The sequence below is a fragment of the Alosa alosa genome, chromosome 19, assembly GCF_017589495.1.
Source record: "Alosa alosa isolate M-15738 ecotype Scorff River chromosome 19, AALO_Geno_1.1, whole genome shotgun sequence".
Lineage (NCBI taxonomy): Eukaryota > Metazoa > Chordata > Actinopteri > Clupeiformes > Clupeidae > Alosa > Alosa alosa.
Window position 1 is genome coordinate 16,313,779 of NC_063207.1, and position 72,089 is coordinate 16,385,867.

At 41.5% G+C, this 72,089-nt stretch overlaps 1 protein-coding gene across 3 annotated transcripts; it reads left to right on the forward strand.

Moving 5' to 3' along the window:
* The first annotated feature begins 1,098 nt into the window (after window positions 1-1,098).
* prkd1 (protein kinase D1) lies at window positions 1,099-56,270 on the forward strand. Of its 3 annotated transcripts, none has more exons than XM_048228101.1 (19): window positions 1,099-1,518; window positions 29,331-29,469; window positions 35,532-35,663; window positions 35,952-36,112; window positions 37,668-37,691; window positions 39,600-39,804; window positions 40,972-41,049; window positions 41,892-42,087; window positions 42,318-42,441; window positions 44,169-44,246; window positions 44,506-44,794; window positions 49,271-49,323; window positions 50,020-50,092; window positions 50,223-50,329; window positions 50,680-50,841; window positions 51,476-51,574; window positions 52,709-52,976; window positions 54,640-54,725; window positions 55,064-56,270. In XM_048228101.1, exons 1-19 carry the CDS (start codon window positions 1,354-1,356, stop codon window positions 55,283-55,285), a joined length of 2,661 nt encoding a protein of 886 aa, XP_048084058.1. In that variant the 5' UTR covers window positions 1,099-1,353; the 3' UTR covers window positions 55,286-56,270. The 3 variants fall into 3 exon arrangements, with proteins under 3 accessions (XP_048084058.1, XP_048084060.1, XP_048084059.1); XM_048228103.1 differs by having other exon boundaries at window positions 49,274-49,323; XM_048228102.1 differs by having other exon boundaries at window positions 39,603-39,804.
* The last annotated feature ends 15,819 nt before the right edge of the window (window positions 56,271-72,089 follow it).

Below are 72,089 nucleotides of genomic sequence, written 5' to 3' on the forward strand. Positions count from 1 at the left end.
GGCCATAGTAAGTTACGATGGGGTGGAAAGAAACAAGCATGACATCAGTCAAGATCTGAATAAACAAGGGCAGTGTCATATACACTATGTTGTCAAGATGCCAACCCACCATTACTTTGAAATCAAATGTAACACAAATCCATTAAAGCTATATAGCCTGATGCTTATTAATGCATGACCACATACAATATGACCAAAACCAACAAAGAGTGGCATTTGTACTGTATGTCCGGTTGACTGAATTTGCCAGGTTCTGGTTCTTGGTGCTGCAATTGAGTGGCAAGCAATCATTTACACAAGAGTGAAGCAGGCTTACATTGGCTGTTTTTGTGAGCATTTATCTGTCACTCGTAAAACATCAAGTGCTGCAATTCTCTGAATGTCTCAGAACTAGCGCTTTCATGGATACAAGGTTGGCGCGTGGGAGTAGATGCAGCGACTGGCCTCTCTCCTAGCAACCACAGTCTCTCCAACCCAGTCAGTTGGTCTCTCAGCCCGCTGCTTGCGAAATGCCACTCACATCGCTATAAGAGCTGCTGATGACTCACTCGAAAATGAGAGAACTGAGATATCTCTACATTATAGCCTTCAAAATGTAATTTCAGATTAGCTCCTTGGCAAAGAAAGTTTTAGATAATTAAACTCGAAACACTTCATTGCAAAATATAGAAATTGAATAGCTAGGGTCTCTCTGTATCTTTCGTCTGCCAATAAAAAATGAAGGCATTTAGGCTATAATTTGATAGGCCCTATATGATACGTTGAAGAGTGGAATATCATCAAAGACACTGTACAGTGCACACAATAGGCCACAACAGGTTGTCATAGGCTACTCATGACTGCCCCCCTCTTCAGTAACAGTAGCCTAGTCTAACATTCAGCAGAGCGCTTGATATGATTCACTCAGATTTCACAGGTTTGCTAACTGTTGTTTAGAAACTAAAATGAGAAAATTCACAGTTTTAAAATATGCGTAGCCAGCCATTTTAGTTGGAAAAGTTTTTAAACCTTTGGTCAGCCAATTATATGACGAATCAGACATGAATAGAGCGCGCTCAGCTCAGCCTCCCGGCTCGCGCATCATCCGCGTCTCCGTGGTCGAGGCAGCGGCCAAGAGGCGGTCTCTCAGATCTGAACATTAAACATATCTGACGTCTATGGCTCCATCATCGTATTTCAGTGTCCAAATAACTATTTTGCTTTGCGGTGAAATTCAGTGGAAACTCTATTCTGCGGTTCTTTTTCTCTGATGTTGTCCGTAACGTGTCCGGAGCGGTCTTAGCGCGTTTGACCAGTTAACTTTAAAAAGACAAGAGTGTCCGGTCACAATTGCTTTGACTATCGGGGATTTTCATGAGTGCTCCTCCGGTGATTCGGCCGCCAAGTCCCCTTGCGGGATCTAATGGCATCTCCTTCCAAATTCAGATCGGGTTGAGCCGCGAGCCCGTCATGCTGGACTCCTGTGACTTCAGCCTCGCGCACGTCCGAGAGATGGCATGCTCCATCGTTGACCAGAAGGTAAAAATTCTCATCTTTTCTCCCTTAAGGTCTGTCTGTGTGTGACATTTGGCTGTGAAATCTCAGGGGATGTTGCGATAGCGACGACACAAAGTTTTTTTGACCAACTTCAAAGTTAGTCAGGTGGCAGCTTGCTCACTGCCATTACATTTTAGATTGTGAACGAATTCATGCAGTCATTTAAATAAAATTAAAATGGAACGTTTTCTATACAATAGTCGTTTTATGTTTAAATTGGTGATCAGGTGTTCAGTTTATAGTCGTCAGGGGGCCAATTCTGAAAAGGGCTTCCGTTAAGACTTTTGCGGACATGTTTTGGTACAAGCTGTCACCCTATTTTTTTTAGGTAGAAGATACCCATAGGTAAGATATTAGGGTGGTTGTCAAGCTGAACATTTTTTTGTGTGACTTGTACAAGCAATTTCAGGCCAATTTTTCGGTTTCCTGCTCAACACTACATGCCAGCAATAAATGTTGAATATCTCCACAACCACAAGGACCATATACATAAAAAAAGGTATCAAATGAAAGCTAACACTCATGGGCTGTCTGCAGAAGTGTCAGAATTGACATTTATTGTACAGTGTAAGAGATAACAGAACTAGAACATGAAAATCTCAGGCTAAAGAGAACCAGTTTTGAAGTGAATATCAGCTTGGAAACATGACATAGTATCCCAAAACCTCTATCAATCAGTACCCCTATCTATGGGAATGAGTCAAGCCAAGTTTAAAGCTTGTAGGGAGAGACAGTGCAATACTGCACAAGTTATAATTCTTTAATGTCAAGGCGGAAATGTAGAACTGTAGATGTGGTCTATGGTGCTATTTTACTTCATTAATGTACCAGGTTGTAACACAAATTATATTTAATTAACATATCACTATAGTTATTAATTCCATCCTAACATTACTGCTCTCTCACTTCTTTAGGGTTAGGGGTAAGTAACTAGTTAGTAGTAATAACTATATAATAGTCGTATGGCAAAGGTATGTTTTTCCCCATTCAAGCAGTGACTCTTAGGTAGGCAGCCAACAGAAGGCACCCAGGGACCATGTCCATGTGCTCAGTCTGAGTCCTGGTCAGAGACACAAAAGAAGAGTTTACTGTTTTGATAATGAATACCTTCCCAATACAAAACATCCATGCATGCATCCAAGGGCATAATATAAATCTAATCTACAAAACAGGAAAAACAATATCATGCCAAATAATCTGAAACAATATAGTTGCTAGCCTAGAAATCAAATTACATTTGCTGCCAGGGCTAGAAGATGGATCTTGCTGTTGATGAACAGCTTGACACGAGTTAAGCTTTTTTTAAGTTGGCAAAAGTTTGAACTAGCCAACTAGCTCCACTGGTGGGAAAGCGCATAGGACGCGTTATAGCGCTGTCCTATTGCGTGCAGAGGGAATTCAAAAGACAACCAATTATCCCGCCCCTCGGACTGAGCACTGCGAATGGTGAGTACCCAGACCCTACATTTTAATGTGGGTCTGGCTCGTCAGGCTATATAGTTGCATATAATGTGGCAAAACTCAATAATAATGATGTGAGTGCCTGAGTATTCTTGCACCGAGCTGCACAGGCACATCCACATGCCCCACTACAAAATATTCCACTTTTTTGACATTGCCTGGTACTGCACTGACTTCCACTTTCTTTGCATCCACATATCGTCAGCTCCAAGCACCTGGCCTGTACAGGTTCTTTGGTTAAAAGCTGGGGAACAAGCATTCCATCCTTAATGTGCCAACCACAACTGGTTGGTAAGGGCAACTGTGGATGGGTCACTTGTGACTGTTTCCAAACCTTTGTTTGATAGTGGGCCCTCATTAGGTGCAGAGACAAGGCATCCTGAGTTGGTGGTAAAGTATCCAAATTGGCTTTCACTTTCCAAAACAGGGCACAGTGAACATCATGGATGGAAGTGCTGGTCGTTTTTGGATCATACAGTTTGTAGACAAACTGTTCTGTTGAGGTTTGGGGCAGCCGTGGCCTACTGGTTAGCACTTCGGACTTGTGACCGGAGGGTTGCCTGGATGTGACACTACCAGTCAGGTCACTGGAATAGGAAAAAGGATGGCGTGAAAAGTGTTCCAGCAGTGCCCTCATCTTCTCCACAACTTTGGTGAGGATGAAGTACCAAGTCCAGCTATTCTATCCTCAGCAGAACAGTTTGTCTGCAAACTGTATGATCCAAAAACAACCAGCACTTCAATCCATGATGTTCGCTGTGCCCTGTTTTTGAAAGTGAAAGCCAATGTGGATACTTTACCACCAACTCAGTGGAAACAGTCACCAGTGACCCATCCACAGTTGCCCTTACCAACCAGTTGTGATTGGCACATGAAGGATGGAATGCGTGTCCCCCAGCTTTTAACCAAAGAACCTGTACAGGCCAGGTGCTTGGAGCTGACGATATGTGGATGCAAAGAAAGTGGAAGTCAGTGCAGTACCAGGCAATGTCAAAAAAGTGGAATATTTTGTAGTGGGGCATGTGGATGTGCCTGTGCAGCTCGGTGCAAGAATACTCAGGTACTCGCATCATTATTATTGAGTTTTGCCACATTACATGCAACTACATTGTTTCAGATTATTTGGCATGATATTGTTTTTCTTGTTTTGTAGATTAGATTTATATTATGCCCTTGGATGCATGCATGTTTTGTATCGGGAATGTATTCATTCTCCAAACGGTAAACTCTTCTTTTGTGTCCCTGACTAGGACTCAGATTGAGCACATGGACATGGTCCCTGGGTGCCTTCTGTTGGCTGCCTTCCTGAGTGTCACTGCTTGGATGGGGAAAAACATACTACAACTTGTGCAGCATTGTACTGTCTCTCCCTACAAGCTTTAAACTTGGCTTGACTCATTCCCATAGATAGGGGTACTGATTGATAGAGGTTTTGGGATACTATGTCATGTTTCCAAGCTGATATTCACTTTGAAAACTGGTTCTCTTTAGGTGAAGATTGTTTTTTTCATGTTTTAGTTCTGTTCTCTTACACTGTACAATACATGTTCATTCTGACACTTCTGCAGACAGCCCGTGAGTGTTGGCTTTCATGTGATACCATTTCTATGTGTATGGTCCTTGTGGTTGTGGAGATATTCAACATTTAGTGTTGGCATGTCATGTTGAGCAGGAAACCAACAAATTGGCCTGAAATTGCTTAAAGTCATACACACACAAAAAAAAAATCAGCTTGACAACCACCCTAATGATCATGCTTGCACATAAATTGGATTATATTGCACATTTGCCCAAAATTACAGTAGGTAACATGGAAGAAAATGAAAGCACTTTGGGGAAAAAAATCCGCTTTTACCACTTATAAGAATATGGGGTTAAAATGGACAAAATACATTTTCTAAGCTGACAACCTGGCTAGAACACATGTTAAGGGGTTAAATATTAATACTGGATAGGTTGTATGCTTGTACCAAAAAGTGTCCGACAGAGTTTTAATATCAGTTTTGGCCCCCTGACTATTAGTGATGAAATGCCCATTTAACAGTAGGCCTGTAGCCTATCCTTTGTATGAAAATAGTAGCATAACAGTCGACCCATACGTTACTAAATGTAGTTCATTGTGAAGCGAAAGTCTGCCTAAACACTGGTGTGCCATGAGGGAGCTGTCAGTCTGGTTGACATGTTGACGGTTGAGATCGATGAGCCTCCCTGTTCAACCACCCCGGGCTCTGGAACCTCCGTGCCTCACAAAGTGTTCAATGACTTCTGTCTCATCACCACTCGTTCTCTGGCCCTACCCCAGTGCGGGATGGTGTGCATAGCTACTCGTCCCTGGAGTGTCCCTATTAGTAATCAATTCCAGTGGGACGCCGGCATACTGTATTACAGTCATGTCAGCACACCATCCAAAGAAGACTGGTTCAACCTGGCTTGGTACTCATGATGCTAAAGGATATCCAGTCAGGAAATAGGCACAACTTTATGTAGCCTATTCATTAATCCACTCCACCCGAATCCACTCATGCAACACAGAGGACTACCTGGTGTTAGACATTATTTCCATCTGGTAGTTTGTTCCTGGAAGTTCCTGAAGCCCTCAGGGCCTGAGGCAAAATCAGGACATTGCTAGTTTTGTCCACATGTCTTGTGCTAAATGTCAGCTAACAGTCTGGACTCCTGTGTAGTCCCTGATATTTTGTGGAGATTGATAGATTTAGAAGGGTTGGTGATCTGACCTGTTGCACATTTGTCAGTGATTCTTGTTAGTAATAACTTTATCAACCAGACCAAATCTAATCATTCAAAACTAAACCAAAGAAACCAAAGATAAAGCTCAGTAGGAGAATTATAACTTGAGTGTGATATGCCAGATAACACTAATTATAGGCCTTATGCTGACTACTGTAATGTAATGTAATGTGACATTAAAAGTGACAGATAGCCTAGCATTGGTTCTTCTGTACTGGATCTTGTATACGCCCCACCACCATTTATTTGTCTGTTTTCTCTCTGTTCTTCATTATCCTTGTCATTTGGCTGGTGTAATGAGGAAGTCCTAGCTTTAATGTTTTTTTCCACAAAACATGTTTGAGATTCACTTGCCCCTATACAGCTACTGTATATGTCCTTTGCTTCTACCACCACCCAATCTGAAACAGATCCCAAGAACTGGGGAGGCAAGTTGCCTTTTTATTCTTGTTTTATTTTGGAAATGACTGATAAATCAGTGCTATAACAACTCTCTTTTAATACCGAAGAAGATTTTTTTTTAAGTCAGCCTGGGGTGCGGTTCCATGGAGGTTGGCTGTTCAACAACAATTTCGGGAAACTCAGTCCTGGTCTTTGTGTGTGACTTACTGCTATCATTCACACCTAGAGAGAGAAGGAAATGTTTTTGTTTATGTTTGAGCATCTAAATATAATTAAACACATTTTCTGGCCCCAACATCCTGTAATTGTTAACAGAAGAAATCAGGCCGTGAAACTCATATCTCTTCTTTTAGATTTGCTTATTTTGTGCACACCTTTTGTTTTGTATTTTTTTTCGCCTGTTGTTTTTAAATTCATTTTCTACATCAATAAGACATATCATGTGGATGTGTTGCAGTCCTATCCCTCGTGCAGGAGCAGCTGTGAAATTGCGAAGAAGCAATAACAAGTTACAGAACTCTTAGAAGGAAACAGCTTTTCCCTAAAGCTAGATGGATGACAGGATGTCAGTATGGGGGAACAGGACAACTTGTGTAATTAAAAAAAAGCCCCACATAATGAACAATAGATCCAGCACTAACTCCTTCAACACCTAGCAGACACTTTCCATGGCAGTGCGGTTCTCTGGAGTATAGGTTATCAGAATACTTAACACTTTAAATAGAGGGATGTGAGATATTGAATATGTGAATGTGCATGTGATTGTGTGAGAAATAGTGTGCGTGAGAGATGTATGTTGTGTTGTGTGCTTGTGTGTGACTGCATGCATGTGAGTGTGAGTCTTTGTGCAAGGGGATGTGTTAGTTTGTGTGTGTGTGTGTGTGTGTGTGTGTGTGTGTGTGTGTGCACAAGTGTTTGTGAGGTTTGGGTGTGAGCAGTCAGACATTGGCAATCTCGAGAAGTGTGTGGAAGTCCTTGTGTGGATGTTTTGAGGAGCAGAGGACTGGGTGGATACTGCCGCGTCACACTGTTGTCAATTGAACTTAGATGACTCTTGCAGCTGTGTCTGCTGTCGTGTGAGATCTAGGCCTGCAGCTCCACTTCTCTTCCTCCTCCTCCTCCTCCTCCCTCTGGGATACTGCCTGGGTAATGCACATAGTGTTTTGAAATGTTTGGATATTTATAAACACTACTGTCAAAAGTTTAGAAACACAGACTCTTGGGCCCTTTATTTTTCTCAACCCCTTTAAGTTAGTTATGACCACCGCACAGCGAAGCGGCGGTCATATAGGTTTAGTCAGATTTTTTTTTTTTTTATTTATTTTTTTTTATTTATTATTTATAATTATTTATTTTGCATGTAACCCCACATGGATAGCATGGAACCATCGTTTTTCGTTTTGATCTGTAGCCCCCCCCGCTGGACTGGACCCCCCGAAAGGAGGGTAGGGCAGACACAGTTTTCTGTGAATATCTCGAGAACCGTAGGGTTTAGGAGGACCATTTTTTTTTGTATGTTGATCTCAAGGGGCCATGTCAACCCATTCCATAACCACTCATTTCATGTATAAAGCCACCTAGTTAAACACAAAAAGTAAAAATGAGGTGTTGTAATCGGAGGTATCTGTGACCTAACATAGTCAAAACTGCACGAAATTGGAAGTGTAGGATCATTATGACACCCTCTGTATGCACGCCAAGTTTTGTGGAATTCCGTTCATAGGGGGCCACACAATAAATTAATTTATGTTACTATACACCAACTGGCCTGTAGGTGGCCGGAGACAGTTTTCTGTAAATATCTCGAGAACCGTAGGGCCTAGGAGGTCCACCTTTTTATGTATGTTGGTCTTAAGGGGCATGTCAACCCATCCCATTACCACTTATTTCATGTATAGCGCCACCTAGTTAAAAAAATTAAAAAGCAAAAAAATTAGGTGTTTTCATCACAATATCTCTGGCTGACAAGGTCAAAACTGCACAAAATTAAAAGTGTAGGATCATTATGACACCCTCCGAATGCATGCCAAGTTTTGTGTACTTTCGTTCATGGGGGGCCTTACAATAAAATAATTTATGTGTACATTTAGTGACGTAGACCAACAAGGATTCCCGGGACACTGAAAGACCTGGGTACACAAAACTTGGTGGGCATGTAACCACACATGGATAGCATGGAACCGTCGTTTTTCGTTTTGATCTGTAGCCCCCCCGCTGGACTGGACCCCCTGAAAGGAGGGTAGGGCAGACACAGTTCTCTGTGAATATCTTAAGAACTGTAGGGCCTAGGATGACCATTTTTTCCCGTATGTTTGCCTCCAGGGGTCATGTTAACCCATTTCATGTGCACACATGTGCACAAACAGATACACACACACACACATACATTCACAGTAATCATACGTATGACACATACTCACACAGTAGACATATGTACGCATGCATGCACAGGCACATACGTAGGCACACACACAAGCACACACACACACACACACACACACACACACACACACACACACACACACATAACATAAACATGTACATGCACACATGCACACACAATTCAAGAATTTTCTTAGAATTATAAACAGGCAAGATGGAGGTGGGGTTGTATAAAATTAATTTTACATGTGAAATCTATGAACTAATCATGTTTTGGTGCTTGTTGTCTAGCAGATACCAGTGAGAATTGAGTGTGGATAATGCAATTTAGTGAGACAGTTAGAATCATATAGGCCTTTCAGCGTGATTTATTTTTGTGGAAAAAATGTGCTGGACTGGGCGGCGGTCATATTTTGTACCGGTACATCTAGTTATACTATTTGTGAGGACAAGCACAATGAACCTGGGAAGGCTGCTGAAACTAAAACTTATCATGCTATAAAAGCAAACTGAAGTTCAAATGTCCTGTATTTAGTAATTTAGTGGAGTATAGTTATATACTCCTGCTCCCGGAGCCATGGAAATGTATTTAGAAATCATTCAATTGCTCTGTTCTGGATGAGGTGGAAATCCTACACCTCAAAGAACACAAGACCTGCTGAGTCTTCTGTTGTCCTCCCACTGCTCCACTCAGTGCAGGTATTTGTAATGAATAAGAAGTGCATTCATAGGGGCTGACATTTAAAATACTGTTAAATTCTGGACAAAAGTCTATTTGTTAAAACATGATGGCTTTTGTTAAACATTGTAACCTTTTACCGTTAGACTAGTCTAAGACTATGAGAAGTGATGTGTTTATTATAAATCAAAAAGTAAGGCATAAGAGGTTAAAGTATTACTTGAAATGTCAGTGTCTAACAGTGCAGAATCCCTAGGCACATGGCACCTCACACTGTTAATGGAGTTGTGCATTTTTGTCACACTGGAAGCTGAGCTACCAATTGGTAACTTATTGCTTGAACGTAGGCTGAGGAGGTGGAGGATGTTGGCTTGGCTTGTGTAGCAAGCACGTCAGGACCATAAAAAGAACAAAGGATTTCCACTATAAATAAAATAACCCTATTGGGCTATGACACATTCCTTATACTCACACTGGCCTACACAGAGCCAGCAGGGTTCCATGAAGCACACACAATGAAAACTGTTGTAGATGACTCCAGCGAACTCCTACTCCAACTTCGATGCATAGTGTTGATGCAGCACAAAAGAGCATTTGGGTTTGCTTTTTGGCAGACTTTATCTAATACACATTTGTGTGTAGTAGTGCTAGTTATAACTTTGTGCATTAATATGCTCAGGGCCCACTTGTTCAACAAGTGTAATCTGGATCAGAATGCTCTGGATTTTGAAATCCCCTGTTTTACAGTGCAGCATCAGGTAATCCATCTTTTATGCGAGTATTTTCAAAGATATTTTGGATTGGATCACCCTGATCCAGACAAATGTTTCAGGATTACAAAATATGGATTACCAGTGCGTCTAAATGGAACTACAAATCGCAATTTTGCTAAATGATTGGCTATGAATGGAACAACAGTTACAACTAGATGTACTGCATAGCGGTACAAAATATGACCGCCGCTCAGTCCTGTACATCCGTTCCGCGAAAATAAATCACACTTCAATTTGTCTCCATATTTTACTCCATCCCCCACTCTTGAAACTTTTGTGTATGCTTGTTTGGCATGCCTGAGTGTGTGTGTGCGGCTGCACAGAAAGTAGCCTACTGGTGCTGAAAAGGTGAATAGATTGTAGAATAGCCAAAGAAGATGTAGCATTGTTATAAAACCTTTAAAATCTCTAAACAATCACAAGTAGGGCAGTTCATCACAGTTCATCCATTGCAACTGGATTGATGAAAGGTCACTTATACCTGTAGGCTACATTGTATTTGGGAAAAGCAAAAGGTATCAGCATAATGTTATTTATTTATTTATTTATTTATTTATTTATTTATTTATTTATTTATTTATAAACAAAAATATCTCTGTCAGTTCCATGCCGTTTTCAACAGCTATCAAAAACAAAGGTCATTTTTGGATGGATGGATTTTTTGTGAATGTTTCTTCTTCTACATAAGATTTTAGTCATCTTTAGTTCATGTGATACTTTATTGTCAATGCACAAATTAAGTAACAGTAGTCTGAAACGAAATGCTGTTTTACATCTAACCAGTGGTGCAAATAACTGACATGTCCAAATAGGCCTTGATGAAATGCGTCGCTAGACTGTTCATACACATTTTAACGGGCCAAAGTTGAAGAGCTGTTGTCCGTTATTGTTCGTGCAAATATAAGCTGATTCATGTTCCCTTGCATTGTGTAACTGAGGTCCATGGCTAGTCTGGCTTTCACCAGACCAAGCTCAATCTTTTAAGAAATCAAAAAAATAAATAGCGGGCAGATCAGGCTGTTGTAATAAAATTCACGCAGCTCCATGAGTCAAGGAAAGCGCGAATGAAGTAGCCACTTCTAAATGGGACCCACTACACAGTAGCTTAAGGTGTGTTGCTAAAGCAGCCATAATGAAATGAAGGTGTCATTGTTTGGATACTTCACACACACATGCTTTTTAATTTCACAGACTACAACTACCAAGCTGGAATCAAAGCACATCGATTCCCCTCTCACACCCTGCACGCACTTAAAACAAATAAACAGGCGTCACAGTCTCACGCATGTATAGGCAAAACTGTATCAGACCGGTGTAACGTTGGTAAATCTTCCATTGCACAGAATGATTTTTGTAGCACGTGCAACAAATGACAGTCGAAAGATACAATAAAGTGCTGCTATCAATTTGCTTGGTATAACCGCATTTATAGTTTTCTACAAATGCAATCAATCAAATTGGCCTCCATCACTCAACCAACGCTAACGGTAACATTACCTAGGTCCTTATTGATATTATAAGATTAACGTACCTGCAGTAAAAACCAAGCATGTCCGATAAACATCCTCAGATTTATATGGGAATTACATTTCATGTGAACATCGTCCTATCCTTATTAGACGTTCTCTGCGGTAAACTACAGTCCTTGTAGGAAGCGTCCATTGTTTTTCCAACCCACTTTTAACTTCCAACAAAATTACGTCTCACTGCAACGATGCGCCATCAAGTGGACAAACGACTACTTATCGCCAATACTGGAAATGCTGCCATGATGATGATGATGAATATTTATTTTGGCTTTCTTTCAATCCTACTTATTTTGTAATTATGTATCGGCCGTTCTAATACCGATAATATGTGGGTGCCTGGGTGTGTGTGCATGTGTATATGTGTGCACCGCCATCTACAGGCCAATGAGTGTACAGTCACTAAATGTACACACAACCTAATTTTTTAGACCCCCCCATGGATGAAATTCTACGAAACTTGGCATACCCCCAGAGAATGCCAGGTCAATCATACACATAAAATTTGGTGCAGTTCTGAACATCTTAACTGAAGATAGGGGCGATTAGAATAATATTGCATTTTGCAATGCAATATTGCAATAATATTGACTTTCAGAATAATATTGCATTTTCATTTTTTACCGGGGGGGTGAAACAAAATTTTTCCGTAAAAGTCTAGTGGTGCTACATACCCACCAAATTTCATGTGCCCCGGTGGTTCGGTGTCCCTGGTATCGTTGACCAAAAATTCAGGAAGTAGATGACGGGGGGAAAAAAAAAACTTTGACAATCCCTATATGACCGCTTCGCTAGCTTCGCTAGCGGTGGTCATAATTAGGCAGCTTGGGTTGCTTTAATTGTTATATCTAAAACAGTGGTCCCCAAACTACGGCCCGCAGGCCGGATACAGCCCGCCACCACATTTTGGATGGCCCCCCAAAACATGTCCGTAGTATATAGCATCCGGCCCGCATGGGAGTACAACATCGTCAAACTAAAACCTCCGCAATTTCCCCCATTCATTCTCTATGGCGAGTCTTAACAGTACACATGTAATACTCTTTTTGTCCACCGGTGGTTGTTTTGGCGCCGTTTTGCGTTTGCCATCGAAAACGGAATGAAATTAAATGTAGGCCTACCTGCAAACAATGTAAGAGGCCTATGCTGACGGCATCAGTGCTCAAAATATTTTAAAAGTTTATCAATTAATTGTTAATAACTAACTAACTTCTATTCAAGTCATATTTCTGGGACTTTCTGGGGTAATTATTTCTATTTTTTATTCACTTGTTCAAATGAACGAGTTCACAAAGAGTTCACAAAGTTCTCATCAGGTGACTGAAAGTTAGAATGGTGGTCATTTCAGACCACTTCAGCACTTCATAAAATTCTCATAGTTTGAGAACTTTAAATTATTTGTACGATATTCACAACTTGAGCTGTGTATGCAAACACTCAGAATTCAGAGTTTTAAATAAAATATACTTTTGGGACTTCCTGCTAATACTTTTTTTTATTAGTATTATTTAATTTTACACTGATATGGCATGATGACAATATAAACAGTATTGGTATTATGGTATAATGGTATTAAATTGCAATAGCCTATGATTAAATGTAATAGAATATTCAACTAAGGTAGACTGCTGTTGTTCACAACACTATAAGCTATTTATGGTTACTGACATAGAACTACTCCGAGTCTCTGGCCCTCTATTGGAGCCAGGCATAGTGAGCTGGCCCTCGGAAGAAAAAGTTTGGGGACCACTGATCTAAAATAATGGGGAACAGGACCATAGGACAATGCAAGCATCCCCTTCCATTTAATTTTTTTAAACTTCAGACCCCTCATCTTATCCACAACAAATATAAATCTGATCCAGATTTATCTTTCCTACTGCAAATGACCACAAAACTAGAACCCTGAATGCACCCATTTGTGACATTCATGTGGTTTCCAGTGAGTGTGTTGCTCAGGATCCGACACTTGTTGTAACTGGGGCGGTGGTAGCGTAGTGGCTAATCTGCTGGACTAGTAGGCAGTAGTCTGAAAAGTTGTGTGCCCTTAACAAGGCACTTAAACCCAAGTTGCTCTGGGGAGAATGACCCTTGTAATATAATTGACATACAGTATGTAAGTTTAAAAGCATCTGCTAAATAGCCTTGTATAAATACCCTTGTGCAATGAAAGCCATTTGACCAGTCCAGTCTTCCCAGGGTAGATTACAATGTGAGATACCATATGCCTTAATGAGCAATAATGCAGATTAGCTATTTCCATAAAAGGAAGAATGAGTTGTAATGTATCTTAAAGATTCACAGTGACTATTTGCCACTTGCCGAATCCAGCATTAAGGCAAAACTGTAAATTGATGAGAAATCACCCTTCTGCCTCTCTCTCTCTCTCTCTCTCTCTCTCTCTCTCTCTCTCTCTCTCTCTCCATCTCTCTATTACCACTTTCCTCCCATCCTCTCTCTAGGGCCCCTAACAGGCTGTGAACAGGCAACTTCATCACTCTCCATTAGGCCATTGCATTATCAGTCTTCATTAAAAGTGAAGGGGCCTTTGTTTCAAGTTCTTGGCACCTTTTTTCTTTTCTTTTTTTTACATGAGAGAAAATTTACATTTTACTCCCATTCCGATGTGATCGCCAGTTAATCAGCTGACAGCGCTCTCATCGGGAGGAGTAATAACTTCCTGGTCAGTCAGTGTGACGGCAGGCTATGGGTTCCCATGGCTCTTGGCTGGGGGTTCACTCCCAAGTATGTTTTTTTTTTTTTTGGGGGGGGGCTTTATTTGGAAAGGAGAGTTGAGAGTGACAGGAAGTGAGAGTGGGAGAGAGATGGAGGTTTGGGATTTAGAAATGATCTCTGTTTAGGAAAAGACCCCTATATGGACTGGAGGCTGCCGCCTGCAGCACAGCTTCCATGGCTGATACGTTTCTTAATGTTTGAGCTTCTGACAGGTTTAAAGAGTTTTTGCAGGTTATCTTGTATTTGTATTGCTTTTATTCTGGTGCAGCTGTGCTCATACTGTAGCTCATTTTTGTCACCTTTATTGCTTCGTCTGTTGCTATGACTCCTTGCTGGACGAGGCTTTTTGTACATTTCTAGAGAGCTTAAGAATGAAAAATGGTGTACTGTATGTTTATCTTCCTAAGTGTTGTTCTAAGGAGCACAGACAAATTGATATTCCCTGTGCTATTTCTTAGGGATGCCTTGGGCTATATGTTAGATTATGTCTTTATAATTGCTAAATAATTCATACTCAAATGGACATTAGGATTCATGTTTTCCCCCCCGGAGCAGCAGCAGTCTGTTTTACAAGCGACACCCAAGGAATCACACACAGATGAGTTTGGATTTGATTCACTTACTGTATATGGTCATCTCCCCCACCAGGGTCTCTAATGCAGGAGAGAGAATGGGCTCTGTTGTTGCTTGGCAACTGATTATGATTGCGTGGTGAAGTACCCATTTGAGTACTATTATCCGGAGGAAAGCCACGTGTGTGTGTGTGTGTGTGTGTGTGTGTGTGTGTATTGTGCTGGAGCCGCAGATGAAGGTTGTTCTGAGTCCTTTGTGAAACAGATGTTTTTGGATAAGTGCCAAAAGGTAATGGTGTCTTCCAGGAGCATCAAAGAGATGGAGAGGGAAAAAAAAGAGAGACATAGAGGGTGAGACTGAAAGAAAAAAAGAGAGGGAGAGAGACAGTTCCTACAGCGTGGCACCCTGCAATGCTAGGCAACACCATAGCCCCTATGACCGTAGCACTCTTCCTGGTCTCTGGTCCGACTTAGGAGCTCATCAAAGGTACATTCTGGGAAGACCATGTCCTCCTCTGTTACAAAGAAAAGGAAACAGGATTTCTGCCATGACTTGATTTTATGCAGGAGCCTCACATGTTTGTCAGTGAGGATGACATGTTCCTGTAATTGAAAACGACTAAAAATAACCTCTGTTTCCATTCAGTGTTAATGCAGTTTGCCGAAAGGTTAGTGCATTTTTCTAAGCCAGGGCCTAGAAAACACAATTATCTCTCAGAGAGAGCGAGAGAGAGAGATAGATATGGCTGCTGTTGTGAAGGCTGATGGCTTTCCTCTGATGTTTTCTACACCTGTGCACCTATTTATTTATTTATTTACCTTCAGGGAATGGTTGGTCCATTCTGGTAAACAGGAGGATTGATTGTGACTGTGGTGCCAGAGGGTGAAGAAATTATTAGATGACAATTAGCCCCTCTAGCTGATGCAGTGTTCACAAGCTGATCGAGCATCAGCTAAAACACAGTGTTTATCAGCAACTTGCACACTTGGCCCTGGCTGGAGTCTGATGATTTGTGGCCGGAGCTGGACAGATCAGCAGGTGAGTAGATCACAGCAGGCTCAGATGTGGTGGTGGAACATGGCATGGAAAATGTCCCTTATGCTGGTCTGGAGAGAGTAGAAAAGCCTGTGTGCTAGGCTAGCAGACAGTCATCATTATGAGTGCCCTCATGAAAATGCCTCATGAGTGTTTTGAACTAAAAATACTCTGTGGAGTATGACATGAGTCAGTGGGGATACTAGGGATATATATGTAGAGTGTGAGTCGCTGTATTCATCTACTGTCATCACCAAGTGCTGTTCATGCTTCACACTTTATGGTACAATGTGGGTGTACTAAGCTTGAAATAATTGAATTGTTGAGTACAGGTTGCATTTTTCTATTTTCTGCAGTGACATGCACTATACAGTATGTATGTGTTATGAACCCTAAACATGTACATATATGTTTATATTCCTTTTATGTCTGTAGAACATTTGATTGTGATATTGTGGTCAATATCCCACAATATGTCAGGAGAAGTTTTCAGAGGTCTATTTTTTAAGGTTTGTGTCGGAGGTAGGTTTGGATTCAAGTGCCTGCTGAATGTTAAGGTATTTGGATGTCTGCTATCTCATAGAAGGAACTACATAATATGCTCCACTTCAAGTTGACCACTGATATTAATTGATTATCATTGTTGTGAACTTACTTTATTTCTTTGATGCGTATCCATTTGTTATTACACGGCTCTTCACAAGGCAAGTAGAACGCTCCATTGACTTGAATGGGATTTCCCAAAGTTCTAGCGGTCATTCTTTCTTGGGAAAGGACCTCTGAAAAAAATAATGACCGCTGTCAATGGCAACGGAGTTTGTGCTTCAAATTCGGGAACCAACTGGAACTTCATTCAAAAGTGAAAGCAAACAGTTGATCAGCTGTGTTCTAAAGAATGTTTGATTCAAGTTCAGCGTGTGTTGTTGCAAACTATTTGTTTCTCAGCAAATGCTACGATGAACGGTAACAAATAGGCTAGGCTATGTAGGCTAAAGTCATATCGTGGGGAGTTTATTATTTTGTTTTGGCAAGTAGCCGTGTAAGCGGGATAATGTATAGAACGCCGGTCATTATTGTGAAAATAAGTCCCTCCGTTGCGCAATGGGGTCCGGTTCGCCCTGTCAGGACTTATTTTCCCAATAATGACCGGCGTTCTATACATGATCCCTTAGATAAGAAGGACTACATTCAGCCAACCACTGATTCCTACAAAAGGTGATACAATGTGGGGATTTATTTGCAAGCAGGGTTTATATAGATACACAAATGGCTGCTATAATATACATGATTTTTTCTCGCATTAACATGCCATAACATATGCATCTGTAAAACCCAAATTGGATTGTGCGAACCTCAAACATACAATGCTGAAGTTTTGTTATAACACTTACATTTCTGGGAGACACTTTGAGGTGTGGATACTTATTTCAAGAACTTTCCCACAATGCTCCTCATGCCTATAGATTCCATATAAGCCACAGGGCAATGCGTCGTCTCTTTACCCAGCTGTTCGTGGCCAGGGGAGGCGAACTTGTAAAAACTCCAGCAGCAGCAGGGCTACTAGGGCCCCGTATTCGCTGTGAACGACTCACTAATAACGTGCGAACATACAGCTATTAAGGTGACAATGAGAATCTTAACAGTCCCTAAAAGCGCCTTTTAATGAGCCTCCATCTTCCACGAGAGCCATGCTCATCTACATTGCTCTCTCTGTCGCTATCAACGCCATGCACACGTGTGTGTGTGTGTGTGTGTGTGTGTGTGTGTGTGTGTGTGCGCGTGTGTGTGTGTTTTTATCTCCGGGAGCTCCTGTCTAACTGCTGGAGTTCGGCAGCACAGTGGGTGCTTTTTGGTTGGGGCAACAGCAGGTTCTGTGATCTCACACAGTCTCGTTTAACACTGGGTTATGACGTATTTTTGTGTGTGTGTGTAATTTTGTGTGAAGGAGCGTATGTACACAAACATATACAAGGGCTTGTTTGAATGGCCAGAATGTAAAGGAGAGAATATGTGTGTGAGCGTATGTCTGTGTTTGTCGTTTAACACTGGGTTATGACGTATTTTTGTGTGTGTGTGTAATTTTGTGTGAAGGAGCGTATGTACACAAACATATACAAGGGCTTGTTGGTTGTCAGAATGTGTATCGAGGGTATATGCTTTGTGCATGTGTGAGAGTGCATGCCTTACAGCTGTGAATATGTGTTTGTAAGATTTGTACTGTCTGCCTATGAAATTGTTGGCTGTTTGTCTATTTGTTGATGTGCATATTTGTATTTGTTTGAGTATGTGTGTGTGTGTGTTTGAGAGAGAAATAGAGAGAGAGAGAGAGAGAGAGAGAGAGAGAGAGAGAGCATTTGTGTGTGTGGTTGGAAAATGAACTGCTGTGCTGTCACACCACCGGTCACCACCACACACCGCCAATCTTCCCCTGGCCAGCTTCAAGGCCAGTGTGAGCGCGGCAGCTGATTGGCCGTCGGAGTGTATGCCAAGGCCCGTGAGGCGCATCGACCAGGCCCATCGACTCGGAGGGGCCTGCTGGGCCGCCGGTCACACACATGAACACATGTGTGGCCAACGAGCAGCTTGCTGAGATGCTGCACGGTGCACATAGAGACAGACTCCTCAGTGTTCGTTCAAAAGCACAAGCCTGCCTGCAGGAGAGAGGATGGACATTTGTGTTGCGTTGTCTTTTTTTCTGGAACGATCTGTTGATTTTCCTCTTTTATTCAGTAGCAGCATTAGAAATGATAGAGGCACACTCTGTGGCTTTATATGATAACATGACACTGATAGGGATGTCATTAAAAAGTGAGTGGTCGGAGGAGACAGTCGTTTGGAGCACACAGTTTCTTGACCGTGGTCACTTGGTGTCCTGGTTTCCTTTTGTCACAGTGAGTCTGCTTATTACTCAGTGTCCTCTCAAACCTGCCTGTCTGTCTTGCGTTCTCAGCTCACTGGTCCCTCTTATGGCTGCACTGGTCCCTCTTATGGCTGCATCCGCAGTGATGATGATGGGGCTTATGTCTTAGTAGGATCTGCTAGCAGCATCTGGGGAAGAGGTGGGAGAGAGTAGAGGAAAGGAAAGGAGAGTGGAGAGGAGGGGAGAAAGGAAGGGGAGGAGGGGAGAAGAGAAGAGGAGAGGAAGGGGAAAATGGATAGGGGTGAGGGGGTGTGCTGTATATTTGCTGGTCAGCTGATGAAGTGATGAAGGCCGCACACTTTACTGTCAGCAAATAAACATCAATATAAATGCATGAAATGCATTTGCCAATTGGGTGAAACTGTCTGCTAAATTGATAAACATCCACAATCTTCCACACCAAAAGAGACACCTCTTCTCTCAAGCAAACAGGTGTGTGTGTATGTTTGCAATGTGGTGCAGGCTAGTGCCACGCCACATTCTGTCTGTCTGTCTGTCTGTCTGTCTGTCTGTCTGTGTGTGCCTATCTCTCTCTCTTTCTCTTTTCTCTCTCTCTCTCCCTCTCTCCTTCTCTGTCTATCTCTGGGAGGCTCTTTCTATGAAAGCTCAGACGGGCAGCAGATGTATGTGCTTCCGTTGTGTCAGATAAATGAATAGTGTTCAATCGAGAAAGAGCCTTGGGTCCCGCTACCATGACAACCCTACTGGTAGAGTGGGGGCCGCTGTCATGGTGACCTCAGCATCACTTCTGCGTCTGTAGATCTTTTCTGTGCAGTACTCATTAGTGGCAGACAGAACAGAGACGCCAAAACACACACACACACACACACACACACACACACACACATCCATGCTATTAACCAGACCACCCCTCTGGTCTCTTTCCTGAGAAATGCGTACATTTTAAATTAATTTCAGCTGCATATTCTCAATACTGGATGTGAAAGTGATTTCAGCTTCGTGCCCATTTGCTGTTGAATTCATTCTTTATTTATTTATTTATTTATTTATTTATTGTGTGGATGTTTTCACCCCCTCAAAGAAGCACTCAGGTCCTGCGCTGTAAAGTCATCCGCTTAAGCCTGGATTAAGATCTCTTCCCGCCTGGAGTGCATTAGCAAGGCTATGTGAACTTGAACCTAATGTGGCTCCGATAGAACGAGGCAAAAACATAAACAGACGTTTGTCTCTGTGGTGCGAGACGAGTGGGAAGCTGCCCTGTTGAAAAAGCATCATCTCTTGAAACAGCCACGAGAGTTATTATGCAAAGCTGTCACGCAGCCTGATAAACACCACTGGAAGAGCCCAAATGCACAAGAGCACAAACATGCACCCAAGCAAGCACAAACACACACACACGCACACACACACACACACACACACACACACACACACACACACACAGTCAGTCAAACACAAACATGCTCTCAAGCGTGCACACACAGACAAACACACACACACACACACACACACACACACACACACACACACACACACACACATATACACACACGCACACACACACACACACAGACAGACTAACAACAAATATGTATGTGTTGTTATCGCACCAAACACTACTGAAACTCAACATCTGTACCGCTGTGTTGGCACTTTGTCAGAAATATGCATGACAATAACTTACAAGTTGTTTATCTTGCAGTGTTATATTTCTGTGATGCTGGTGTCACAGGGGGCTGTTACCTCAAGAAAACAAAAAATAGCATGTCACATTCTGTGATGACAGGTGTTATTTTCTTTTTTTCCCCAGCAACTGCCATTGTCTTTAAACTACTATTAGATAGAGTAATAAGAATGAGCACTGACAAAATCATCTTTCGAAAGCATCATTGAACATTACTCACTGTTTGCTGCATCACTGAGGTTACCAAAATTCTCACTATTGTGCACCCTAGTCCTTGAATTAATCTTACTTTGCTAATAAATTAAGATTAATTCACTAATAATCTTTAACTTGGAGTGTCTCACCTTCAAGCTATTTGAGCTATTTCAATATGCCTTTCTTTTTTCTTTCTTTTTTTTACTGCCTTCTTCTATTTTCTTCTCATGCAATCTCTTCTCATGCAGACACTCTTTTTTTCTTTCTATACATTTCCTTGCTATCTGTTTTACTCTCTCATGGAGAAAGCAGAATTAAATTGGCAGAGGCTTCCCAAGGTTATGTTATTATAATTATGTAAATCTGATATGTAGCAGGCCCTTGCAATTCTTTTTTGTGGTTGCTGTGATTGCATGAGCCGTGGACCGTAATCATGAAATGTAGTGGAACAAAATTCAGCCATGATCGAATGGCCAGAATGTAAAGGAGAGAATATGTGTGTGAGCGTATGTCTGTGTTTGTCAATGTGTATATATCTTTGTGTGTGTGTGTGTGTGTGTGTTTGTGTGTGTGTGTGTGTGTGTGTGTGTGTGTGTGTGTGTGTGTGTGTGTGTGTGTGTGTGTGTGTGTGTGTGTGTGTGTGCGCGCGCGTGCGCGTGCTTGTGCACATGTGTGTTTCTGTGTGTTTCTGTGTGTATTACAGGGACCTGGAGTCTGTTTGCCTGCAGTTTACCACAGTGAGCTGAGAGACAAGGAAAGCATCATTATGCTCACAGCATTATTCCACACAACACAGACAACAGTATACCCCTAGAATAACAATGTTTGGCCACCATGGGTCGGTTGTTGGCTGGTTTGTAATGATTCAGTCTCAGAAAGTAAAAGCTTCTTAGGTGCTGGCCTGTGTTCTGGAATGAGATGGTCAGTGTTTGAGATGACCTTTTGGATGTAGCTAGCACACCTATGGACACTTCCTGAAAAAGTATCTCTGCTCTGTGTGCAGGTCTGTTAAGTAATAAGAACAACATATTTTTCAGTATTCAATGGATACAGTATTTTTTCAAATCTCACCTAAGCAGACGGACAATGTGCTGTTGATGGATAAGATAAGATGTGAGATATTGCTATCTGATTAACACAAACATGACTTGGAATTATAGGGTGGCTAATTGGTTGCAGTTATACATGTGTAGGGACATTACATGAACCTGCCATCAAGTAGAACTATTTTGCAAAAGGTTTAAATTGAGCTTCAAAGGAGAACTACTAGCAACATGTGTTCACAGTTGTAGGCCCCGTAGATGGTGGATCCGATGAATTTTAGAAAGCACATAGATGCCTGCAGATACAATCACACACGCACACACACACACACACACACACACACACACAAACAGAGAACATCACCTCGACCATACACTCACGTGCAGGAGACCCACAGACACACTATGCATGTGCCCATACAGACTCTATGCACTCCACACACACACACACACTCACCCAGTACTTGTGTAACCCATCCCAGCACTGATCAATACTGAACTGCTGCCCAGCTGACTGCACAGGTCAGTCAATACGCTGCTCTCTTTTCTGACATTGAATTGATCACTGCCATGTTCAGCATAAAAAAAACACGGTGTACTGGCCACTACTGCGTTTGGTTGGATTCCTATCCCGCTCATTTTTGCCACTGTGATTTGTGTCTGTCGCACGTCCATCATCGCTCCGAGCCTGTCATACTTGATGTCATCGTGTTCAGCAGATGTCAAGCACTGTTTGTCAGTGAGAAATCAGTCAGCTGACCCAGAGTACAGCCCGATCAATATTTTTCAAACATTTTCCAGATGCCTTATTGCCATTGAATACAGTGAGGTAACATGTCATAAGTCATCATAATGTTACAGTAAGCTGTACACAGTCATGTTGAGTGCATGCACTTACACCCACTGCACCCAATCTGTGAATTAGTGAAACATACTCAGCACACAGTGAAGTGAAGCACACACTAATCCCGACACAGTGAGCTGCCTGCTACAGCGGCACTTGGGGAGCCGTGAGGGGTTAGGTGCCTTGCTCAAGGGCACTTCAGCCGTTTCTACTGGTCATGTTTCGAACCGGCAACCCTCCGGTTTCAAGTCCAAAGCCCTAACCAGTAGGCCACGGCTGCTCCAACCTGGCTTGTTGTCTAGTACACAAAGTACACTTTTTTTAAGAGTAAATGCACAATCCGATTATTCCTGATGTAACATGTAACATGACCACATGATGTCTGCATTCAGTGATCATGTGCTGTATGCTGCTTCACTTAAATAATTGCCTTCTAGATTAAGGGGGATTGTGGACTGTTCCAACTGCATAGCAAACTCATTAATATGTGAAGATGTTGAGTTGGATTCAGATTCTGCTGTATTGTGTGAAGAACTGTCACTAAGTTTGCTGCCAATTCTCACTATGCAGTATTTTTAGATTGCATTAGCCTACTGTAATTGTATTGTACGACACAGTATTATATGACTCTTTAACAGTTTGTACTATGAGCATGCATGCCAAACAATAAACAAGTGCTTGTTTTTTACAGTGAAATCAGGCAATATGACACCCTTTCTGTTTGTTTCACATGTTTATTTATTATGGTGGTGGTTGGGGAGTAAACACTAATTCTGCGTCTCTTCTGAGGAAACATTGTGAAACTCTGAAACATTGTGAAACCTGAAATGAAGCCAGGCCGACAACAACTTGATATGTTGTTTTTACTGAAGTAATCTAAAATTAAATCCCCTCCTCTGCTCATGTTTATATGGAAATCAGTTTGTTTGCTTTCATGCTTGAGGTTCATAAGTGCATGGTCATGAAGTTTGGTTTGAGAGGTGGTGTTTCAGTTGAAGCAATCCAGAAGCTTAGTGTGATTTTAACACATGCAGACGTGTAATTTTTAAGCGTTCATTTTAAATACTGTAGGTATAACACTGTGTGCTTTGAAGTGCTTATTATGTTTTTGTTTTGATCATTCTAAGGCCAAATGAATTTTGCTAGTCTCTTTTATGTAATCGTGCCTTTAGCCCAATATACATTGCTGATTGCATCTTTAGGCACGCTGATACCACTGCTTTGTGATCTTAATTAACCTATATCAAGTATTTAGCTATCTTGATCAAGTGAGCCTTTGTTCGTTCTGTTTGCATGTGGGTTCACAGTTTAAAAGGCTTCCAAGTCTCTAGGCTTTGTTCATTTCCATTCATTAATTAATGCTGTGAAGATCTGAAATGGAGCCCTGTGTGTGGGAAGAATGGTTCTGTGTGTTATGTGCTGCTGATTGTGCGTGATGGAAGTAGGCACATTGCCAGCATTCGATAAACTTACTTTAGAGACTCAATTCACAACAGTCCTGGGCCCAGTTCCCCGAAAGCATCTTAAGCCTAAGAGCGTCGTAAAGTCCCTCTTACGAACGTCTTAAGATTTGCCGACTCTTTCCCGAAACCATCGTAGCTTAAGAGCGTCGTGAAAACACTCGTAGATCTACGAGTGCTCCAGAGTACTCATTACCGGCTAAGAGCGTCTTAACAGTACTTCTCACTGAGGTCACCAACAGGACATACAGAGGAATTACAACTTAGAATACATAATCCAACGTTCCCATTCTTTATTGTGTTTACCTGTGATGAATTATATTTTAGCGTGCAAAACAGCATAGCCTACATTTAATGGTCATAATAATGTCATGAAAAGCGGACAAAAATGCAATCAAGTTATGAAACGAGACGTTGCCAGAATAGTTTGCCATTATCTTTGCTAAGTGAGGGCTATATTTTATTAGGCCTATAAGGGTACAAGCAGAGAAAGGAACATGTGGTTTAGTCTGTAGGCCTACTGCATCAAAATCTAAGCCTACACAATTCCTCACTTTACTCGACTTCTTTCTTATCTTCAAATGTGTTCTTAAGTGACACAGCGAAAAAGTAGCCTATTGCATGGTGCATTGCATCTAATCTTAAATAATTACAATTATTTATGTCTGTGTGTGGTATATAACCTACTTGGGATGCTTACATGCAGATGTCAAAGTGTTTCTATTTTCGTATTGATGTGAATTAATGTGTAGATCTGAAGCTTAAAGGTGCCATGTGTAATATCCGCCAAAAAACCAATTCATATTCCACATTCCATAAAAGATGGAGGCAGTATACCTCCAGAAAGTGAGTTGGTCTACCCTAGAGTAACAACCGAGAAACGTGTATTGCAGTTTGGCTGGCGGTTATGTTGCCCGCATACCGCCTCCCATGGCCGAAGCTGGTATTATGACACCTGTCGGGCTGTGGCTAGTAATTTAGCATGCTAATTCTGGTTGATATCTCTGCAGCACTATACCTTGCCATTTTTTTAATGACATCATCACCCTTATTTCTTCTCATTCTTTTGATGCTTGTAGCTCATTTTTTGGATATTTTTACCTCAATTCTTACACATGGCACCTTTAAACGGTAGGCCTATAGCTGTGACGTGCAGTCACCTGACATCACCATCAAATCAGAGGATATTTCAGAACTATTAACGTGGACAGCTCCCCTTAAGAGCGTCTTAAGAGCAGTGTATGCGCGTTCACGCTACGAGCATGTTCGGGAAACAGTCGGAAAACCCAAACGAACGATCGTAAGATGAATCGTAGAAAACCCTCTTAAGAGCGTGTCTCCGTCGTTATCGGGAAACGTTCGCGGTTTCACTTAAGAACACGTCTGAAGATTTTGATGCAGTACAGACTAAACCACATGTTCCTTTCTTTGCTTTTACCTCATAGGCATAATAAATTATAGCCTTCACTTTAGCAAAGATAATGGCAAACTATTCTGGCAATGTCTCGTTTCATAACTGGATTGCATTTTTGTCCGCTTTTTATCACATTAGTATGACCATTAAATGTAGGTTATAGGCCTACTATTTTGCACACTAAAATCTGATTCATCAGGTAAACACAATAAAGAATGGGAACGTAAATTGGATTATGTATTCTAAGTTGTAATTCCTCTGTAGGCCTATGTCCTGTTGGTGACCTCAGTGAGAAGTACTGTTACGCTCTTAGCCGGTAACGAGAACTCTGGAGCACTCGTGGATCTACGAGTGTTTTCACGACGCTCTTAAGCTACGATGGTTTTGGGAAACAGTTAGCGTTAGTAAGAGGGACTTTACGACGCTCTTAGGCTTAAGATACTTTCGGGAAACTGGGCCCTTAAGATGCTTTCGGGAAACTGGGCCCTGGGCCATCTTCAGGGGAAAGTCCGTAGGAGTCGTTTTTTTTTTTTTTAAACATAGTCCAGTATTTCTTTCGAAATTGAAATGAAGTTGTATGGACTGGACTATGTTTTTTTTTTTTTTTTTAAACGGCGACGAAATTGTGAATTTCCAGAGCGTGTTACTCCACACTCAGCAATCGACTCCTACGGACTTTCCCCTGAAGATGGCAGCAAAGATGGCAACATTTCCGGAAAGGTACTGGCTTGATGAAATTCATTCTGGACTCTCTATCCGACCAAATAAAGACCTCGGGATACTTCAGTTTGGCTTTAGGGACCCTCTACTCACTACCACGTAAGTGTAATGTTGTTTGGAACTGTAGAAGAGGTATAAAAATAGCGTTTTGTAGCGAAATGACATGCCCACGTCACTTCCAGGCTAACGAGTTTTGATTAAAAAGGTAACATCGAACTTTCTCAAAACACATCCGAATGACATGATTTGGATGTCAACTCAACGTATGTACTCCCAATCATCCGTAAATTGATCTAAAGTGCATTTTACTCCGGATAATTCCTTTAAGTGACACCACGGAAAATTATTTAAGTTCAAGTTCGGTTTATTGTCATATAGTAAGCCTACAATACAATGAAATGCATTTTGCTCCATCACTCACATGCAGTATAACAGACAAGGAGACATACAACAGACAAAAAAAAAGACATAAAGTGCTGGATTTAATGCTCCGGTAAAGACTCCCGGATGGTAGGGGAGAGAACAGAGCATGAGCGGGATGATTGGGGTCTTTAATAATGCAATCAGCTTTTCTCTTGCAGCGGGAAGTGTAAATGTCGTGGAGATCAGGTAGGTCAGCGTCAATAATCCTGGCTGCTGACTTGACAACTCTTTGCAATTGTTTGCGGTCATGGGAGGTTGTGTTCCCGTACCACACTGTGATACAAAAAGAAAGAACGCTCTCAATGGTGCATTGGTAGAAATTCTCAAGTGCTCTGGTACTTAGGCCAAACACATCAATATTGCATGGTGCAACAATCTAATCTTAAATAATTACAATTATTTATGTCTGTGTGTGGTAGGCTACAGTATATAACCTAGCCTACTTGGGATGCTTACATAGCCTACAGACGTCAAAGTGTTTCTATTTTCTTATTGATGTGAATTAATGTGTATATCCGAAGTTTGAATGGTAGGCCTATAGCTGTGACGTGCATTCACCTGACATCACCATTAAATTAGAGGATATTTCAGAACTAGGGCCCAAAGACAGACATTGCAGTGTAGCCAAAACTCCATAACACCTTGGGCTGGCTGCCCAGTTGAATAGCTAAACATTTTCAATTCCAATTCTTCATTCAGTTAAACGGAAATATTTAACCAGTTAAGCATTTTGCATTCATTTTTTTATAATCCAAGTTGTTAGTGGGTGATCAGTCTATACAGTATGTGATGTGCATGGGGTGCATTTCCCAAAACCATAGTTGCTAACTAGTTGAAACTTTGTTGGTTGCAATGCAGTTTAAGTTGCTACTATACCGCTGCGTCGACGTTACTTCCTAACTCCTGGTGTACTTACAAACTTTTCAATGCCTTGTTTTATGAGTAAAGAACATAGTTGTACTACTGTAGAAGTTTCGTACCATTCAGGGCATTATTAGTGGGGTAATTTACGAGATAAAAGTTGGTACCATTACGACTGCAGAAACTCATTAGTTTCTGACAGCGCTACTCGACCAGTGTTCGACCAAGGGAAAACCGGTTCTGGGAGGGTGTTTGGCTCGGGGTCATGGTGCAAAGGACCCTTGGGTGAAATTACTCCGAACCATCGCTTTAAGTATCACTTTTAGAAATGCCAAAGGTAAGTTGCCCAAGCCAGCCCTTATAAAATTGGCTTCGGCTGAAAAGTTGTTTTTGCCAGTGAATTGGTGAGTTAGCTCCCTGACTGCTTTCTAGCACTTCCGTGTTTAGTTTAGACCTACAGATATAGGGTGGGGACTAAAATATGAGCATATATCTCTGTCTCTGTAGCAGAGACCAATTGTAAATAGGATTGATAGTCAAATATAATAACACATGTTATTATACTCTACTATTCTACTATCTACTATTACTGGAGATGGTTTTAGAAATCAATGTCAACTGTACTATGTGGAAATGGCCATCTCTCTCTGATAAGAGGGAAAGACACTGCTTGATTATAAGACATTACTGGGCAAGTTATCTTTTTACCTTACTTCTCTTTTAAAAATGAAATCCACTTGTCATAATACACAATCACAGATATATATATTGTTGTTGTTAAGTGTTCTGGCTTCAACTGATATATAGATGTTGTTCTATGATTGTGAACTCAGGGCATTGCTATAAAAAAGCTTAATGCTCAGTCAATGTTCACTGAATAAATAATGGTTGGTGATGAATCTCTTAATTAATGTTTATTTAATTACCTTTGTCACAATAAGCCTTTACATAGTGTGGAATGTGTAGACCTTCCTACAATATTCATCAGTATTGCAGGTTTTAGAATGTCCACTCTCTGGTAACCATCCTCTCGTGTAGTCCATGGTAACGTGTTGTGGTCATATGTCACATTTGTCACATTTATATGAAGGGGCACAGGCAGGTGATGACAGGTGATGAACTTTTGGGACTGACCATTTCATTGATGGTTTGCTACTCCATTCTCTGTCTGTCTGTCTGTCTGTCTCTTTAGACTGGGGGGCCCTAATTGAAATGCTGGGCAAAGTGCAAAGTCAGTCTATGAGCAAAGTTCTCATGGATGAACTAACAGCATCATGTGGCGTGAGAGCTTTCAGCTGGCCCACTGATATTGGTGCTTAGGATATTTCTGATTAAATTTGTAAATAGATTGCAAGCTTTAGTTAAACTTTAGATTTTGCACTTAGCATTTAAATTAGGACCCTGTGTGTTTTATAACAAATGGTTTCAAAACATTCCTTCATACTCTTTATTTCCAAGAATTAATAGTGTTGGTTCATGACATTCATACTACACACAGGAGCCCTTAAATATAGTCATTAATTTTGCCAAATATCTTCTCCAGCAGTTGTTGTTTTTGTGGAAGGTTGGCACTGTCGCATTATGCGTCATCATGATCCAGCTTTAAATGAAACTAAGAACTTAGACACCTGTTTCTATTATTTTTTCTTCTCTTTAATGAACTTACAGAAATTGTGTACTGATTATATCAGCAGCATACATACATGTGTTGTTTTAATGTTACTTTATCAGATTAAACACCAATATTAAAAGATGCTTCCACTCCAGTTTATCAGTAATGATATACTAACTACATAGGAATGGTGTATATAGAAATAGGCCAAAGCCAATGATTGGTTTACTATGGTATGAATATTCCAACAACTGTCTGTGTTTTTGACTGTATAGCCAGTGCTCTGTGTGGAACATACTGTACTCTAAATGTAAATGAAATCTCTGTTCTCTCCTGTATCAGTTCCCTGAGTGTGGGTTCTACGGAATGTACGACAAGATCCTGCTGTTCCGTCATGAGCCCAACTCGGAGAACATCCTGCAGCTGGTGCGCTGTGCCTCAGACATCCAGGAGGGGGATCTGGTGGAGGTGGTGCTGTCAGGTGAGGACGGAGCCCTCTGCCTCCTCCACACGCTCCACACACTCCAAAGACCGGTATTCTTAATCAGCTCAGTAATTACAGCTATATAGGAAACATTTTTGAATTCCTTGTGCTATTGGTTGGGAACCTCCTACAGCAGATGACAACCTAATCTAATCAATAATACAACACGATGGAGCATCACAATATGCTACAGAGGTGACAGCTTTCAGTTAGGCTTAGGGATGATATCTGACTTAGGCCTGTCACCATATCAACATTTCAGAATACAATTATCGTGACAAAATATATCACGATAACAACAGATTCTGACTATTACTGTGCTGTCATCACAAATCCTTTCCAGCCCACATCTCTTACTCTACTCCCTTAACTGTTGCGGACTCTACAGTAGGTAGAATTTGATTTTATGTGTGGGATCCAAAGTAACAGTGTTGTTTTAAGCCACAAAAAAAAACAACAGTGTGTGACACCCAGAGCTCTTAGAGATGTTCAGCTTGTGCAGCACACGCTAGAGAAGTACAACAACGAGCATGACTGCCAACGACTGTGAGAGACCAAAAAAAAAAAAAACACAACTCTACACAGAGAACTCCTTCCACAATCAGCATTGTCACCTCCAGTCACGGAGAAACAAAAGACTGATTAGATCGGAAGCCGGAGCACGTTGCTCGAGACGAACCAAACCCACGAAAAGAGCCAGCAGCACCTTTTTTCCGCAGGCGAAGTCGGAGTCGCTGAATTGTTTAATCAAGTCGTTGAATTGTTGTGCGACACCTCACCTCTGCCGTGTGTTTTTGTTTCAGATTGTACCATGTGGTGAAAATTTGACACGGGTCTAGCGCTGAAAGGGGATTGGAAGAGGGGAGGGGGGAGGGGGTTGTTGGTAGCCATGGGGGAGGGAGGGTATGTCTGCAAGAGGTGCAGGAGAAAGTGACGGTGCTTTTGTGTTTGACACCGCTAACATGTTTTTACAAATGCTTGGCAGGCTCTCTCTCCTTCTCTCTCTCTTTCAGAGTCTTAGTGCAGTATGGTGGTGGCATGGTGCGGTGCAGTGCGGTAGGCAATTGAGTGGAGCCAGCACTGTGGAGGGCCTAGACTGACACCCCCCTCCCATCATCCACCCCTACACACACACACACACACACACACCACCACCACCCTGCTTACCCTCTCGTTGCGCTACCTGCGGCGCTGGGCCCCAGGTGTGAACGCGCCCAGATGCACACACACGTTCTCCTGCACTCCACTCCTTCACGCCATGCTGCGTGTACCGCGTGCCGCCATGACACTTTTTTAACGGCTCACTGTGCCGAGCGAGCAAGAGTTTGTGTGTGTGTGTGTGTGTGTGTGTGTGTCTGTATGTGTGTGTGTGTGTGTGTGTGTGTGTGTGTGTGTGTGTGTGTGTGTGTGTGTGTGTGTGTGGCATCAAGTAACACACGGAGACCTCCCAACTGCCAGAGAGGAGATGGAGGATGGTGGAGGTGGCGGTGCTAGTAGTGGGGGGAGGTCAGTGGGTGTTAATTGTAGCTCTCAACTCTCACCAGAGTTCACCCACCTACAATCACTTCTTTTATTTCTTTTCCAAGCATTTGAATCATATTAGATCTGATGAGCTATTATGCGTAGAACAGGAGACGGCTTGTGGTTCCACACGGTAGTTCGACACAAGACTAAATCTTTACTTTTAGATAATTATACTTATTCAGAGTTAATAACTTACCTTGTACTTTTGAGTCATTTGCACACACATCACCAGGAGTTACAACAAAGTGTGCACTGTTGTTCAAATTAGCACTGTGAGAATGTAAAAACATGTAAAAGCCTAAAAATACACAGAACCTGTGTATGTGCCGGCACCTCTTCATCTCAATGAGATCAGAACCAGAGTTCTTTGACTGGTCTTGTCTGTCACATCTCATGGAGGAACCGTTGGAGTATGGTGTGTGTTTATATGTGTGCGTTTGTGTGTGTGTGTGTTGTGTGTGTGTGTGTGTGTGTGTGTGTGTGTGTGTGTGTGTGTGATGGGTGGGTGGGTGTGTGTGGACTAGGGAAAGATCAGCTCACCGCTGTGTGATGAGCGGAGGCGTCCGTCAACCCCACCGAGCGTGTCAATACCGCCCTCACCGGCCTCTACGGGCCTCTCCTACTGCTTCAGCTGTGCATCAGCCACCATCGCCTGTCAGTCCAGGAGCCTCTGCCATCACCGACACTTCAGCCCTTTACACTGCATTCAACCACGCTATAGGGATGCGCACATATGAACATATGAACAGCAGTCACCTGTACTTATCCTTCACCACTCATCACGGACAGGTGATGTGCACGCTAGCAGCAACAGGTGCTAATGATGTCAAGGGCATGGGCTTCAGTCCCATGGAGCACACCCTGGTGAGATGTATACGTTACCTGCACTGTAACTCCCTTTGGGTAAACGCATATAAATGTATAAATGTAAAGGTATAGTCATTAAGCAGGTCTACCTGCTAATGGGGGTATAGCTGTCACCCTCACCTTTTCACGCCTTCGTGCAGCTTCGTGCAGCTTTCACCATCATTCTCACTGTTAATGTAGACATCGTTGTTCACTGCTATCAGCGCTATAGGTCCTGAGATATTCACCATTATGATCAAAACTCTTTAACACCTTCGCTACTACCCACCATTATCACTTACAGTGCTAATGCAAAAGCTGCTAGCCACTGGCACAGCCATTATGCTACCTCTGCTACAGATGATCTACTGTAACTCGTCTCCGGTCTCCTGTCTGCCATCATTAGTCTCACCGGAGACATCAAGGGAGGAGACAAATCACTGAGGGGAAAAATTAATGGGCGAGTTGCCACACTGAAGATGGCAAATCCGTTAATGAAGTTCTGCCTTTTCGAAGAGCCAGACATATTTGGTAGTCTAAATCAGACATTTCTCCTTACCTGAACATTCTGTTTATTTCCACCATTACTAGAGCTTGATTTTAGCGACTGTTGAAACATTTATGCTATTCAGCTTAACTTTACTGTAAACAGTTTTCTTATTATGCACTTTTAAGATCTGTTATGAGTCTCTCCATTAGATAGAAAGCGAATGTCATGTGCTTGGCTGCCCAAAGGTGTTGCCAAGACACTTGCCTACAAGGACTTTGGTTTGGTTTGGATTGGTTTTACATTTATGCTTCATTAATATACTATTTTCAGCATCTATGTTTCATTTACATATCTGAATTCACATCAGCATCATTATATGACATAATCAACATCATGCTCATTGTGAAAGCAGTTCACTGTCAGATAGGGAAGCCATCATACAACTGATCATTAACTTACAACAGACTATCACATCCTGTCCCTTACTCTTAGTCACATCCCTTTCATCATCACCCTCACTGCTGTGTCAGCATTGGCATCACCTCCTCTGTTACCATACTTCACTGACACATCCTGACTCATCATTATGTCTTAATCACTGCACAGCGCTTTGCCATTTTCACACCATTCACAGAAGATTCACAGACCCCTTCTATCACAGCTTATACTGGTCTAGGGTCAGACAGAGTCAAAGGAAGCCTCTAGTTCACACAACGGAGGCCAAGTCTTACAACCTGATTGTAGACTGGACTTTTTGGTTATACAAGGGAGGTTGCAGCTGACATCCGCATGCCATTCAGAGAATAAAAGGTCAGTTAGATGTAATGAGGTGTTGCATTAGTAATTTACATAGTTTGCTCGCTGTTTACTGTTGCTTGAGGGAGCTAGCTGAGATTGAACGTGCCTTTTGTGGCCTTCTAATGACAGAGGGGTCCTAGTGTCCTCCATGTTGGGTCACCAGTTCTTCAGATATCACAACCCCTCACGTCATGAACAGTTTGTTTTTATGTGATTGTGTGATAGGAACAGAAGGCTGTGGGTAAAGTCACTCTAGAATGAAGTGATTATTTCAAAACACACAAGTGGGCGAAAATTTATAATATTTACATTAAAAGCCAGTGCCTGGAACATTTCTTTCTTTCTTACTGTGCCAATTTCCAGTCCTACTCTTTCTCTCTACACATACACACTCATTTTCTGAAGCATTTAATGACAGTTTACAGGTAGTTAAACTTGCAAACATATCTTGGCCTTTAAACAAAAGGCAAAACAATAATTTGAATAAATTGAGGCAATTTGGCAGGAGAATGTCTAATCAGAATGTATTCTACTTCAACATGCAGGGGCGCTCGTGACCGAAGAGGAGAGTGTGTATGTGTGTGTGACTGCGCTGCTCCCTCTCACGCTGAGCACTCCACACACACTCCCTCCCATTGGCCTGTTTCAACGCCGCCAATCATAACACACATTCGTTTACACAAAGAGTCAGACACTTTGCACTCTCATGTACACACTTGAGCTGCATGCGGCTCAGCTCAGCTATGCTGTTTACCGTTTCATTTTTATTTCATTTTTTTTTTTTTTTTAAAAAAAGCTGTTTCTTTTTTTTGGCACCTTGTTTGGTCTATCACCAAAAATAAATTCATGTTTTTTTTTTTAATTAGATCAAGGGGTTTGGTGTGTTTTGGTTAGGGATTTGGTGTGTTAGGGGTTTGGTGTGTTTTGGTTAGGGATTTGGAATGATCTGTATTTCCTTCCCTCTCCTTTAGCCCGCTAATGACTAATGTTATGAACAGGCAGATAAGTGTTTGTACCCCCAGTGATCATAGGCTTACGAGAGGTTAGTATGCAGATGCTAACTCTAGCCTTAACGCTACAGGAAATCACCAATCACTTCTAACACTTAGTTACAGCTCTCCACCAAGCTCCTTAAGACATCCTGTTACAAGCACAGAGAAAAAGCATTCCAAGTCTCAAGTCACAGAGTGGGAGTGAGAGAGGAAAAGAGAGAGAGAAAGAGAGTGCGTGTGTGTGTGCGTGTGTGTGTGTGTGTGTGTGTGTGTGTATGTGAGAAAGAAAGAGAGAGAGAGAGAGAGAGAGAGAGAGAGAGAGCGCAGACGATTCTTCCCTACCCACTATATGTGTCAGTTTTCATTTTTGACACTTTTGTTTATACTAGCTACAACAAAACAAGCCCTAATTGCAGACTGACAGTAAGCATAGTCTAATCATTACTCCTTGCTTTTTAGGCTCTGTTGGAATAAAAACATTTTGTGTTTGTTTGTGTTCAAACATAAAGCATAAAGTCTTGCTTGCCTGCTTGTTTGTTGTGAAAGTTAGGAGGAGGTCTTGATTTTTCCATCACGTATTAGTGTCTGTGCAATTTTTTTTTTTTTTTTTTCATTTTATTCATCAGAGTTATTGCAAACAATAGCAAGTATCTATTAATTAGTGCCATACTGACAAATATTGAAAGCAAAACAAATAGCATGTTTGCTTTCATTGTTTCTTTGTACTTTTCCGTAAAGTACACTATATCATGTCAAATTGATTTCATGTATAATTGTAAGTACAATTGGAACACAAACTCTAATCTGGAATTGTTGCTGGTTTCTAAAGCATTGATTTATGGTCATGCATATTTATGATGGATTACGTTCCCTGGAAATGCAAGAGCAGGCCTTACAGCATGCTGTCACAGAATATACTGCCAAAACACACCAGTTAGTGAACCAGCCAGCTATGATCAGTTGGTGCTGTTGGTGTTTGCAAGGCAAGTCTGTTGGCTTCTTGCTAGTTAGCTTACAAACTGTCTCTAATGCTTCATTAAAAAAAAGAGACCTGAGAACACTCCGAAAGAACCTCTGGTTCACAGATCACAGACTTCATCATCAGCTTTAAAACCATTTAAAAAACTCATCCCTTATCTCTGTAGCATTTATTTGTCAAGTTATGGGTTCTAGAAAAAGTATAAGTAAGTGAAATGTAGCAGGTAAGCATCACAGACTCAAAACGTTTGGGTACTGATTGGGTTTCAAACTAAAATTCCTATGAAAATAACCTATAAAGACCATACAAAAAGTAGAGTTGGATCAGCAGGAAGTGGAGAACCCTCCGAGGTGACAGCCGGCCCTTCCTGCTCAGGGCAGCGCTGTGTCTCCCCGCTGACCCCTGTCTGTGTCCCCCCCTATTCTTCCAGCCTCGGCCACGGTGGAGGACTTCCAGATCCGGCCGCACGCCCTCTTTGTGCACTCGTACCGCGCTCCGGCCTTCTGCGACCACTGTGGGGAGATGCTGTGGGGACTGGTTCGACAGGGCCTCAAGTGTGAGGGTAAGACCACCACGGGGCTGTTCACCGCAGGACATCAGTCTCTCAATCATCCTCGTTCTTTCTCTCTGGTCTCTGTCACTCTGACTGACACTCTGATCTGTTTTTTTTTTCTCTTTTTCTCTCTCCTTGGGGGTCAGTTTTCACAGAGTGTATCTTCCTGAAATGTGTAGTCGTGTGACTAGTTGTGCAACATTTATGGGGTTGTATTGATTTTGAGGAAAGATGAAATGAAGAAACCCTGTACTCCAGCCCTCCCTCTCCTCACCCTTTCACTCTCTCCTTGACAAGGCTGTGGGCTGAACTACCACAAGCGCTGTGCCTTCAAGATCCCCAACAACTGCAGTGGCATTCGCAAGCGCCGACTGTCCAACGTCTCGCTCACGGGCCTGACCACCACCCGCTCCGTGTCCACCGAACCATCCCCTGCCACCTCCGACGACGCCTTACTGGTGAGGGCATCCCAGACCACCTAAATCTTATACGTAGTGTTTTTATTCTGATGCTCAGTAGACTAGTTTACAGGTGGGTCTCAAAAAATTTGAATATCATGGGAAAAGTTAACCCCCCCCCCCCCAATTTATTTAAAAAAGTGAATCTCTCGATTCTAGATTCATTACATATATAGTGAAATATTTTAGCCATTTTTTGTTTCAGTGTTGATGATTATGGCTTACAGCTCATGAAAATCAAAAATCTCTTAGTCTTCAGTAAACACAGCCACAATCATGGGAAAGACTTTTGACTTGATAGTTGTCCAGAAGACACTCATTGACACCCTCCAGAAGAAGGGTAAGCCATAGAAGGTCACCTTTACAGAAATTTCAGGTTTCAAATTTGCGGCAAGGTCATATTTTCACATGCAAATTAGGCTTCTGTCAAACAGCAGATTTGCAGCAATGTCATATGCAAAATAGGTTTGTCACCAGAGGTTTACTGGAAGTTTGCCATTAATGCAAAATAACGTGGCAACACATTTACCACTAGTGACAAACTTCTCATTGTTGCCAGAACTTTTCTGGAAGTTTGCCTCTAGCGGCCAACATTGGCAAACTTCTAGCAATATTTTCTAGTGAACTAATTTGTAATCCACAAATCACCCACAAGTTTCCTGCATATCTGCCGCAAACAAATTTTTGTAAGGGCATTGCTGAAAGGGCAGGGTGTTTACAGAGTGCAGTATCAAAGCATATTGACTGGAAGGGAAAAATGTGGTGGGAAAAGGTGTGCAAGCAACCTTGAGAGAATAGTGTAGTAAAGCCGATCATGTATAAATTAACTATTTTAGATTAGCCAGATTAGTCAGATTAGTTAAATTCTTTTCTATTTTCAGATTCTGATTTTTGTTTTTCATGAGCTGTAAGCCACAATCATCAAGGTTAAAAGAAAAAATGGTCTGAAATATTTCACTTAATATCTAATGAATCTAGAAGGAAACTGAAGGTTTAACATGAATGTAGTAGAACAGTTCACTGCTTGAATTGAAAGGTTTTTGTTACATGCCATATTATGATTTTATGACTGGTATCATTAAGCGAAGGCAAACTCTCAGAACTGTTGTAAGTATCTTACGGCACTTCCTGCAGTGCAAAACAACACTGTATTACAACATTATTATACTATTACAATACACCGCGACAGCTTTTTGATACTCTGTACTTATTTTCTCTGCTTTAATTCTCTCTCTTTGCCTTAGTTTAATTTAGGAATATTTTCTGAATGAGATGTCATTCTGAGAATATATAAATCACATTAAATTTACACTATATAGTAGTATATTAGTTATCCAGTGACTCTGCATTCTATAAAACCTGTGGTATTGTGTAAAACACCACAGTAAAATGACAGATTATCAGTATTCATTGGGATTGAAAAAATCAAACAAATTCAAATGGGATAATCTGTGGAATAATCTGATGTGTGTTATAGAAGTCTTTGACTCACTCATTACGCTGTTCTGTTTTTCATTCCCCCATCATCGGACTGCTGTGACGATTCACCATCCAGTCTCCTGTTAGCCCCAGCATAGAGGTATGTACTGTCTTACCTCACACAAACCATTCAGAAGGTCACAGATAATCCTCCCTCTGTGTTTTAAGATGTGTTATAGAACTGTAAGCAAGACAGTCGTAACAGTTGACTTTAAAATATCCATTACAAAAATTAAATGTTTGCGGCATATTTGCAGGAAACTTGTGGGTGATTTGTCGGTAACAAATGAGTTCACTAGAGAATATTGCCAGGTTTTACAATGTTGGCCACTAGAGGCAAACTTCCAGAAAAGTTCTGGCAACAATGAGAAGTTTGTCACTACTGGTAAATGTGTTTGCCAGTGATTTGCCGCCACATTTTGCATTTATGGCAAACTTCCAGTGAACTTCTGGTGACAAACCTAATTTGCATATGACATTGCTGCAAATGTGCTGCAACATTGCCAAAAGTTTACCATAACTGTTTGCGAGAAACCTAATTTGCATGTGAAATTATGACCTTGCCGCAAATTTGTGGCAACTGTTCGCCAGAAACCTGAAATTTCTGTAAGGGATTCCTGTTATGATAAACAGTGAATACATCAAGTAATCTGTACTGGTACATATCTGTACAAGTATGTAATTGTATGTAATAGTGTGTCATTCTATGTAATTTCTTGCTAAGTGGATGAACCTCTTAATAGCTGTCAGACATCAGTGCTAATTTAGTCAACTTTAGTGTAGCAACGACTGGGAGGCTGATTTTAATTTGCTGGAGTAAGCTGTGAATCAACTGCTACGTCAACTGCCACTGCAGAGAGAGACATGCTACCACAACGCTCCACTAGGCCACCAGATCAGTCATTCACTGCCGTTTCAGAGGCCCAGTGCCAGGCCAGAGTGGATGGAGATGGGATAGCTGTTGTGTTTTACAGTACCATTGTATACTTTTCTCTATATTTTGGGGCATGAAATATATCCATATACAGTAGAAACCTTAATGCTTCTCTGTGTTGTTTCCTAGCCATTCCATATAGAAACTTCCTATTAAAGGATTCCTTTATTGACCCCTTTTGCAGATCTTAAAAAAAAAAAAAAAAACACAATATATATCTGATAGCTGAAAAGGATTCCAAAAAGTACCTTCAAAGATCTCGTTATTGGAAGGAACGGTCCTGCGTTTTCGACAATTGTGAGACTTTTTTGAAGATATATTTTTCACAAATCTCTACAAAAGCTGTTCTTAAAAGCTGTAGACTCAGGAGGCTCTGTGGAGCAGTTTGAGCAGGCCCGATGTTCTCTAATGAGGCCAATTCAGGCCCCAGCTCCTCTCACGCAGAGAAGATCAATCCCGTGGCTTTCTAGCGAGCGTATCGAACAGTTGATTATGCACACCTGTGAGATGTCAGATACACTCACCGCAGGGGGAGCGAAAATCCACCTCCACGTCAATCACTAACACATTAAAGAGGGCCTCCATTTAAATGTGTTTTCTTCCACTTGCTCTCCATGTTTGACTGCCATGGTAAAGTGTTGGTGGCAAGACCTGCCTAGTTGTGTTCACTGACAAAAATATTTTAGTTTTCTTCTTACAGGGAGGGAAGCTGTCACATTGTCCACAAACAAGGGATTTGTAACCTGTATTGTTCAATTGCATTTCAGTACCATTATTACATTAATATAAAAAGAGTTTTTATATACTCTGCATACTCCAAAGCCTACAACAAGATTGGTCGTAATGTGCTACACAGTTCGTTGTTGTTTTTATATCAGCTTGGCATCAATATTGAGAAATACAGCCCTTGTGACACAATTTGGGGTCAGTCTTCATAAATGTATAGGCTACCCGTCAGAAGTCAAAAAGAGTTTAGGTTTGCGCCATGTTGCTATAACAGTGCCCTGAAGCTAGCTCAGATCTATTAGCATCTTAGCACAGTCTCCATGTCATCCTTTCCCCTCTTCCCATCAGAAGAATGCATCAGACATCTTCCCTGGCAGAGGACGGTCCAACTCACAGTCGTACATCGGCAGGCCCATTGAGCTGGATAAGATCCTGCTGTCCAAAGTGAAAGTCCCGCACACGTTCGTCATCCACTCCTACACCCGACCCACCGTCTGCCAGCACTGCAAAAAACTGCTCAAGGGCCTCTTCCGCCAAGGCCTGCAGTGCAAAGGTGCAGCCAAGCCTCGTGTCTATCCTTTGAATAAGCAATATTCAATTATAAAATGACTATTGATGTGATTGATTTTATGTATTAGCATCACTAGCTCAGATGCGTTATAGTCTTAGGGTTAGTGAAATGGGTTACATGGTTAGTAACTGGACTTCTTTGTTTGTCAATGACAATGTAAAACAAAAATTTCTAAAGGCATGTTTGCATTACCCCATAAATATTGTTACGAACCCACTAAAACCAATCTCTCATGCTGGCAGCTTTTGCAAATGAAAATTGACCTTATATGCTTGCGCTAGAACACTCGCAATGAGTGGGTGGATCTGTTAATTAATTAATTTTGCATATATACAGTATGTAGCTGTAATTGACACATTGGTAGCTCAACATCTTTGGGAATATAAAACACTTCCTCCACACAGGGTTTGCATAAGCTGCACAATAAATAGATTATAAATATTGTACTAACGTTCACAAAGTAAGAAATGCATGAGGACAGAATAAGCTGGATGATGACTATAGATTATAAATGCAATAGTGATGTTCACGAAGTGAAATGCAGTGAGGAGTTCTGAGTGTTTTGTGTTGATGGACAGAGTGACAGGCATGTGCACATGTGCAGAGGTAGACAGGTGTAAAATAAGTTAAGAGGGGGTGTTAGTTTCTTCAGGCTGAATACTGTCAGTCATGATGCACGCATGATGACGGTCTGTTGAGATACATGCATTTGAGAGGATTCATGAAGGAAATGCAAAAGATATTCATGAGAACTGGGTCTGTGTGTGTGTGTGTGTGTGTGTGTGTGTGTGTGTGTGTATGTGTGTGTGTGTGTGTGTGTGTTACTTGGCAGTATGGCAGCTAAATGAGTAGGCTAAGCAGGAGGACATCTGGCTGAGGCAGACAGGAGAGTGAGCAGTCAAAGGTGCTGGAAGCAACAGATCTAATGGAGACGCAATACCTCTCAAGCTGTCTGATCCCACTCACAGCCCATCTCTACATCTCTCTCTTTCACTCTTTCTGTTTTATTCCAGCTCTCTATCTTTTTCTTCTTCATTCCACCTTTCATCTTTTCCATCAACCTCTCTCTCTCTCTCTTCATTCTGTTTTCTCCACATATTCTTTCTTTCTCTCTCTCTCTCTCTCTAAACCTGTCTCTCTCTGTTTCAGATTGCAAATTTAACTGTCATAAACGCTGTGCACCCAAAGTACCAAACAACTGCCTTGGAGAGGTATCCAGAAATGGAGGCAAGTTGGGTTTGTCTGTTGCTTTGAGAACATTCTTTGTATCACCATCGGGTATATTCACTGTGAAGGTGCATAGGGTCCATACAAAGTCTTTATGCCTTTTTTAAAAAAGCTTTTATGCTTTTAATAAAAACTGTTTTCTGGCATAAAAGCATTAATTTTCAATGTACAAAAATCAGAATCCATTAACTGGCATAGGTTACTATGACAACTACTCTAATGGTGTACTCTTCAGATGTGAGTGTATTGTGTTGAAGTATATACGATCCATTTCAGTCACTTACTGTAAATTATATCATTATGCTAAAAGCCAAAAGGGTGAACACATTTCATCTTTTTCCAATTAACCAAATAAATATTTCCCTTTAATTCTAAAAGGACAGACAGGCAAAATTAGAGGATAGTCAAAACCATAGTTGAGGTATAGGTCGAACAACTCAACAATAACACAATAACATGTATGCATGATGTACACACACACACACACACACACACACACACACACACACATACACATACACATACATTTGAATTCTTTATTTGAATCCACCAATCAAATTTCTTTACAGATAGGATTAAAATATTTGGCTTTGATGTCCATGGGTACATAAAACATTGCTTCCACCACACACAGCAAGACAACCTATCACAGCTGATACAGAGCAGAATTTTACTAATTGTTTAGACTTTGCTTTGCTTTTGATACACAAGCTACATTTTTGGCACACCTACTCACACACACACACACACACACACACACACACACACACACACACACACACACACACACACACACACACACACATGCACCACACACATTCAGTGTTGTCCTCTCTGTGCAGACCTGTTGAGCCCGGGGGCGGAGGCTGACATAGTAATGGAGGAGGGTGATGATCTGGACAGCGACAGACACAGCCCTCTCATGGACGATCTGGAGGAGTCGCTTGCCCCCGACTCAGCCGCCTTGCTGGAAGCTGCCCACGGCGACATAGGAGATCTTCAGGACCATGACCCCGATGACCCCAACAGGATCATTAGGTGACCCTGCATAGCCTCACTGGAAGATTCTGCTGTAGTCTTTGGACTCAGCTACAGTCACAACTAATCCACAGTTATGTACAAATAACTGCAGGGATTAGGGGCAGGGATCTAGATTTAGATTTTCCTAGTCACGTTCAAAATAACAACTCATCTTAAAACATTGTTCATACAGTAGATGTATTATGGCTCAGATCTGTGTGCTGAGGGCTTGTTGTTTCTCCCTGCAGTCCCTCCACCAGTAACAACATCCCCCTCATGCGAGTGGTGCAGTCGGTCAAACATACCAAGAGGAAAAGCAGCAACGTGCTCAAGGAGGGCTGGCTTGTGCATTTCACCAGTAAAGACACTCTGGTAGGAATGGCACCCTACACTTGTCAAAGGTGCTCAACTGTTACAACAATAAGAAGGAATTGGGCTCACACAATTTTTCCCTGTTTTGCTGTTTGTGTGTGGAGATTATTATGACCACCGCGCAGCGAAGCATATAGGCTTGGTGTGCATGTAACCCCACATGGATAGCATGGAACCATCGTTTTTCGAGCTGGACTGGACCCCTCGAAAGGAGGGTAGGGCAGACACAGTTTTCTGTGAATATCTCGAGAACCGTAGGGTTTAGGAGGACCATTTTTTTTGTATGTTGATCTCAAGGGGCCATGTCAACCCATTCCATAACCACTCATTTCATGGATAGCGCCACCTAGTTAAATACAAAAAAGTAAAAATAAGGTGTTGTAATCGAAGGTATCTGTGACCTAACATAGTCAAAACTGCACGAAATTGGAAGTGTAGGATCATTATGACACCCTCTGTATGCCAAGTTTTGTGGAATTCCGTTCATGGGGGGCCACACAATAAATTAATTTATGTTACTATACACCAACTGGCCTGTAGGTGGCGGGAGACAGTTTTCTGTGAATATCTCGAGAAACCGTAGGGCCTAGGAGGTCCACCTTTTTATGTATGTTGGTCTTGAGGGGGCATGTCAACCCATCCCATTACCACTTATTTCATGTATAAGCGCCACCTAGTTAAAAAAATTAAAAAGCAAAAATTAGGTGTTTTCATCACAATATCTCTAGCTGACAAGGTCAAAACTGCACAAAATTAAAAAGTGTAGGATCATTATGACACCCTCTGAATGCATGCCAAGTTTTGTGTACTTTCGTTCATGGGGGCCTTACAATAAAATACTTTATGTGTACATTTAGTGACGACACCAACAAGGATTCCCACACACTGAAAGACCGGGGTAAACAAAACTTGGTGGGCGTGTAACCCCACATGGATAGCATGGAACCGTTGTTTTTCGTTTTTGATCTGTAGCCCCCCCTGGACTGGACCCCCGAAAGGAGGGTAGAGGCAGACACAGTTCTCTGTGAATATCTTGAGAACTGTAGGGCCTAGGATGACCATTTTTTTCCTATGTTTGCCTCCAGGGGTCATGTTAACCCATTTCATGTGCACACATGTGCACAAACAGATACACACACACACATACATTCACAGTAATCATACATTATGACACATACTCACACAGTAGACATATGTACGCTTGCATGCACAGGCACATACGCAGGCACACACACAAGCACGCACGCACGCACGCACACACACACACACACACACACACACACACACACACACACACACACACACACATACACACACACATAACATAAACATGTACATGTACACATGCACACAATTCAAGAATTTCTCAGAATTATGAACAGGCAGGATGGAGGTGGGGTTGTATAAAATAAATTTTACATGTGAAATCTATGAACTAATCATGTTTTGGTACTTGTTGTCTAGCAGATACCAGTGAGAATTGAGTGTGGATAATGCAATTTAGTGAGACAGTTAGAATCATATAGGCCTTTCAGCGTGATTTATTTTTGTGGAAAAAATGTGCTGGACTGGGCGGCGGTCATATTTTGTACCGCTCTGTGGTACATCTAGTTTTTTTATTGGAAGACTTAACAGGACTGTTGACATGCAGATGGTCATCCTACATGCACATGATCTTATGTAATACTGTATGTTTTTACATTTTCTTTTGTTCTTTCTCACACCAGCGCAAAAGACACTACTGGAGGCTGGACAGCAAGTGTATCACCTTATTTCAAAATGAAACGGGAAGCAAATACTACAAGGTAAGCAAAATCTTCCTTGCTCTCTGGAAGATGAAACCACAATATATCCATAATATATATACACACTACCAGTTAAAAAAACTCCATTATAGACAGAATACCAGCTGAGATCATTTGCACTGTTTTTTTAATCAGGCTGTTTTCAGATTATATTATGTGCTTACATAATTGCAAAAGGCTCATTCAATCATTTCAATTAACAGTGAATGCTTATAAGCACAGTTCTGTGTTAGACTGGTTCAACTTCTTGTCTTTGCAGGAAATCCCCCTGTCAGAGGTGCTGTCCCTCGAGCCGGCAAAAACCTTCGACCTGCTTCCCGAGGGCGCCAACCTGCACTGCTTCGAGATCACCACGGCGACGCTGGTCTACTTTGTGGGCGAGCAGCTGATGCGGCCGGAGGGTGGCAGGGCGGCCGAGAGCCACGGCAGTATGCTGGTCAGTGGCACTGGTCAGGACGTGGCACGCATGTGGGAGATGGCCATCCAGCACGCGCTCATGCCCGTCATCGCCAAGGGGCTGTCGCATGGCAACCGCCACAGTCACCACAGTAAGTCACGGTCACAGTCGTACCAAAGCCACACTTTTTGCACACCTGCACACCTTGACCTCCTGTTTTTTTTAATGATGCAGTAATTGGTAGCTGTGCAGGTTGGATAATGAGCTGTGGTTAAACTGCTGCACAGCGACATTTTGGAGGTATACTTCTGTAGTGCTGTGGCCAAAAGGTTTTGATAAAAATACGAACCAAATTACGCTTGAAATGAGAACTGCAAACTATGTGACTGCCAACTTAACTAGAATGTTTTCTGGTCATTTAAAGCTGCTGATCCAAGTAGACTATTTCAGTCCAAAATATAACAGAAAATAATTGTTGTACTCCAATACTAGTAATTTGCTATGATTCAGTCATATTAGATTAGATTAGATTAGATTCAACTTTATTGTCATTGTGCAAAGTAGGCCTACAAGTGCAAAGACAACGAAATGCACATGAATGATATTAGAGGTACCGGTACAAAATTTTGCTAATCCTCAAGTATAAAATTCTTTGTTTTCCATAAGTTACGTTATAAATACGAAACTGTGTGCGTTATTTCTAGGGGTGAAACTTTTACGGTGAGATGTGTACTAATGCTATCCCTGGTTTGAAACAAGCCACACACACATCAGGTCACACACAGTGTGCACCCTGGCTGAAGTAAATTGCATTCTGTTTCTTAACCACCTTGATGGACGCAGGACAAAGAGGACTGATGACAGACAGAAAGGTCTGAATCAGAGCTAATACCTGATTCAGACACACACCGTTCTGGGAGAAAAGGGAGTTGGGCTTTAATACCAGGGCTTTTCTGCCATTCAATTTGGCCTATTCAGGGGCAGTGTTAGAGCTTGTCGCAACGAGGCTATATTATGAAATCAAATACATTGAACATATCAAATTGAAATTACCTTGTACCAGGAGGGAACACAATGGCAATGGTAAAGTCAGTGTGTCTGCTAGGTGTGTACTAAGTTTCTTAGTATATTGATTTGGCAAAGAAAAAATAATAAATCAGATATTTCTTCAGGGCAGTCTAGGGGTAAATTATTATTTTTGAAAAAGAAAAATTCTGAGGAATCAAGTCTAAAAGACTTAAATAGTAAAATATTGGAACTGTCCTTTCAAGCAGCAATTTGTGTGTTGTTCTTGCTATTTCACATGGAGCTGTTTGTTATACTGTATCTTAAAACAAGCCTTGAGGTTTTATCAGGCTGGTTATGAAGAGGTGGCATGGATGTCTCTTAACAAGTCCAGATGTTATTTGCTATGCTAGGCTGTAGTGAAGAGTTAAGTGTTGTGGGAGCAGAACGGAGCTCAAATTCACGCTTCTATCTTCAGTGTTCTCTGATCAATTTACTACAGCCCCGCAGGAAGTAAATTAATGGAATTGTATGAAGGGAAGTAAATGAATTCTGAGAGGGAAAAATCATCATAAAGACATAAATAGCAAAAACACACAAGTCACAATTGGATACCCTAAAACATACCCTAAAACATCTTACTTAAAAAACTTTTTTTTTAATTTATATCCAACTTATTTTAGTATAATCAGTTTTTAGGATAATCAGTAATACACTCTCAAGCAGCAATCCATGATTACCTGTTTTATGAAGGTATAAAAATAGCTAGTAGCTTGAATGCTAATCCTCATTTTGTTAGTCACTTCAGATAAACGTGTCTGCTAAATGCATAAATGTAAATGTGAAAATCAAGTCACAGAGATGAAATGCACTAGTCGTTTTTCAACATGGGAGTGAAAATACACAATCCAGATAAGGGGAGATTGCATTTACCTTGGTAAGTCAGGAAATGGGCATACAACCAGGTACTTGCCTGAAAATGGTCATATTTAAAGTGAAAATGGCCATATTAAAAGTTCCAATCAAATGGAGCAAAATATTTCCTAAGGATCAGAGAGATAGGTCTACAGATAAAAGCATCTTGGGGTCAACAATCAAAACATCAGAAGTTACCTCCATGTAACAGATTATTTAGAAGTATCGAAGTATCATCAGTGTCTCTACACATGAACTCGAGCATTGAGAACAATGTTCGTGTACACATAGTTTACTAAAAAGAAAGGTTTTGGACAACTCACTCCTTGACTGGCAAGATGGCGGCGAGCAGAAAAACCAAGTGAGTTGTTGAAAACCTTTCTTTTAGTAAACTCTGTTTGCACCAAAAATGTTCTCAATGCTCGAGTTCGTGTGTAGAGACACTGATGATACTTCGATCCAGGTTTCATGTTGTGTCGAGCCTTCTTAGTGTTAGTGATTAGCGATTTTGACGCGATCTTGTATCAAAATAGAAGTGCCCCTACAATTCCCATTCAAAAACTCAAAAACGACAACACGGACAAGTGGCGCTTCGGATGTAATTATGCTTTTAAATGAAAATTTAACTTGGGTACATTCACAAAAACACCCTAGGATGCATTTTGGCGAAAGTTACACTTTAAGGCGCAGGTAGAGAGGGTGAAAATCTTCAAATTCCTTGGCACTTACATCAGCACCTGGACTCAACACGCACCGAATCACAGAATCTTCAGCAACTTCTACAGGGGTACAGTAGAGAGTGTCCATACCAGTTCCATCACAGTGTGGTATGGTATCTGCACTGCTCAAGTAAGGAGGGCCCCACAATGTGTGATAAGTAGGCCTACAGTACAGCACATCTCAGTGGGCTTCCCATCACTCCATTTATCAGACCAGGGTCATCGGAAGGGCACGCCACACAACATCATCAGGGACAGCATACACCCCCAACAGCCTCTTCACACTTCTGCCATCAGGCAGATGCTACAAAAGTGTGAACTCTAGGACAACAAGGCTGGTCATCAGGCTTGTGAACGCACACTGCAGTTTTCCCCTAATTCTAAAAATCATTAATCACTAGTGAACTCCCATACATTTCTATGTGCAATATTTGCATTTCTTGCAAAAGTTGCATTTGCACTTCTTATAGGCACAACGTTCTTTGTGCAGAAGCAGTCATAAAGTCTTGAATTTCCCCTTGGGGATCAATAAAGTATCTATCTATCTATCTATCTATCTATCTATCTAAATCATAAACAGATATTTTGATTTGCATTTCATTATTTATTTTATTTATGTATTTATTGATTTATTTTCATTTGAGTGTGACAATGTGAATTTCAATGTCAATGAGAATTTCATTATATGGTACAACTGTGCACATGACAATGAAAGACTCTTGACTCATGAGGAATATACTGATTAAAAACCCCATTCTTAAAGGAGAATTCCGGTGTGATATTGCTGCTACTGGAAGAAACTGGAATCCATGCATTTCCACTGAATTATCTTTGGAATCTGATCCCTTATCATACCTGTTCATTCTTACTCGTCGCTCGACTTATCGTGACTAAATTCAAGATGGCTGCAAACGCTAAACTTCGAGAAGATACTGTCTGTATAAATTGTCTTGTAAGTAAACTACCAGTGCTTTTTCAAAGTTCTCAATGTCTCGTTTTAAATGTCAAGGCCCTCGGAAGTCTACCAATGAAGTGTGGAGATACATTGAGCCCCGTAAATGGGTGTAAAACAGTGATTTATTTGCATGGCTAGCCCGATGCCGAAGTATTGAACACCACTATTGAAAAAGCTGTTGGTAGCATCGGCTAACTAGCGCCAGATTTTGGAGTGCAGGGGACAAGCCGAGATGGGCTATGAGACAGACGTTCACACTCGGTATCATGTTTCAATACACTTTAGGTCAATATCACACCGGAATTCTCCTTTAAGTCTAATTATGGTGGAGGGTCTGTGATGTTCTGGGGCTGTTTATAATTTAAAGGGCCTGGGGACGTCCTCCTGGGAATTCCTGCTATCCTGAACTCTGTGAAATACCTATTGGCATTTTAAATCAAAATCTGGATGCCTCTGCCAAGACCCTATAAAATTGGGTCCAGTAGGTTAATGTTCCAAAAAGCAAAATGGTTTACTGAACACAACATTTCTGCCATGGTTATTTCAGTTCCCTGATCTGAACTCTATAGAGAGCCAGTAGGTGATCTGAAGAGGAGAATGCGCAAGAGAGGACCTATAAGAGGACAATGGACCATGAGCGATCAGGAGATATTATATAAAGAGGCGTGAGCGATCAGGAGATATTATCTAAAAAAGAGGAATGTTTTCAGTCCCCTGCTTTGTATTCTCCATCTTTATGAGATGTTATAAGAGCAGACTAGGAGCTATTTTATTGGCAAAGAGTGTTTTTGTTAAAAGTTTGTATTTCTTTATGAGAATGTTTTTCTTTTCACAATAAATTTACTTCCCTTCAAGGTTGGATTTCTTCATAGTTTTCATTGTGAAGCGAAGATAAAACACCAAAAGATTTGTATACCTCTTTATTACCAAATGTGGGTGGAGCTTTAGAAGTCTGCAGCTGAGAAGAATTCATTAAAAGTTGTATGAAATATCTGTTTGTTCTCGACACTTTAAATCTCTCTCTCTCCCACAGAAGATGTTTCTATCAGCATTTCAGTATCCAATTGCCAGGTGCAAGAGAATGTGGTAGGTTTGTTTACTGAGTGTTCATCCTTATCAATAACCATTGTTCCTCACCACAAAATGAGTATGGAAGCAGGTGAGATATTTTCATTGTATACAGTAAGTTCACTACACAGGTTAATGATGTAGTGTTACCTAAATTGCATATGCTGTTCTCGCAAACCACTTGTTTTTTTTTACCAGCTTGAGGCAGAAATACTCACCACAACACACACACACCGACACACACACAAAACTCTCATCAATACACACACAGGCATATACTCACAAAGCACACTGCGTGGGGGAAAAATAGAGATACACACACACAAAGCCTCCATCAGCCACCTAGTAAGGCAAACACAGATGTGTGTACAATACCTCCAATCCAGTCTACTCTCTATTTCCTGCATGGCCATGGGGTTGCCATGGTTACCTCGGCTAGCATGACAGTTTCTGCAGGATGCGGTAGTGTCACACAAGGTTGTTGTTTAAATTCAAGCCTCCAGGTTTGTGTCTTTGTGAGTACATTGTTGCAGACTCAGTATAATACAAAACAAATACAAAGACAAAAACAACAACAACAACAAAAATAGTCTGAATAAAAACATTTAAAAAGGCCAAACAAGACCAAACCAAGCCAAGATAATCACTTTACAAGCAATGAACGAATCCTTTGGAGCACTCCTACTCATTCTCTGTTTTCTTTTCTCCTTCAAGGACATCAGTTCTGTTTATCAGATATTTCCTGATGAAGTTCTTGGCTCTGGGCAGTTTGGAATTGTCTATGGAGGTAATGCATTTCTTGATTTGGAATATTTGTAAAAGACTTTGGGTATTTGATTTGAGGCTCCTTTGAGAGTCACTGTTGAGAGGCAGAGTGGGTTGAAGACATATGGAGGTGACTGAGTTGTGCTTCCCAGGGAAACACAGGAAGACGGGTCGGGACGTGGCTATTAAGATCATCGACAAGTCGCGCTTCCCTACCAAGCAGGAGAGCCAGCTACGCAATGAGGTTGCCATCTTACAGGTGAATCAATGTAGAACCTGTTCTTCTCCATCACTCACTCAAACATACACATATGGGTCACACAGCAATGTGAAATGTGCGGCTATGTGATTTGAACAGTTTCGATGTCAGTGGAAGTTGCAAATGAATTCACTTCAGTGTACAGCACTTAGAGTTTTTACACCACTGATGATGGTGTCAGCAATTAACAATTCCACATACAACATGCACTAAATGATGCTTATTATTTCTGTTCAGTGTATACAAACAGGTTGGCAGCACATACAGCATACAGGGTGTAATATATCGGCCTGGGGGTGTAAGTGGGTGAATTATTATATATATTTTTTTATCTTTGCTTCACCCTACAGAACCTCCATCACCCTGGTGTCGTCAACCTGGAGTGCATGTTCGAGACACCCGAGCGTGTGTTTGTTGTCATGGAGAAGCTCCATGGCGACATGCTGGAGATGATCCTGTCCAGCGAGAAAGGGAAGCTGCCTGAGCGCATCACCAAGTTCCTGGTCACTCAGGTCAGTGCCAAAGCTGCAGATAGCTGCAGATAGACAGTTTCAACAGGCATGTGTATTTGCATCTGAAATACTGTATTTCTACCTTGGATGCATGCCTCTATATGTCACTCATTGGATATGATGAACAAAATCTGAATACATATAATACAACTGCATACAATGCATGACACTCATGTGCTCTATCAATGCCTGACACAGTTGAAGCAGAAAGATGAGCAGCTGGTCTCATCAGCAGTCAGGTCTTTATTTATTTGTTAGACTGATGGATTCTAATCTCAGTAGTTACATGCATGTTTAGCATATCATCATTTTTATGCCCAGAGAAACTGAAATATTGCCAGGTCCATGGGCTCAGGTCCTATGCATGATAGAGACATACTGTATATCCTACACATCATATCCTATGCCCTATGTATTTATGTAATTCTTTAGTCTATGATTATGGCAATACATGTTATACAGTATGGTTGTAGGCTTGTTCTATGGAGTAGGGTGAAGACATTCCGTAATCTGTCAGGCTAGGTGTATACAGTATATAATATGCAGTATATTATTAATATATAGTATATAGTATATACAGTATATTCTTATGATGTTTGTTCTATTGTGTAAGTACAAATGTGTTGGTTTTCAGATTCTGGTGGCTCTGCGACATCTCCATTTCAAGAACATTGTGCACTGTGACCTCAAGCCTGAGAATGTTCTGCTAGCATCCGCTGACTCCTTCCCACAAGTAAGCTTCAAGTAGATAAACACGCCAGTCTCTCTCTCTCTCTCTCTCTCTCTCTTTCTCTTTCTCTCTCTTTCTTTGCTTTAAAGAATAACAGTGATTAGTGGGGTGGACTCGGTCTTCAGTGGATGGTGTCTTGTTTTGTTCTATTTGTTTGTGTTTTTGTTTGTGCCTGTGTGTGTGTTTTTCTCCCTCTCTTCCTCTCTCTTGGTCTCTGCTAAATCAAAAGACTGCCAATTATTCTCACATTCGCGCTCGTCAGCCTCCAGTGTGAGCTCCCTTTTGGAGGCGCGCTAACTCCGCCATGAATCACCCCTGTTTAGACACAAACATCTCAGCCCCGAGCATTTAAAAAAAAAAAATAATTTGCATTTGTTCTCTACTGTATTGCCACAATATTTCTCCCCGAAATGAAAACGAAAGTTTATCCCTCCTGTCGGCAATCCATTGTTTTTGATGTGAAAGAAAGAAAGTGATAAAAAAAGAAGGGGGGAATCCCTTGTGCTTGGCTGTCTGGCTTGGCTTGCTGTCTCAGTTTTTGTTGTGCCATCCTTAATTCGACTCTAGCGAAATGTCGGAGGCTACGCAGAGAGAGGGAGCCAGCAGGAAGCAACATACTAGGCACATGGAGCCGCGTGATAATTTCTCTGGTAACCGGGTGTAGTGTCAGCACTGACAGCTGATCATTAAACTGTCTGGGAAGTGAGGAAACACAGGATGCTATTTATTAGGTCTGTGCAGCGCTTGCATAAAGACAAGGAGAAGCTGAGGAGAAGAAGGAGGATAATATGCATTTGTTTGCATGTGAATAGCCGCCTCGTAATTCATCACGAGGGCATGCATAGTGGTGTTTTTGTTCCAACTGATGCATTTTACATGAAATCCCATACCTGCTCCATGGAAGGCTAGCATTAACATATCAAGTTGATTTCATCCATTTATTTCATCATTTAGCAGGTGATTGTCACAAAAGCCTTGACACACAAGTAGAGCATCAACAAAGTAGAATACATGTCCAAATCTCTGATACACCATTCAATGGGAAATGTATTTAACGCCTTTTTGAACATCTGTTCAGTGAATGCAGGTGTTTTTCCATTATCACAGTGATGGGTTGTGTCCTTGCTCCCGCCGCAGGTGAAGCTGTGTGATTTCGGTTTCGCCCGCATCATCGGTGAGAAGTCGTTCCGGCGCTCAGTGGTGGGGACCCCGGCGTACTTGGCCCCCGAGGTCCTGCGCAACAAGGGCTACAACCGCTCGCTGGACATGTGGTCGGTGGGTGTCATCATCTACGTCAGCCTCAGTGGGACCTTCCCCTTCAACGAGGACGAGGACATCAACGACCAGATCCAGAACGCTGCCTTCATGTACCCGTCCCACCCCTGGAAGAAGGTCTCGCAGGAGGGTGAGTGCTTTAGGGAAACACAATGGAGAGGAAAGGTGCTGGAGATCAGAGAATGACCTGTATGAGTGAGAGCTGTCCCTGTGGAAAGGACCTCCACTCATTCACTACAAAGTGCACAGCAGTAGTGAATACCTGTATGGTGGTTATTCACTATACAGGGCACTATGTAGTGAGTCTGTTTATGCTCTGAACAACACAGGGTATAAATATACAGAGGATGTTCAGACATTACATTCAGCAGTTAGAAACTGGAAAATGATACATTTCATAAAAATAAGGTGTTAAAACACTCATGATGTGTTGTCAGTTATTTAAAAATAGACATATAATGACAAATCCAGTATAATTTTGGCTTCTTAATTAAAGGTTGATAGATAACATTAAACTTTTTTAGCAACCTAAATGTGTATGCTGAAGACAAACCACAGAGGTGATGATTAGCCTAGTGCATGAATAAGGGACAATGGTGAGATAAAGTAGGCATAGACCCTTTCAACAAGAAAAACAAAAACAATGCTTGAACGTTCTATTTTGTTCCTAATCTACTTCCGCTTCATTAACATAACATATGGAATGTTAAAACGGAAGCCTTGTGGGAACTATGATGATGCTGATAATGGACCTCTCTTGAAACGGTCAATACATGAGCCTCTGAATAAAGACAGTAGTTTGCATGTTGATGGACTGAAGTGACATTTCGGTCCGTCGTACTGCACAGCCTAACAGCAGTGTAATCAAATATCAAGGGCCCCTTCCCCAAGGTTTTTTTTATTTTTTTATAAGGATAGTCTGTTGTGCTTGCTCCTGTTTTTCTGTTGTAACAAAATGTTTGGATAGAGGCCAGGGCTTGACCCTTTTTTAAACCGTTTGAGTTTGCTCCAGCAAGTGTTTCATTTTTTATAATGATGTGTTTTGTTTGTTATGTGTCCTCTGTGTGTAAATGTCTCCTGATTCCTGTCTGTTTTTTTCATTGTGGTAGTCCAACTTGCAGTTTGTATTTATCTAGGCTGTGTAAATTTCCCATGTCTCATCGCACAAATATTTATCCAAGAGAAACACAGAGGCTCACAACAGCAAAAGATAAAAAGAGTGGGGGGTGATCTGGGGAGCTGTGTTCAGTTGCTATTTTGGTCTTTTCCAGAACTTAAAAAACAACATTCTCATCAGGACACAGAGTGGAAATTACTTTAGTGGACAAGTAGTGCTCCATTCATTTCTCCTAATAGAATGAATGAGGTGCAAGTGAAGCGTAGGCCAGCATGAAAGAAGACAGACCGGCAAGAGAAAACAGAAGAAAAAGGAGTGTGGGAGTGAAAACGAAGGAAGTGTGTGTGTGTGTGTGTGTGTGTGTGTGTGTGTGTGTGTGTGTGTGTGTGTGTGTGTGTGTGTGTGTGTGTGTGTGTGTGTGTGTGTGCGTGTGTCTATGTAATGTGAGTGTGTGCGCCATTTTTGTTGCGGCCCAATCATGTGTGTAATGCCAAACGATCCACTGGGTCTCAAGGTCAGCGACTCAGAGGTGTGTGACCCCAGAAATAATGCTAAGATGATGTTAGCTTTGCTCATTATCCCCTGTCCTGTCCAGCGCTGAAAAAGCTCCCAAGCCGGCCCTCTCTTCTCCCCCTCTGCCCAGCCGGGCCTCTGACTGCCTGCTTTGTTGTTCCAGCAATTGACCTCATTAATAACTTACTGCAAGTCAAGATGAGGAAGCGCTACAGCGTGGACAAGTCCCTCAGCCACCCTTGGCTCCAGGTGAGTCATAGTGAATCATGAGCACCGATGCTAATGACACTAACAGAAATGGTAATGGTAATACTGATCCCAGTGCTGCTAGCTTTGGACTTTGCCAAACAGCTGACACGAATGCTAACCATGCTAAGGCAGTAAGTGTTAACGAAACAATAATGGTTACTAACTATTATTTACTATCTACAATGCACTGCAAAAGATATACATATGTTTCCTGATACCTGCTTGCATAGTTATATAGGCCTGAATGATCTGACATGTAATGCATATGACACCTTATAACAATATCTGAGATTTAGTGGTTCATATGGATGAATGATTTGTTTGCATGTGATTGTTAGGACTATCAAATGTGGTTGGACCTGCGGGGTCTGGAGTACCGGATGAACGAGCGCTACATCACACATGAGAGCGATGACCATCGCTGGGAGCACTACGCTCAGCAGAATGGCCTCCAGTACCCGACCCACCTCCTCAATCCCCATGGTAACCTGAGCGAGGGGGTGGAGCCAGAGGAGGAGCTTGAACTGGACACGCTCAGTGAGAGGGTTAGCGTGCTGTGACCTGCCAGTGCCCTCTCCAGATCGCTGCGCTCATCTCCCTCTCCATCACTCTCTCTCTCTCTTTCTTTCTCTCTCTATCTCTCTCTCTGACTCTCCCGCTCTCTGTCTTTCCACTCTTTACATACCCCTCATTTTAGCATCCCCAAGCCTCTGCTCTTGTCGGTCCACTTGCTTAACTGACCTCTACGTCTACCTATTTAGTCTCCTTATTATTTCTTGTGTGATCCCCTCCTCTCTCTCTCTCTCTGTCTCTCTTTCTCTCTTCCTCAATCCCTCCACTTCTCCTCTGTATCCTTCTATCTCTCCATCCCATCGACAGGTCATCACAAATCTGAGATTCTTATCGGCCTTTAACAAACAAACAACTCAGTGACACATAATGTTTTTGTTCCCTGTTTGGATTTTTAATTTGCCTATTTATTGACATTTTGGCTCCTTGTTATTTTTTCTCTCTCAGTGAACTTTTCCCTAAACAGAGGTGGATAGATTAACACGAGTCTACTTGTTTTAAATGGCAACAGTGCGAAAGCTGTGGTCTCTGTTGTGCTTGCCGAATTTAATTACGACAGAATTATGACAACGCTTCTCTCAGGCCTCTACTGACTTAAAATGACTGTGCCCAACATCAGGCTTTATTTTGGAATTTGCCATTGTGTGGTGTGAACAGAGGACCTGTAGTGGTCGTTGTGGCAGTGTTAGGATGTGACAAAAGGATAAGATGAAATCAGTGTTGCTGACAGCCCTTGTTGCTTCTCGTAGTGCATTATGTGTGTGTGTGTGTGTGTGTGTGTGTGTGTGTGTGTGTGTGTGTGTGTGTGTGTGTGTGTGTGTGTGTGTTGGTGTGCCTATTTGGTATCTGTATGTATGTAAGGCTCTGTGTGTGAACTCTGCACAAATGCATCAGGAAAAACACTACTGCCCTATGAGATGCTTCTCTTGCTTTAAGAAAGAAAACATTGGAATAAAAAAATATTTTAAAAATAAACCGGCTTCCCTTCATTCTTTCCCCTGTGCCATAACACCACATCTTTGAATGCAGATAGCCAATAATCTTTATCTACCAAATACACCAAACTCCCCATTCCCTGGTGAGTTGTAGGCTATCAAATAGTAGCAATGGTAAAGGCCAAAGTATGCTTAGAATATGCTGTTCTGCATCAGTACTTGGACATTAATATATTGGATATAGGCATAATAATGTGGAGAATAGGCCTATCCTCTCTTTGTTTTCATGAAACAACTTAGGTTGCAATGCATAACATATAATATTACATGTCAGCAGTTAGGCTAAAACTACAGTAGCCTACAGTTATACACTATAGATTAAAGACAGATTAATGAAATATCTTTTGAAGTCTATCGACCTATCGAAGTTAAACCGCATCAGTCATTTCACGCCACAAACAGGCATGGTCCAAAGCCATGGCTGACTGTTTACCGGGAGATGGCGCTGTTGCCAAAACGTTTCTATATCTGCCCACGTGTAGTCCCCACTTCATGGGATTCTTGCGCATTATTATTGAGCAGAAGTGAAACATTTTAGTTTATATCGGCCTAATCATTTGTAGACTATGTCATTATGTTTTATAAGGTCACAGTGATATACATGTAAGCTGAATACGCCTACACATTGGTGCACTTTGTTTAACTCTTCAGATTTTCAAATCAGGTCTTTCCCATAGGCATTAGTGTTAGGATATCGGCAAATTCTCACTGAAAATCATGGTGTTCACAAAATAAATTAGACCATAAGATTTATTTAACTTAACCTCATTTCTATATAACGTAGGCCTACTACTAGGCTAGTACATCAACCTAAAAGTCTACAATTACCTCAGTCTGAAGTAAGTTCAGGACAATGAAGCAGTTGATTGTGTTTTGTTTATGTGGAAATTGTTTGTTTTTTCCTTGAAGTTGGTTATTCCATAAAGCGCTTTGTCCCGTAACACACCTGTCAAAACAAAAAACAAGTTTTCACACCTTTGCTCTTCCAAAGAAACTCCTGTTCCACATCACTGGAGAGAAAGAGAGGACGGGAAGAAAGACAGACGGAGATTTGCGCTTTACAGGCTAAGTTTTCCCTTAAAAAATAAAACACCTAAATAACACCATGTGACATGACTAATCAAAAGATATTTTAGAGAACGCAATGCCCGGAAAGATGCCAGTTTTGGGGCTAAATAGCAATATGCTTAATGTGAAAACTTGTTTTTATATTTTTAGGATAGAATCTAATTAGGTTAAAGAAAAATTCAACAATGCTTTGAAAATGCGTTTTGTTTAACCATGCTTTGATTAATATATATCTCAACATCTTAACGTCCATCCACAAGAAAAACAAATCTGAAAGCTTCTAAAAACGCGTAGGCTACCTGTAATAATGGAAAATGCTTTCCGTCATCAACGATAATTTTGGGAATAGCCTTCTCGGCTATAGCAAATAGGCCTAGTACAAATAGCCCACTCGGACTATTTGTACAATCGTAAAAAAATACTGTTATTATAACCTATATGTATAAAATAGTGTCTATTGATAATCCTTTCATGTATAGGATACGGAAAAATAGGCCAAGGTGGATTATTTTTAAGTTTAGGCTATTTCAGGGTTATGGATATAGCCTACAATCAAAACAGTTTTATGCATGAAATCAGGTAACAATGTGGAGAATATGGTCCCATTATAATAGTCTCCAAAAGGGGAGATAATTGTTATTAAACAATTAAGCCAAAACGAAATGTGCAGTCTATAGGCTATATAGGACAATGGGTTGCCGGTTAGGCTACAATACTTCTACGTTAGTCTGAGAGTTGCTGGCGGCAGATTAAACGAGAAGGAAAATATTATTGGACAAGGATAGAAATAATGCAAAATATTGTGTTTAACATGCATTGGGTCTACAGGATACATTCAGACAAATTTGTTTCCCCATCACTGCCAAACTATGCACCAGCTATGCTACACATTGGGAATGTTGCTAGATCAAAGGAGGAATTACGCAATTAAAATCGTCTCATTTCTTATGCGCATATCATGGTGTAACTGACAAGTTTTTTAATATTGGGTTTAATGGAATAGTCTGTAGGCTATGCAAATGACACATCACAGCTTTTTCAAAGATACACCATATGCTGCACGTTGACATATTGCGAGACAGGTTAGAGTACTGTTGCCTTAGTAACTCGTTTATTCATCTTGTTGTCGGCACAGATGATTTTACTGTAAGGAAAACAAATGTAATTGCTTCCCACATCTAAATTATTTAGTATTTCTATTAGACAACAGTTAGAAAACAAATATTTCATCCTCATCGTTCATTGCTCAAACGGCGACTGCTTGATTAAATTGTATCAATAACCTTTTATTTATATAGTCTGAAACTAGAATTCTAATTACCCAGACTATTACAGTAAAATGGTCCTAAAGTTGATGAAAAATCTCAATGTTTTAAAAATGGCGAAAACATTTCTGCTTCCTTTTTTGAAAACCTCGTCTGAAGAATAATCCTTTCTGTGTACGTTCCTAAAATAGGCCTACATATTTAGACACAGTTTGTAAAAAAAATCCTGTGTTTTCTGTTCTCATACGCCTATAGCAACAAAGTAAAGTAGGCTAGCCTATTACTGTAACATTGAACCTTAACAGGCTGGAGTGCAATTGGACTTTTAACTTGAACGGAACGAATCCATTTCCACGACGAAAGCGCGTGGTGTTGAATGGATGACAGGTCGCTGTCTGAAGAATGTCCACCTGCAGTTTTTCCTTGCCCCTCGGTCGATTTTACAAGAACCATCAGCGCAAACATCAGCGGTCAGCGGGTGACGGTAGAAGACAGGAAGTCAGATGTCGAATAAAGCCTCAAGCGTCATATGAGGGCTATTATTTTACACCAACTTTGTGTTATCTGATCAACGAATGTCTACTCGTTCTGGTGGCCTACGCCGTTGCTTTCAAAGTGAAATATAAAAGTTTCAGTTCGGCAGATTTTTTGGATAATATATAATATAGACCAATGAAGTTTCCAAATCTTAAATGCACCCGAATGTTCAAAGACTACAGTTTATAATAGTCATGTATAGGCCATGCCTGGTGGTAATTTTAGATAGGCTAGGCCAGCTATGTTCTATTAACAAACAATAACGAAGTCAATTTCAATAAATTGGTCTGCAGCCTTCTGCAATGAAACGATGAAATATTAAATGAGGAATAGCCCAATATCTTTCCATAAAAGCCTCTATTAGCGAGTATATGGCCAAGCAGCCTGCTTATCCATCTCGGTGTGCTTTGTTGCCAGTCCTAATATGCTTTATACCCTATTTCTTTACACCGCCTAAACACAAAGCATAAAGCCTAAAACACACATACTATTATATAGCTCAAGTAATAAAACAGTAGCCTCCAGATTACACCTTCAGTATAAATATAGCGCTAGGGGTCGCTCAGGCCTTAACGAGTATTTGAAAGAATTTAATTCTGTAAACTCAAATGCTGCGATTCAGATTAACGATAAAATTGTAGGCTACGCTATAGTCTAGCAATTTAAGCGAAACTGAAGTAGGCCTATAGTATCTTTAACTTCTAAACGGAACCGAATAATCATGGACTAGTTAATATTAATAGATAAATATTCACTGTAGCCTAAGATTAATTATACTGTCAACGCGTGGATGTAATCTAAATCCGTCCGTTGTAAACATAAGTAAATCTTTCGCAGACCACTACGTTGCACGGTCATAAAGTCATTGCCTATTTTTTAGGCCTGCCTACAGCCTTTGTCTGAAAGTCGAAGAAAGATCCAGTGAACGCCACTGACAAAGACATGTGGGGCGAAAGCCAGAGACGAAGGAGAGGGAAGCGTGATCATTAGAGGTATTTTTTGTGCGCGCTTGATCCCTGCTCTCAGCTTCACACCCTCTACAAAGCCCCTAGACCGGCCCTCGCAATGCCGCCTCCGGTCCTCTGTGCGATACTCCTCTCTCCCTCTCTCAATTGCCGAATGGTTGCGGCCCGGCAATGAATGAAAGTCCCCAGAGCCCAAACGCAAAACTTGGAAAAAATATCATATAGAGATGCTTTTCCTTCTCGTATCCCACGGGGAGTTGCTCTAGTGAACAAAATGGGCTGGCTAAATATTATGATAACCTTTTCCATCCTAATTTGTAGTGCAGTCTGCACACATGCTAGGATCAACATCAATTACTGTGCAACATTTCAAGTACAGGATCAAGGGAATGTCAGGAAAGGACTCTGAACGAGGGTCCTGGGACAGGGGGTAACGCTGGGGGAGGGGAGGTGGAGAAACACACCAGCTAATGCCCAGAGCGCAACATGGGATACTTTTAGACCTATGAGAGTAAACTTAACATGTACATTTATGGGATGTATCAGTGCTCTGTTGTGATGTTATACTTCACTCACCATGTCATTTCTTAAGCGGTGACTTTGTCATTGGACCACTCACATTGTTTACATCCTTAGCCTACTCTGGACATGTTTTTAGAGTCCCATTACAGTTGTCGCTGTTTGGCCATCACCACCAGTGTAGCCTACGAGGCTCAAGGCAGCAGCTATAGTCTGGCTAAAGCAGGGAAGTAGGGGACTTGTTCTTATTATCCCGCGACACTCGTAAGTGTTGCTAAATGAAGTTATTCTGGGTCAGCACATTCCTCCGCTCCAGCCAGCCAGCGAGTAAGTGAACACGCATTCGGTTCCCAAGATGACAGCTCTGGCACAGACCGAAATGCGCTCTTCCTCAAACTCAAGGACCGCCGCCAGCGGAAGTGCGCGTTATTTCCACACCACCCTTCTTCGCCCAATGCGGAGCAGTGCAACGATAAACGCTGTTGGCTGCAGCACTGGCGATGGGTGCGGGGAGTTTACCCCTATAGCGTGTAGTGTTTGAAAGCGCTGCAGAGGGATTACAGGGATTACAAACCGGGCAACAAAAGACATGGACGCCTTCTTCACACACAGTAGAGGATGGTTTCTATCTGGGCGCTATTCCCCTTTACTGCCCTGTGGTCCCAGATTTAGGCCAAGTAACCCCAGAAACAGAATCAGAGGCCCACTCTTATTCTACATGTTTACTATGCAATAGTGCTCCAGCTCAAGCATTCAACAATATATGCATAAAGTGTATTTAATGTGAAGCATATCCATACATTTCAGTTGAAACTAAAGATGCTAGGGAGTGAATGAAGAGCTGCTACTGAAGATTTGACTTTTTTGATTTAGTTATTTTGGGAATCTACATGTCCCTTCCTGTTCAAATGTTCTGCAGCCCTCTGTCCTATAGCCATTGGATCTGACCAGTCACAAGGCACTAAGGTGGAAGGAGATCAGGCCACAGTGTCAGTGAGCTTGTTACAAGTGCATGCTCTTTTCAAGTGTGTTCCCCTCCCACAGTTCATTCTCCAGGGACCAAGGACAATAACAGTTGCTCCAGGTTGAAATGTTGTATGTGAGTTTCAGAACGGTTGTGGTGGAAAATAACTTATGTTACAAATGTGAACATTTAGATTTTTTTCCAAGAGGGCAAGGCTTAAATGTCACTGGGAAAACACCAGCACTGATCCCATGCCCTCCAACGAATGCACCCACTGCACCCACATATGCATCCTTGCACCATCCTAGCTCCACCACCATCCAAACCCAGAGGGATTCTTCTTCTTCTTCGTCGTCATCTTTATCATCTTCCTCTCCAATGTGACCAAGAGAGTACTAAGTCAAAGTAATAGATTTTCTAATTCTAAAGAAATTATTGGTCACCAGATTATTTGATCATTTTATACTTTCCCCCACACCAGTTTGCACGTTGGTCTAACAACATAATCCAAATTCCTTTATTGAAAGATGTATTATACAGTCTGGCTTGTGCAGTATTTGTGACCATATAGGCAGACAGCAGGAGGAATGTAACTGTCTGACTTCCATCTCTCGTCAGATTGTGTTGTATGCTTGTTGGTGTGAGCCATATGGACTACTTCCCACTCTTAAAACTTGACCATCAAAATACGTAACTACTGACACCTTACTAAATATCATTGGAAATGTGTTTTTCCCTATTTTCCTCCAATGGTGCTTGCAAACAGACATGCAGTGTTGATGAAAAGTGTTTGTTTTACAGAGTAACACCGCACATGGCCTTGCTCACAGAATGGCTTAACACCATGCAGTCAGTGTGTAACCAAGCAGGGTTTCTGTCAAGTGTTCAGACACCCTGAGTAAGAGACCAGAGACACATGGGCAGTCTTTCTCAGAACACGGAATGTGTGCTAGCCTATGTGCATGTAATTAAAGTGATAAAGTGGTGATATTTAACATTTTGTGTCAGAAAAAATCTATAAAAAAAATCTATAATCCTGTCGACTTGGCATATTAAATTCGGTTGAACCTAACTCTACTGCAACTACAACAAAAAAGGGTGTTTTTTTTTTTTTGGTGGTGTTTAAAAATAAACAAAAACAGGCTCCCCCTAACGTGGGCTACTGATTTAGCAGGTATCGTCTAAGTATTGATTACTAAATTATCCAATAGGCCTACGCTATTTATGTAGGCCACAGCGGATGGTTGAGCATATGGCAAAACACCTTTTGGATTCGACATTCGACGCCTGATAAACTGATAAGAAAAAAATAGCCTAGGCTACTCAGTACCATCATAAGGCGATGTGCAATGGTTGATTTTAAAAATTAGGAATTTCCCAAGTACCGAAAATAGTGAGAAGATTATTTTAACGAGAAAATATTAAAAGTAATGGCATGCAATTTCCCTAGGTTTAGCACACGTTGTTGCCAGCTCCTGCTCTCAGTTGACACGGTGTTTGCTGTAGCCGTGCAGAACGTCACCTTGGAAACCATAATCATAAAAGCCCCCTGCGTGAGGAGACATTTAGAGTCAAGCTTTAATAAAACATCGCATGATAAACCAATGTTCCCAAGTATTAGACAGAGAGTTACTTTTATGTGAGCATCAGCTTAGTAGAACCTGGGGGAAATATAGGTAATGTCCATTAGGGAGACCATCAGATAGCTCCAATTTGACAGGAAGAGAACATAATGAAGTTCCTTGATTGTTTTATTTCCCCCGCCTCTTTCTCAGATGTCTCTCCCTCTTGTGTCCTCTTGCTCATTGGTTTCAGGCTTTTCAGCGCTGAAACACCCGGCGGAGTGTAACAAACAAGAGTCGACTAAATTATAATGTCAAAGTAGCCCACTGCACAAGACTTTTCCATGATTCAAGAGAGAAATTACCTGTCTTCACAGATAAATTACGAAAGCATATGTGACCTGCATTGTAGAAAAGAAGAGATAGCTTATTAGGCTAGGCTGCAACATAAATAGGCTACGCAAAAAGAAAGACAAAATTGGCAAATAGAATAATAGCATCAATATATAAAATTAACCGGAAAGCCTTCAGAGATTTCATATAGGCCTAGGCTAGGCTAAACTAATTTTTATTAATTTAGGCCCACTGAATATCATGGGGGACTAAATTGTCCTTTAAATTGTCCGTTTAAAGACTAACTTACTTAGGCTACTCCTAAACTGTATGAACTTGGACTTGGTTTTTCATATTCCAAAGTTAATTGCGAATGACATTATTAACCTAGGCCTACATGGAAAAAAAGGTGATAGGCTAAAGTTAATTAAAATTCGACAATCTTTTGCTGTACCTGGCTCTCTCTTCAAAACGGATATGGGAGTGTTATTTAGGCCGGGGCACTCTGATATGAGAACTGAAGAGCAAAACTGGTCGTTAAACCCTCTGCTGTTATATCAAAGTCCACGGTGTCAATATTGAGTGCAAGTGTGCCCTAATGGGGTTCAGACTGTCACTGTAGGCTAGTTTAGCTTAGCTCAGGGCACCAATAAACCAATTTTTCCTCTGATCTGTGGCGTAGGTTAGGCCTACTCTTTTCTATAGTGCAATGGCGTACCTGTAGGTTTGATCTCAGCTTTGGTGGGGACACATCCCCAACTCCTGTTGTCACGATATCAACATTATTGTTTCAATACCAATAGCAAGTCTCGATTTCGATACTTTTAGCCGTCTTTTCGATACTTTTGTCGTCCTCTTGCGATTTTAAAAAATTATTTGGTTTGGGGGCCCCCACCACCTTGACGCCATCAGTAGCCTAATATTGAATATTGTGTGATCATCAGTGGCAATCATAGAATTTGATTGACCCTCCACACACACACAGAAAGTGATGTTTGTCATAGGTTTTCATATTTTGAAATTCATATGAACTTTTTATTGTTATTACTAATAGCTAAACATATTTAGTAATTTGAATACATCATATTGATATTTAAATGATAACTTTTCTTTAATATCATCACATTTGTGGTCTGTACGTCTAATTGAGTGCCTGTCACTTTAAGAGGAACGTAACGCAATTCAGTCTCATGGTTTTAGGCTAGTGGAAAATAGTTTCGCATAGTGCAAGGATATGTATATTCAATTCATCATGTTTGCTATGTCATTAGATAAAAATAATGTTCAAATAAACAAGTCAAAGTCAAAGAAAATCTTTCTGGGATGAGATCATAGATGAGATAAGTGTCTCGTGATGTTCATTTCTATGAGTATGGACATGTACCATAGTTTATGTTTTATTTCTTTGAATTGTGCAGGCTACATTCACAAATACATTAGCCTACATAAACAGAATACAGGAACAGGAAAATGTCTCGGATCCATTGTTTATTGCGAGTGCAAGATTGGTAGCCCAATTAACAGTCAGTGACATGGTGACTTCTATTCTGTGCTTTATGCGACTGTCCTGCAGCACACCCTTGTTCATGACTCCTAACCTTGGTTGAACGATTACAGAAGCTAGGTTTAGCTGTGACAATATCCTGGGTAATATCCAAACAGTTAATGCTATTTTCCACAGTAAAATCCGCATTTGAAAGCCTGGTCACCAGTTGCCAGTTTGTATGTTACTTTGCCTATTAGACTCTGCATAATGAAAAAGCTTTGAATGTTCCTTTTCTTCTTTGGTGGCATAGCTGATCTACAAAGCACCAAACAGGGCAAAATGTGCATGCTGAAGGGCAAAGGGAATATTACAAATCTTTCACACTGGCCTTTTAGGGTTATGTATTGGTAGACATCCCTGATAACTTATACCGACACACTCGCTCACTTTTCTGCCAGTGTCACCACAAAGTGAAGTAGGCCTATGCTATGCTTTGACGCTGTTGTGCGTGTCAGATAAACCCCCTTCGGTTTCAGCCAATCAAATGACAGTGTTTCTTTTACTGTCGCCGTCGGAATAGCACAAAGGAGTTCACTAAAATATTGGTGGGGACATTTTTGTCATCTCAAAATATTGATTAGGACTAGTCCCTAGCGTCCCACCCTAAACCTACGGCCATGCTATATAGTGTGTCCTATGTTGTGTTTTTAAGTTGAACTCTATTGTGTAGTAGCACTGTGCTTTTTTTTTTGCTCTGGGTCGAAGTGTTGGAGTGTGCTGCCTGGTTTTATATTTTTACCTTGGTGTGCTGCTTTGTGTTGTGCAAACTGTGTCTTCTCTTTTGCTTAATGCATTAATATTTTGCATTCATTTTGCATTAGCTGGGTTGGAGTACCAATCTGTTTTTATCCTGTTTTACTCTTTGTGAGACTAATCTCTTCAGTATTTTATTTTTGCCCTCATGCGTCAGCCTCTTGCAGCGCTGGGCATGCAGACTTACGGTTGCAGCCCTGGCAGTTGGCTCAGGTAGTGGCACCGCCGCCGCTGATGCTGCTGCCACTGCCCCTGCCACTGCCAGTGCCAGTGATGGGAAGTGTGAGATCATTGGCATGGTGTGTTGTTGCCCAAAGTTGCACGCACCCGAAACTTGACCTCTCCATTTCATTCACTTAACTCCTCAACTTTTACATGCAAATTTAAAAAGGGCCCAGACTCTTTGACAAAGGCCTCTTGGCTTGGCACACCTCTGAAGGGAAACAGAGAGAGAGGGTGTGATGGAGAGAGAAAGAGAAAGAGAGAGATAGGGTCATCTTCCATGCCAGGCACGGTAATGTGATGGCCGACCTGGGACAGACACTACCCTTTGGAAGACTTCTCTTCACCTGAAATTTAACCTTGAGACCCTTTTCATAGGACTAACAAACCCGACCACACTCCAGTCTGGGCAGCAGCGAGGCGGGCGGATCAGGTGGATTGGGTTTACTCGCGCAACAGAATCTGTCCGACAACCCGCTGATCCGCCGGCTTGATTGAAATCATGTAAATACTGTCACCGGCTACATAAATATGGCCTGAATTTGCCATTTGGAGCTCGTTTTGGAATGAGAAACTCGAGGAAATGCTTTATTTAGGCCTGCGGTGAAAGAGATCAACACTTCAGACATTGTGCAAACACACACACACGCAGACACACACACACACACACACACACGCATACACAATCTAATGAATTCAGACAGTAGCCCTATACTGTGGACACAACCCCTCCTCTGTGTGCATCTGAACAAGCCAGCACTCCATCTTGTTTGTTATCTGACTCCATGCAAACACATCAACGCTTATCATTTCCAATTGACAATCTATTCGTTCTTTTTTTTCCCCGTTGATGTCGTTATTTCCAGGCGTACAGCAACATCACTCCACACGAGACTTCTCTGAAAGCAACAACCGTCAAAAACAGGAGGCTGAAAATGGAAAAGCAAACAAAAATGTTGTTTCTTTACCCCGCAACACATTTTTCCTCCCGCCAGGCATCACAAAATGGTTTGTCCAACGGGCCATGAGCCTCAGAAACTCCTGTGGTGGTCACATGACATGTTTCTGCTCCCCAGCCAAGCGCTAAGTGCCGTCACATGGTCCGGCTGAGCCTTCATGACCTGACAGAAAAAAGCCACCCCGTCCACCCACCCCCAAAATAGCTGAAAAGCTTTACCTGTGTTTCGGCAAAATCAAACACCTTTTCAAACTTTTGTTTTGACAACTTCGCCCTCATTTTGAGTTTATGGTGGGTGCACCTAATGTGTGTGAGTAAGGGGGACACGAAGCCTTGCAAAGCACAAAGAAACTACATCTTGGGACTTGGTTTTTGTTGGGGACAAAAAGATGTTGATATCTTAAGCTGACTGCTTTTGTGCAGGAGCAGGTGAAGTAAAGAGCTCCTCTGGTGAACAGGGACGAGACAGAGCTTCTCACACAGCAGACGCAGTCTTTGTGGCTTCCAACACAAGGATTACATACCTATGCCACCACGCCAGCATGGGCCATGAGGGTACTAAAGATAAACCAGTGAAATGTCATCACTTCAGAGGAGACCGAATGTGTTAGAATTCACCCACCATCACCATCCACGAACAGAAGGATTCCTGACATCACAGGAATATACTCCTCTCTCTCTCTCTCTCTCTCTGTCTGTCTCTCCCTCTTTTCCTCTGTCTTTCTCTCTTTCTCTCTCATTCGTTCTCAGCGTATCAATACCGTGGCCTTCCTGTGTGATTTATCTGAGCAGACAGTGCCACCAACATCTGGCCTCTGTTTCCCTTGCCTTGTCATCTGGATGTCAGAGTGTTTACAAATATTCTGATTGGCAGTGTTAAGGGACCGCTGGCTGTTTACCGCACGCCTCAGCAGCGCTGATCTGGGGTCAGCGAGAGGAATCCGAAAGGACAGGTCAGCTGCCAGGGAGCATAAATAAACTTGGGCAAGGAGACGGCCCTGTAAGGACACAGACACGGAAGGACAGAGCCCGAGGAAGTGGAAAGAATTGTGCCACCTAATCCGTGATCTATGGTTTTGTGGGGCCATCGCAAATGTCCTCACAAGGTCTGTGGTTGACCATGAGGATCAATTAGAATGAGGTATAGACAGGTAGCCTAGGGCTGAGGTATCATTTGTAATTGTACTTGTAATCTTTTTTTCAGCAGGGACAGTGTACAAATAAACTTTAATCTTGTATAAAACTAGGACAGATGCATTGTGCCAGGTTTTAGAAAATATTGTTAATTTCCACATGTGAAAGGTGAAATTATCTGGAATACGATGGAAGTACATTTGTATAGTTGTCCATATAAGTGTATAGTTGTCAAGCGGTGTTCAATGCCAAAGAGGTGCATCAAGAGATAGTTTTTTAAATAAAGCGTTATTTAATAACTGTTACCAAAAATATTATTTCAATCAGGAAACTGTCATCTTATCACCTAACCTAATTATTTCACCTCACTCTGATGGTAGACTCACAATAATAGGTGATTACAAAAAAACACAGGGGTAAATTGAACTCATCAGTTAGGGCTCTAATGCAAAATCAACAGCATGGATGGTGAGGGCTCACCGTGTTTGGAAAAAAACTTAAAACAAAATCCATTAAAGAACCTTCCCTCTCTGTGCACAAGTCTATAGTTCTCAGTCATCAGAATATCTCACTGAAGAAGGTAGCACATGTCATGGCCATGCACAAGATTTGAAAGAGAGCCTCTCAGATAAAGAAAGAAAGAAAGAAAGAAAGAAAGAGAGAAGGAGAAGAAACCCGACTTTGGGTTGAGATAGTTTGTAGTGTGTGTGTGTGTGTGTGTGTGGGGGTGCTCAACATGAATATGCATGTCTGCTTATGAAATGATTACGGGTGCCTGTCAGTGCACCATAATATATCGCCAGGCCTTTTGTGTGCCCGGCCGTGGCACGCGAGGGCCAATCAAATGTAATCAATGGAGTGCTCGTACAAAGCTGGTCAGTGATTAGCCCCGGGAGGAGATGAGAGTCGAGGGTATGGAAAGACAGACAGAGAGAGAGAGAGAGGAGAGAGAGAGAGTTCCAATCATGTCTGGAGTATCCAGGCTGAAGCTGTGTCTCACTCATAATTAATATTGTTATGAACCTTCAGTGTTATGATTGTCCTTTATGGTTAGTTATGGAGATAAGTGTGAATAGATGTACACAAGGTGTATTGTACAAACTGCACATAAATGAAATGTATTTGCATAGCCATTCTGAAATGATGTAAATGTATGCGTACAGCTGTGATACTGTGAACTATGAATACCATACACCAAAACAGACACATTTATTTTAGTGCACATGAACCTTTAAGCAATTCCATCCATATCCTTCTCTTATTTTACATGGAACCACAGTGTGCGTTTAGTACTTTTTACTACTCACATAATTAACAGAATTTAGGACCGAATTAGAACATAACTGTAATGAATAGCATTTTATACCCACAGAGACAACATTTGATACATGACTATATGATTATTACAATGGCCTCATTTCTTGTGTGAAAATACACTGAATTGAAAATAAATAAATAAAACTGCTCTGAGAAAAAAAAATACTTTAAAACTTGAGTTACCACACAATGCACATAGGGTATTAGTTTGTTTAACTGACATACCTGTGCTGTATAACTTTGGAATTGCTATAATAACAGTCGGCTACCCATGACCCCTTAATTCCATCTCACTTGATCCTTGTTCACAGACACCCAAGAGTGCTGGACTTGCCTCCTCAGTCGAGTCGACGAAACATAGGACTTTTTTTTTTTTTTTTTTTAACATGGATGAAAAGCGCAAACACAAAATAAATATAAAACACCAAATCGTCCCTTTTAACACCTTTTCAAAAATAAACAGTGGTGTGGTGTGTTTCTGAAGTGGATCCTGTTTCACTGGAATGGCGATAGGGTGGGGTGGGTTGGAGAGAGAGGGATGCGTGCTGCTAAAAGGTGACATGTTAGCTGGGTTTATTTTGAATTCTGCACATTCCTCCACCCCCTTCACTCCATTAGAGTAAAGGTGTCATCAGACCAGTCAAGAGACACCCGAGAATCTGTCTTCATGCGGTTACCTATCCTCCTGTAGTGCCCCCATATCGTGTGTGTTCTTATACAGTTACGTATGGGTTTGTAGGCAGTTGTGCGAGCTCATAATGAAGTAAAATATTGCTCTGCTTTACATGCCATAGTAGCTTTCACAATCTTCAGTGTCTCCATTTTTCTAGATGTGGCTAGTTTGTCCACGTGGTCTTTGTTGGGTGGAAGCACACAAGCATACACGATGACCTCACAGTGACCACAAACCGAGCATGTATATTTTGTGTAAGGGTGAGAAAGACGGCTGGCTTTAACTCTGACCAGGTAGTTGCAGGTGCACAGTAGGTGCTGTCTTTTTTGTGAGGTGGTGTTTATGAGTGTGTGTTTGTATGTGTGTGAGTGTTGGGGGGGTTAGGGAGGGGGTTCTGTTTGCCCAATCTGTCCCTGTTGTTCTTGGACCCTGGGAATCCAGGAGCACATTGTACACACGGTGAGAAAGGCAATCCGGACGGATGGTCCGCATGAATCACAGGCTCATCCTGAGTCCCCGCCCACTCATTATCCTCCACCACATCTCCCCCAGGGGCTCAGGGTGGCTGGGGTGGAGTTTGGGGAGGGGGCGACCACTGTGCCTTTAGCTTGGCCATGAGGGGGGCAAAGGGGTGTGGGTGTGGAGGGAGGGAGGGAGGGGGCTCATTACCAATCTGTCAGCGTACCTCCGTCATGGATGGCTTGTTTGAGGCCTGTCTCAGGTGAGGGGTCCACTGCTCCACTACTCTCTTACTTTTCACCACAGCACCAGCCCCCACCCTCTCTCTCTCTCTCTCTCTCTCTCTCTTTCTCTTTCTCTCTCTCTCTCTGTGTGAAGGTGTGTGTGTGTGGTTTTTCGGGATCATTGGGAAAAGGGGAGTAGCAAGGCGGTGTTTGCCTTTCTTCCCACATTCTCTCCCCTGAGCTGCAATTTTCCAGCTACTGATATTGGTGAGAAGAGTCGGAGGCCAAACCACATTTGCCAAATTAGACACTTTCCCACCTCTGCTCAGGTGAGTGCCCCATCCTTTAACTACAACTCCCATTCTCTCCCATAATTGAAAAACAACACCATGACATTCAAGTAACTAGTCTACTGCAGTATACCACCACGGATACGGTACATAAACATGCACTTATTCCAAATGTCTTGTTCTCTTTTTCAAACTTCAGGAAATAAAACTACTTATTCAATCAAACAAATATAATTGAAAGGAATGAATCCCGAAAGCACGATAATTGTTTTTAATTTGTGAGTGGGAATGCTCATAAATGTTATGTTAATCAGTACATAAATATCCAATAAAGTCTCTCCATTATTGCTAAGTGATGTCTCATAACTGATAATGAGAGAAGCGTTTCAGAAACAGGTATCTAGGATTGACAATCTAGTACATAATATATAATATAATATAATATAATATAATATAATATAATATAATATAATATAATATAATATAATATAATATAATATAATACAAATAAATCTGAAAATACACAAGGGACCCCTCTACACTTTCAAGTCCAAAGCTACATGCATTAAGCTAGTTTTTATAACATCTTCACATTGTTTTCATATTCATATGGCCTGCTGATGGACAGAAAAAAAAGATTATTCATAAGAGCTACCCTAGGATGTTCATTATGTAGTTTTGTGCACAAGGGCAGAAACCATCTAAGATGTGAAAATATCTTGTTTAGGATAATATTGCAGAATATGGCGAGGACATACACAATAGTTAGCAAGCTTGTTACGGTTTTTCAGTGCAAACTATGCAGTTTTTTGTCTACATAAGACATTAGCTCTGTGATGCATCTGTAATATGTGTTAATTAAGTATGTGTTTGCAGGGTTTTTTTGTTTTCTATTTTTTGCAGGTTTGACGGATTGATCTAAATTCCTTGATCACCACATCTGCACACATCACCTCCCAGCTGTCTCGTGCAGAAGGGTGGCATCAATAATCATCTTGTTCCCCCATTTT

Coding starts and splice junctions, on each gene's coding strand:
- prkd1 (XM_048228101.1), top strand. CDS start 1,354: ATGAGTGCTCCTCCGGTGATTCGGCCGCCAAGTCCCCTTGCGGGATCT. Junction 42,088..42,317: donor GACCCCAACAGGATCATTAG/GTGACCCTGCAT, acceptor TTCTCCCTGCAG/TCCCTCCACCAGTAACAACA. Junction 42,442..44,168: donor TCACCAGTAAAGACACTCTG/GTAGGAATGGCA, acceptor TTCTCACACCAG/CGCAAAAGACACTACTGGAG.